The sequence below is a fragment of the Hermetia illucens genome, chromosome 3, assembly GCF_905115235.1.
Source record: "Hermetia illucens chromosome 3, iHerIll2.2.curated.20191125, whole genome shotgun sequence".
NCBI lineage: Eukaryota > Metazoa > Arthropoda > Insecta > Diptera > Stratiomyidae > Hermetia > Hermetia illucens.
Window position 1 is genome coordinate 120840628 of NC_051851.1, and position 72089 is coordinate 120912716.

Sequence of the window (72089 nt, forward strand, 5' to 3'; positions counted from 1 at the left end):
TCCATATTCCAACAGTTTTTCCATCGCCTGCCGCAGAGAGAAAATCTGATCTGTTGCTGATTTGCCTGGAGTGAAGCCTCTTTGGTATGGGCCAATGATGTTCTGGGCGTATGGGGCTATCCGGCCTAGCAAGATAGTGGAGAATATCTTATAGATGGTACTCAGCAACGTGATACCTCTATAATTGCTGCACTGTGTGATATCTCCCTTTTTATGTATGAGACAGATTATGCCTCGCTGCCAATCGTCAGGCATTGATTCGCTGTCCCATACCTTGAGCACAAGTTGATGAACCACTTGGTGTAACTGGTCGCCTCCATATTTAACCAATTCGGCTGTAATTCCATCGGCTCCTGGCGACTTATGATTTTTTAGCCGATGAATTGCACGGACTGTTTTTTTCTAAGCTTGCCTCGCAAGCGCAGAGTGCATAGCCGTTCGCTTATACTTTCAAAGCCGATAACAGCAGGTTTCATTTTTTGGCTGACTAAGAAACCTACTCCGAGCACATGGTTTACTGGATGGCCGCTATAATATATGGTGTAGTGGCTCTTCTCCAGGAAACCGGTCCCTGTCCATCGCATCTCTTGCAACGCTGTTACATCAGCCCTATATTGGGACAGGGTATCGGCTAGCTGCTTATCAGCTTCATCTCTGTACAGGGAGCGCACGTTCCATGAGAAAATGCGCAAATCGTTGTTCGTTTGTCGTTGCCGGGTCCGTCGTTTTAACATCCGTCCTATCCGAGGCTCCTGTTGTGGCTTCGTAACAGGTTGTTTTCCGTGTAGGGTTGTCAGCCCTACCCAACCCCCAACCTGGAGGACCAGTTGGTACAATTTGTCCCGTTTTTAGGCGCGGGAGACTCGCCTTCATCCTTCTCCGTCTGCAGCTTTTCGTCAAGAAAGAGCTCCCAGCGGTCACCACGTGGAGGTGGAGATAGGGTTTGGTAGTAGAGCTGTTGGTGTTGGTTCAGCAGGCATTTCCCAGGACCTCAATACCGACGGTTATTGGGAGTGAGCAAGCGATATATCTCGACCACAGTGGTGGATAACTAGGCCACAGCGGTATCTAATGCTACAAGTGATTTAGAATTGAAAGCAAAAACGGAAGCGGTCCTCATCACCAAGCGCGGTAAGAGAAATTATGCTTGCGTTAGAGTTCGGAATCATATTATGACTCTGAAGCCGGCCATGATGTAATTGGGAGTAATGAGAAACCCAAAGCACAATTTTAAGTAGCATATAGAGTATAATTGCGAAAAGGCGTCAACCACTAGTATGGCCCTAGAAAGAATGATGCCGAATGTAGAAGGACCACGGAATACTTTCCGATTGTTTTTAGTCAGGGAGGTCAGCTCAATTATGCTGTATACGGGCCCAGTTTGCGGAACAGCGCTGCATATCTTATTTAGCGGAAATAAACTTACTGTGGTCCATCAGGAGAATTTTCTGCCTTCAGGTTCAAGTGAGAAAAACTTCGCAAACTGCCGTATCCAACCTAGTGTCTTTCGAAGATTTCCAACCCCTTAAAAAAGGGCAGACAGTGAACCGACTTTAATAATATTTTGTTTTCAACCCAAAAGCAATACCTTTCCAATGATTATTTTGATTTCACAATTTATTGTATTACAATTTGTCCTACTGTCCTACTGCAATTAATTTATTGGTACGTGGACATACGTATTTTGGAAGTGATTTACACGTTTCGTCAATAAATTTTCGGTAGCTGCTGAAATACGTGTATCCACATGTTGATAAATTCATTGGAGTAGGAGAGCTATTGACTTTCTCACAAAAAAATGGGAACTGAACTACAAGGAATTGGGGAACTAAATCATTTTTTGCATTTGTAAATAGTTAAAAATTCGAAATATGCGTGAAAAAGACGAGAAAGTCAACTGTTACCTACTTTAACTTCGTTAATAATTAGAGGATGTCCACTAAACTTGCCAGAAGGGTTTCCAGTGCGTTTTCAGAAAAATATTAATACGCTTCAGGAAATCGGTTTTTTTGCTCTCCATAAATCTAATCTAGAACATGTGTAGAATACGCTGGCAACGTAATTTGCTGAAATTCGCGCTTTTTTTAACTGGTGGCTATAATTTCTCGAAAGCGGCTCAGCGACTTAGAATAAAATTTTAATGGAAGATTTAGCACATGTTCGGCTAGCATGCAAACTAAATTTTTTAAAAATATTCAACCGTTTCCTGCCCGCATAAAAGAAAATAATGGCAAAAAGTAATACGACTTTAGTAATGTAATCCACCACCGTCGTCATATTTTTAAATAAAAAAAAATTGCACGTATAATTTAAGATATAATAAGCCATTATCATCAACGGCGCAACAACCGAAATCCGGTCTAGGCCTGCCTCAATAAGGAACTCCAGACATCCTGGTTTTGCGCCGAGGTCCACCAATTCGATATCCCTAAAAGCTGTCTGGCGTCCTGACCTACGCCATCGCTCCATCTTAGGCAGGGTCTGCCTCGTCTTCTTTTTCTACCATAGATACTGCCCTTATAGACTTTCCGGGTGGGATCATCCTCATCCATACGGATGGCCCGCCCATCGTAACCTATTGAGCAGGATTTTATCAACGGACGGTCATGGTATCGCTCATAGATTTCGTCATTGTGTAGGCTACGGAATCGTCCATCCTTATGTAGGGGAAAATTCTTCGGAGGATTCTTCTCTCGAACGCGGCCAAGAGTTCCCAATTTTTCTTGCTAAGAACTCAAGTTTCCGAGGAATACATGAGGACTGGCAAGATCGTAGTCTTGTACAGTACGAGCTTTGACCCTATAGTGAGATGTTTCGAGCGGAACAGCTTTGTAAGCTGATATAGGCTCTGTTGGCTGACAACAACCGTGTGCGGATTTCAACATCGTGGCTGTTATCGGTTGTGATTTTCGACCCTAGATAGGAGAAATTATCAACGGTCTCAAAGTTGAAGTCTCCTATCTTTATTCTTCCTGTTTGGCTAGTGCGATTTGATGTTGTTGGTTGTTTGGTTTTCGGTGCTAACGTTGCCAGCAAATATTTTGTCTTGCCTTCATTGATGTGCAGCCCAAGATCTCGCGCCAATCGCCGCCTGCTCGATCTGGATGAAGGCAGTTTCTACATCTCGGGTCGTTCTTCCCATGATGGGGATATCGTCAACGTAGGCCAGTAGTTGGGTGGACTTAAAAGGATCGTACCTCTTGCATTTACCTCAGCATCACGGATCACTTTCTCGAGGGCCAAGTTAAAGAGGACGCATGATAAGGCATCCCCTTGTCGTAGACCGTTGTTGATGTCGAATGGTCTTGAGAGCGATCCCGTTACTTTTACTTTTTTAGCCTCGCACATTGGTCAGGGTCAGCCTAGTCAGTCTTATCAATTTCGTCGGGACACCGAATTCTCTCATGGCCGTGTAAAGTTTTACTCTCACTTTAAAGGCGATAAATAGATGGTGCGACTGTTGTCCATATTCCAACAGTTTTTCCATCGCTTACCGCAGGGAGAAAATCTGATCTGTTGCTGATTTGCCTGGAGTGAAGCCTCATTGTTATGGACCAATGATGTTCTGGGCGTGTGGGGCTATCCGGCCTAGCAAGATAGCGGAGAATATCTTATATGTAGATGGTACTCAGCAACGTGATACCTCTATAATTGCTGCACTGTGTCATATGTCCCTTTTTATGTATGAGACAGATAATGTCTCGTTCCCAATCGTCAGGCATTGATTCGCTGTCCCATACCTTATGCACAAGTTGATGAACCACTTGGTGTAACTGGTCGCCTCCATATTTAACCAATTCGGCTGTAATTCCATCTGTTCATGGCGACTTATGATTTTTACGCCGATGAATTGCACGGACTGTTTCTTCTATACTTGGTGGTGGCAGTATTTGTCCCTCGTCTTCAGTTGGCGGGGTCTCCAACTGGCCGATGTTCTGGTTGTTCAGTTGCTCATCAAACTACTCAACCCATCGCTCCAATATGCCCGTTCTGTCGGAAATCAGATTTCCCTCTTCGTCTCGGCAGGATGAACATCGAGGTGTGTAAGGCTTCATCCTGCTGACTTGTTCGTAAAACTTGCGCGCCCGGTGCGATTGCGGCATGTACTTTTCTAGTTTACAGAGTTGTTGGTTCTTCCAGGCTTCCTTTTTCCGTCTGTGAAATTGCTTCTCCGCTCGACGGAGTTCGTGATAAGTCTTTGCGCGCATTCTTTGAGAATGCAACATTACTCGGTGCGGCATTCTTCCGTTTCGTTGCTAGCTTATATTCATCGTCAAATCAGCCATTCCGACTTTTTTTGCGGCTGGGGCCAAGTATATTTGTGGCCGTATCAATGACAACGTTCTTCAGGTGAAGATCATTTGTTGATGCTTTATCTCTAGGACCTCTGTTGACTGCGGTTATTGCGGCATCCATTTCCCTCTTGTTGGTGTCGCGGAGGGCTGTGTTGTGGATGGCTTCAGTATTCACTCTCACCTGATTGTCAGAGGGGATTGTAGGTGGTGTCGTAATTCGAGCTTTGAGCACCATGCCAACGAGGTAGTGGTCCGAGTCTACATTGGCCCCCCTCTATGTTCTGACATTCATCAAGGCTGAGAGGTGGCGGCGTTCAATCAGCATGTGGTCAGTTTGGTTGAAAGTGGTCCCGTCTGGAGAGGCCCACGTATGTTCGTGAACCACTTTCCGCGCAAGCCAGGTACTTCCAACATTTCGTGCCATACTGCTAACTGGATAATGCGCAATCCGTTATCATTGGTATCCCTATGTAAGCTATGGGAGCCGACGTATTGTCTGAATACGGGCTTCCTCCCTACTTGACTGTTGAAATCTCCAAGTATGATTTTGATATCATACTTGGAACAAGCTTCGAGGGTCCGTTCAACTGCCTCGTAGAAGGTATCCTTCTCCGACTCTGCAGTCACCTCTGTAGGGACGTGAACGTTAATGAAGCTTATATTTGTAAACTTGCCCCGCAAATGCAGAATGCATAGTCTTTCGCTTATATTTTCATAGCCGATAATAGCAGATTTCATTTTTTGGCTGACTAAGAAAACTACTCCGAGCACATGGTTTACTGGGTATGCTGCTATAATATATGGTGTAGCGGCTCTTTTCCAGGAAATCGGCCCCTGTCCATCGCATCTTTTGCAACGCTGTTACATCAGCCTTATATTGGGACAGGGTATCGGCTAGCTGCTCAGCAGCATTCAGTCTGTACAGAGAGTGCACGTTCCATGAGAAAATGGGCAAATCGTTAATCCGTTGTCGTTGCCGGATTCGTCGTTGTAAAATCCATCCTGTCCGAGGCTCATTTCGTGGCTTCGTAACATCGGTTTTCCTTGTAGGGTTGCCAGCCCCACTCAACCCCCAACCTGGAGGACCAGTTGGTACATTTTGTCCTGTTTTTAGGCGCGCAAGACTCGCCTTCATCTTTCTCTGTCTGCAGTTTTTCATAGAGAGAGAAGTCCTGGCGATCAACAGGTGAGATAAGGGTTGGTAGTAGAGCTGTTGGTGTTGATTCAGCAGGCGTTTCTCATCGTGGTTGCTAATCCACGTTTCGCCTTGTGTCCTATACTGCCCTTTGACCGCTTGGGGAGATATAGATTCCTCATAAATATGACAATATTTCACGCGAATGTCCCGTTAATTACGACGTCAGCATCTTATTTGGATGGCTTTGGAAGCAGTTAATTCGCGCGAAATTGCTAAGTTTGGACTGCTATAACTTTGGCGCTAATGGCCAGATTTCCATGAAATTTGGCATTGTGACGCGAAATATGGTTATTTATACTGATGAATTTAAGGGGTTTTTCCAGTAAATTCCTAAAATTTAGTAATATAATATTAGTAAGCTTATTTGCGTAGATATGGGAATGGGACATATTTTGAGGCCTAGATTTCATCTGATTTTTTTTGGGATTTTTAGGTTGGGTAGTTTCCGAAAATGAGTCCTGTCTTACTTTAAGTGGTTACATTTTAACTCCTAACACAAAACCTTAAAAAGGAAATTAAAATGTCCCCATGGGCCCCGCCGTTCACACAATTTCACTTTATATGATAATGACGTCACACACCTTAGAGTGTAATCAATTTTCATGAAATGCAGAAGTTTCAACGCCAATAACTTTCTTAATAATAGTTCGATTTCATTCAGACCTTCTGAAGTTATGTCTTATATTATCCTTTATACCAATGCCAATATTTTACTCGTAGGATGAAATTAAGGGGGGTTTGTGGGTGAATTTCTAAAATAAAGTAAAATAGTATTATTAACTTGCCGGAATAGTATCTTCAGGCCTAGATTTCGTATAGATGCAACATTGAGATTTTTTTTCGGTCTATTCTGAGAACAAGACCTGTCTCACTTTTCGGTGCACACATTTTGGGCGAACACTGTCCTATGTTTTACCCGATATCAGAAATAAGATCATTTTCGAAAAGTGCTAATCGGGCTCTTTCATTTGATATTCCACGTGCGTAAATGTGCACTCCCCTTCGCATGTATGGGGAGCCTGCCTTTAAACTCAATATAAAATGGCGTCACTTGCCTTATGTAGAGGGGTTCACAGATCACACCTTCTCAGCAACTTTCGTGACAATTGGTTCAGCCGTTTTCGAGTAAAAAGGGTGTAGCAGACAGATAGGCAGACACTGAATCCACTTTAATAAAGTTTCTTTTCACACAAAACACAGATTTGTTGACACCATTTGTTCACGAAAAGCATACCAAATGTTCGATAACGATTTATTGATTTACGGAAAAGAATAGACAACTTTTTAGAACACATGAAACATGTTGAAACCTTGACAGCAGTGAAAATCTAAGTGTGGGCGTCATGGAAAAATCTGAACGCAAAAGACGGCTATGTGACCGAAGAACCAAAAACAATTTCAACAAAATTCAAAATGTTGCATATTTGTAAAAGTCATTTGTGTGTGTGTGTGTATGATGGGGGAGAAGCTACAGCTTCTGAGCACTTAGACCGTGTTGGCCCATTGTACTCACCACCCCCGTCTAACGGAATATTCCGGATTCGCAGGATTTCCGTTAATAGATGTGATGCTACGCGTCGCAATTGGAGAACATCGGCACCAAAGATCTGATGCCTGATGCGTCCATAGGCGGGGCATTCACATCGGAAATGCTCCGTCGATTCCGCTTCTTCATTACAGGAGGGGCACGTATCATCTTGAGTAATTCCTATTCTGAACATATGCACAGCTAGTGAATTATGGTCTGTCAGAATGCCCACAATACACCTGCAAGTCCTCCTGCTTTTCGACAGGATAAACTTTGCGGTACGTATGTTCGGTTCTGGTAGGAAAAGTTTGGTGTGTCGAGCAGCATTTAGGCTCTGCCACTTGTCATTATGGGAAGTTCGTTCCCAGTTTTTGAAAACAGACTTAGCCAATGCTACTGATACCCCAATTGCTGGCTCCCGTCCCGGCATAGGGGAGATTGACACCTCTTTCGCTAAAGCGTCCGAGATTTCATTTCCCTCTATGCCACAGTGACCAGGTACCCAGAGTAGTTCCACCGTATTGAATCTAGACAGAGTTCAAACGGTTTCTGCATTCCTGAACGATTCTCGAGGTGATCAAAGGACTGCTCAATGCCCTCAGTGCAGCTTGACTGTCACTGCAGATTGCGATGCGCCTGCCCTTCAACCGCTCGTCAATCACCCAGTTTGCCACCCTTAGGATCGCATAAACTTCGGCTTGAAAAACCGTTGCATATTATCCCAAAGGAAAAGCCCACTTCTCGTTTTTATTTGAGAGGTAGATTCCGGCTGCAGAACCATTTTTCACTTTTGAGCCATCGGTGTAGAAGACTTCCGTATATCCCGCCACGCATTCCTCTGGGCCTTCCCAGTCCTCTCTATGCTTCAGGGTAACAACAAACAAATGTATGGGGACACGAGAAGCGGAAGGCATTGTAAGAACTGGATTTAGTCCTCCCAGTAACTCTTCCAATGCTCTGTGCCCCCAAATCTGTTGCTTCCCCATAGATCTAATCGAATTAGTCTATGAGCTGCTCTCATTGTAGTGCTTTGAATAAATATATCCAGGGGCTGCAAATTGAGTAGTGCATTCAGAGTGAAGCCATTTAGTAAAGACGGTAATGTGTTCTAAATGTCAAATGTAAGTAGTTCTAAGAAAATTCTTGCTTTGTTTTCGCTAATATTTTGAAGTTGCGTTTAGTTTATCATTTTTGATTGAAAACGATTCTGTTTTGTTTAAGTTCGGAGCCTGATTAAACCTAAAACGTGTTTGCTTTGGTTTTTGCGTTATTTTTTCATGTTTTTCAACTAACTACGCACTTCAAAAAGATACTCGAACTGGAAGACTGTAAGTAATAAATTAGTATTGAGAAAAAGGTTTATTTTTTAAAAAAAAAATGGTGACTTCGCCACAATTTTTATATATAATACTGTTTACTTGCTTTTTTCCAATTGGGGTGATTTTAGACCCACGACACCAATTACATAGCTAAAAATATCGACACCAACTAAGGAAGCAACTGCTTATTTTCATAATATTAGTTTAAATCATCTTTTTTGCTGTTATAAGTTAAATGTTGGGACATTTTCACCAAGTAAATGTGGATGCATACGTTACAGGAATAATATTTTTGACCCTTATCGATTTTTCATCAGTTTCGGTCAATCAATTTCTCCCTTTGCCATCATATCCTCTTTCGAAACGGCGAAGGATGAACGTAGAAAATCTGGTCGTATGACATAAACACGTGCTATGGTGTCATCGTAAACATGGCCTACGTATTGATGGTATACATATACCTAGGTGGCTGTTGCGCTGACGCCGAATTTTACGAAATGAACGAAAAACATATCGGAATCAGTTCCCCAGCCTTTTTCCTCGGTTGAGAAGAAAATAAATAAAAAGTAGAACCGATAAAAAATTATTTCCAGCTCATAAAAACGCCGGCGTGCAAAAATCAATTCGTCGCTATGACAGATGAGCTACTGCAATCCTGCAGGACTTTCCAGCATGTGATATGCATACATATATGAGGGTGAATGCATTTTTTATCGAAGCGAAGGACATAAGCCGTGATCTATTGTCACCCCACTGTCGGTATGTGGTTATGATGGTTGGAGATGGTTTTAGTTACACATAAATTCACAAGATCCCTTTTAACTTCGCTCAGTTCAATGTAATCAGAATAGAATTCGTGATTAGTTGACCTTCGCTCCCTTGATTAAAAAAACAAGAAAGATTTTTGAAAACTATTTCCTACCAGTGTTTTACTAGTTTCCGAAATGACAGCTGGCATGTTACAATTCCAAACGTCAAAAAAATTTTACAAACTTCTGAGTTTGTTAAAAAAAAATTTTTTCCGTGTTTTGGAAAGAATTCGCCTATCTTTGTCTTTATTAAAAACCTAATTGCAAAATGTAGTGCTTTCATGTTTTTCAGCACCATGTTTGGCTTTAAAGTTTGAATTGTAGGCAGCACTTCTCCAGGGAAAACTCAGTATGTGAACGGCTTCATAAACTGAGTTCCGTGAAAGTACGTGCTACCGTTGGGTCAACCACATAAAATAACGATTTCACATAATATCCGATCGCCTCTCGAGTTAATGTGAGTTTATCAACATCTCACGGATATTAAAATAAAATATGGCATTGGAAGCCCAACGAACGAACTCGCTTCCGAACTGTAGAAAGGTTCGATAGGGTATCCTCGTGTACGCAATACGCGCTCGTAAATTCACAGCTAATAAATCACGACGCTCTGGGAGATTTTGGACTCGTCCCGGCTATCCATCGTAAAAACAACAAACTATAATTCATATTTTTAGCCGGGCACACCGAAACAACTTCATTCCAGGGAGGAACCATTACAATACACATTGGGAAAAAGAATATGCCTCGACCTGCAGTGTTGGAATGAACTCCGTTTCTAGGGTTTAGTTTTCTCGCAAGGACATGAAAGGGGTGGACCTGCGGAATGAAAAGCAAAGGCCTATGTGTCATTGTTCCGGAAGTTGGGCTAGTGCTACGAGTCTAAGAGAAATTTATGTAAATGTTCTTAACGAACCGATAGAGTTCAGTTTTCCATTTATCCGTTTGAGCAATGACTTTTCCATAACCAGAAGAACGATGTTGGGGGAACCAACAAACAAAACCAAAAGAGATAATTTATTGGATCACGCGGAAAACCATGGAAAAGGACATCCGTGAAATATTCTCTTAGGTAAACATGGTTCGCGGACGTGTATGTTTTACCACCGTTTCAAAGATGTAAGAGAAACAATACAATTTTCAAAGATGAATTCCTTTTTAATAGTTTTTTGTTTGAATACAATGTTGGAGATATTTTATACTCCAGATGAAATGCGAATGAATCGAGAGGTAATAATATTCGTTGTGGATAAGTTATAAGGAGTTTGTAGACAGATCAGTTTTTAGGTAGTGCAACATGACTCACTTGAGCTATTCCTTGCGATATTCATTGAAGGGACTTGGGCTTTGCTTTGTGGAGAAATATTCTGATATTGCACCTTCAGCTTTTTAAAACATTTGAATAGATAGGTGTCGTTTTTGTTTCGTTTAGAATGAAGTATGAAATATAAGAATTTCGAAAATTTGGAAACTGAACCAGAATTTTAAATTATAAAACACTTTGTCACAAAACTACCTTCCCAGAAGTCTGTACCGCTTCTACGCAGAGTATTTCACAAAAACACTAAATTTAATTTGATGTCCTATTAAATATAGGTAAGTGCTAACAGCTGGCTGTCTTCACTAAAAAAGGAAGCGTAAAACCCAAACCGCTCTTGATTGTCTACATTCAACAGTGCCACACAACGCAGCGCACCATATCCTAGCAGGAATAAGGTCATAATTTATTTATTTCGATAATTTATAGCACATGCATCATCCTTGCGTTGTAGCGTTAAAGTTACGTACGACAACTCGAGAAACCAAGCTACCACATGTACACATAAATAATAAAATTGTTTATGACGACCAAGTTAAAGAAGAAGGTATGCCTAAGAGAGCAAGGACAATACACAAAGGTGTTCCAGGACACTCACTAGGCGAAGTTTAGTGTACCGGGGTCGATATTGCCAAGAAGGTGGGGAGAGGAATCGTTTTCTTTAATACACATTATCTTTTTCTCGTTAAATCAGCGAGGTATAATAATTTTTTAATGATTTATAACTTTAATTCATTTCATAAAAGCCGTTTTCAATTCGTAGATATTTTATGGGTGTGCGGAAACCGTGTTAATTTGATTTGAGAAAAAAAGATGTTCTTTTGTATTCTTGCATGGAAGAGAAATAAAAGGAATTTATATGGGGTCTGCAACCAATTTTTCTAAAATTCCTAAGCTCATATCAAAACAGAATACGGTAAAAAGTAATTTCTAATTTTAGTACCGTAATGAGCTTCCAAAGTTGTTAAATCTAATTTCCTGCCATCCAAGTGCTACTAAAACTCTAAACTGGGGGGATGTTACCGAAGATATCTTTAATAATGATTGCGGTTGTGTTGAGTTTGAAGTTCTTTACGCTTCCTTTCGAGGTTATCATATATTCAAATATTCAGTGCTTGATCATAGTGGGTCATCGCCTAACTCATGGAATAAAGGGTCCGAAATACTCTTCTTCGTATTAGCCTTTCAGTAGGTATAACAGTGGTGAAATTAAATGAATTATTAGGTCGAAGTTAACGAGAAAGATATGAGCTTCCAATGTAGAAGATTAATCTAGCATATCTGCAATCAATGCATTTAATAAGATAAGGTTTTATGAGCAAAGGCAGACGCTCTATTAACTGTGACGCTGACCTTAAGTGACGCAGGACGTATCGATATATATGTAAATATAAAGCAAAGGATCTAGGTTGTCACTGCTTTGAAGCAATAGGTTGAGTAAATCTGCCTTATTGCTTATTATAGTCTTACAATAGGCAAAATTCGGTATCTTTCTTGATCTCTAGGATAGTAATTTTTTCCAATTTCATATCAGTAATGTCCGTGGCTTTTCAGCATCCCCATCATTTAGTTTTCTGGACCCGCGGCAATCGGAGAATAGATTCATTTCCTTGTATGCAGCATATTCGTTTAACTCCTTTAAGCGCGCTCGCCATTCGCGTGGAATTCAACCTTCCGGTTACGTCAGACAAGCTCTCAATGCACCCGCCCAGTTGAACTGATGCACCATCCACGTACCCGGAAGCCGTTTAACTCTGGATGTGGATGTCCTTTAGATGGAAATTTGAGATAATTTTGTGGGTGACCATTTTTCCAAAATGTTCATTAGGCCTAAAGAAGCCCATAAAATTCTCTCTCACACTATAAATAAACAGGAAATTCTCGTTCCCATCTTAAACAAACATATTTGGCCGGTTGGCCGAATCATTTTTCATTCGATCACCAGCCCCTAAACAGTCAAAACAGACAGAACAAATGCATTCCAAACACGTTATGGCCGCCGGTCAAATGTAGACTATTCAGGCGCAACTGGATGGCGGGCTTTGCACACCTCTATTACTCTTATTTCAGCTTCCTCTTTGCATCCCCGCATAGACACAATTTTATCTACAAAACCCTCACATCTTTGAAGCTCCTACAAAACCCTAACATTCATTTAAATATTTCAAGGTTAATACTGAAAATTTTTAACACTTCGAAAACGATCACCAAGCTTCCTTGTTGTTGTTTACCCATAGATTTAATTAAGTTACATATTGCAAAATGCATTCCTAACTTTTGTTTCTGGCTGCAGCAAAACATTGCGCTTGTGGATAGAACCGCTTACCATACGGTCCGTCTGCCGGTCGAGCTCAATTTTCTTTGTAACAAGAAGAATTGGAACATAATGCGCAATACGACTCCATCTGCTCTGCTCTGACAATGTTGTCTCTAGAGAGCTCCTCTGTGTTTGCATAAAGCTGCAGACGAAAACCGTCCCTCCCTACAGAAGAGAAAAAGGTGCGTTCGGAGTCATCCGCCACTCCATTGCAGAATTCACGATCAGGAGATTGGGCAATCTTGTGTACGACTGAAAACCTCGATGCCTAGTAAAAGTTGGGTAAGGAAGTAATCTCACCATACGTTCGGTTCAGCCACGGGTCAAAGAGCTGCGTAGTCAATTTGCCTCTCGGCTCATTTTGCAAAAAGTGTGCGTCTTAAATCTTCGCCCTTGTAGCTGTTGACAGTTTTAAGTTGCCTGGAAAGGAGGGTAACGGGGATCACTCCCGCGATCATCAACGCAATTGGTTCTGAGATAGTGCGACAAGCAGACTTCTGGTCAAGATGACTCCTTCAGTTTGTTCCAGCGTAAGGCTGAAACCGTGAGCAGTCATCCATCTGCTTACAAATCGAATCAATATGCCACGTCTGCTTTGTCGTCATAACCGACCAGGCGAGACTCCTCTGGCATGCCAAGGCTTAGCAGACTATCGTATGAAGCATTTCAGAGTGCCGGTCCTAGAATGAAATGCCTTCAATTGCGTAACATGGACAGATATGCCTGGCACATTGGAAAATTAATTTCACGTGTCAAGCTACCTCTTGTGAATATTGAGCGATTATCTGAAAGACTGCTCCCTGCTCTATGAGACACTAAAGGGCCAGAGGATGATGGAAATCACGTCGGGGGTAGCACAGGCATCCATTTTTGGACCGGAACTTTTAGTTAGTTTGTTGAAACCCGATATGCCCGAAGTCTCCTCGTTGGTTATGCAGACGACGTTGCGGCACTTGTTGCCGGACGCTCTGTTGAACAGGTGCGAAGCAGACTTGGCATATTGATGCGACGGTTAAGCGGATGGATGACTGCTTATGGTTTCAGCCTTGCGCTGGGAAAAGCCGAAGTAGTCATCTTGACCAGAAGGAAAATCCCGACCCTACGTGCCATATCGATTGGTGAGTTGACAATGGAGTCAAAATCAGCGGTTAAATACCTTGGTTTAATGCTTGACTCGAAGAGAAGCTTCTTCGAACAAATCAATGCGGCAGCGGGGAGAGCACCAGCTGGAGTCTCGGCCTTGAGTCGGCTAATGGCGAATGTTGGGGCCCTATATCTACTAGGAGATGTCTCCTTATGGGGGTAACGTAGTCGGTTCTGCTCTATGGCGCGGAGGGTATGGACTGATGCCTTTAACGAGGGGGTGCATGGTAAGCGCCTTGCTCAAGTGCAGAGACGGGAGCTTTGTGAGTGGCGTCTGCTTATTGCACTGTCTCAGAACCGGCGGTGATGATGATCGCGGGAGTGATCCCCGTTGCCAAGGAGGGTAAAGCTATCTACCGCCGCAAGGGCAAAAACTTAAAGGTGGTTACCCCTGAAGAGCATCAACGCATCCTTATCGAGTGGCAACTTTCTTGGCAAAGTGAGCCAAAGGGTAGACGGACTGGGCGCCTGATCGTCAATTTAGACCCGTGGCTGAACCAAACGCACGGTGAGATTGATTACTTCCTTACCCAACTTCTACGCGGGCATGGAGGTTTTTAGTCTCACCTACACAGTATTGAGAAGGCGCGATCTGCTGATTGTGTGTTCTGCAATGGGGTGGCGGACGACACTGAACGCAACTTTTTCTCTTGCGAAGGGGGCGGCTTTCGTTAGCAGCTTTATGCAGACACAGAGGAGCTCTCTTCAGACAATATTGCCAAGAAGATGCTGAAGAGCTTTAGCAGCTGGAGTCGTGTTGCCCATTATGTTCATCCTCTTCTTATTGCGAAGAAGATTGAACTCGATCGGCTAACGGAACATATGGCAAGGGGTTCCTTATATTAACAACTCCGTTTCTTCCCTCCGGCCCCTCACCATTTCCTTTGCTGATTAGCGCGAGTCTTGTCACTTTCCTACGACAAGGAAAACTGCCCTCTTTTAGGCAAAAACTGAACGCCCTGAGTAACAAGTGTGGCCGTTGGGGGAACACACAAAGTTTGTTAACTTAAGCAAGGAGACCATCAGGACTTATTTTTCACGGTGAGAACCGCTCCATCGAGCTCTCTCATTGTGAAAGGGGGCAATATTCGACACTTTCTGCGCTGTTGACATCAATCTGTACGAGATGTGTGGGGAATTATGCCCATGTAATGCAATCCATCTGGTCGGTATTTAGTATGCAGAGTTTCGATAGAGCCCCAATTTTCCGGGTGACACGTTTATAGTTAAGTTTCCTCGGATCTTCATTTACTTCGTTGACTAGGTTCTGCCAACCGCGAGCTTTGCTTTTATCTGTCTCATTGAGAGTCCCCGTTCCGCTAATCTATATAATAATAATCGTTGGCGCAACAATCCATATTGGATCAGGGCCTTGAAGTGTGTTAGAGCACTTCATTCAAGACCGTAACGGTACACTAGGAGACAATGTGGTCAGCATTGCGCTCGCCCGAGATTATTACCCTGATTTGACTCAGGTACTCATTCACAGCTGAGTCGACTGGTATCCGACGTTAAATCACGATGCAAATTCCACTGCCACCAGTGAGATTTGAACCGCGACCTTCCGTATGACAGCCTAGTGCTCTAACCACTGAGCTATCCGGACATATACCACCAGTATACAAAAGGCTTGTCACGGCTGGGGCCTCTCTGGGGCGTGTAAGTCTCACACGCTGTTGATATCAGATTCGTCACTATTCTTTCTTGAGAGGTTCGATTTCAGCACGATTTCAGACTGGAGAGCAGTCTTCAGATCATCAATTCGAACTTTCCTGCAGAATTGTTGGGTAATTCTAGTCGGTTTCGATCATAGCCTGGAAATGGAGGTGACCAATGCTATGTCCGGCATGCAGCTCGTGAAGTCTTTTCCGGGTGGCTTGGGTGCGGTGCTTGTCTAAGTCAAATTCCATATGTGTAATATTCGCCACCGACTTCTAACGTGGTAATCAGTACCAGCATGCAAAGTGATGTCATCTGAGTAGATCAAGTGTATCAGCTTACATTTAGTACCTAGGCTTTAATTGATTGTGTTATTCAGTATCCATGGAAGGAGGGTCACTGCCATATAAAACCGGAGAGGACCCAATGAATCATTCTGGATATGCCACTCCGTATGTGGATGAGCTTTGAAGTGAAGATATCTTCAGACGCACTTATAGGGTTGTGTATCACGTTTCCATCTATTAGTCAGTTGTGCGGGATGCTGTAAAAAGCCTTGGCGTAATCGATATATCAACTATAGAGCTTTCTTTTGCCTGTAGTTGCCGGTCCGTCAATTACCGAGTCGATAATAAGTTGCACCATATAACCCCATAATCTAACTCGGCAGTCCTGCCGCTCCTCGGATAAAATGTTTTCGGTCCCGACGTGGACGTTATGAATTTATGGACGATTGGTAAGCAGGTAATTGTCCTGTGTCTTCTTGAGGGATAACGTAGGTAACGCAATGATGAAGGAAGGGGAGGATTTGTACGCCCTTAGTGTGTCGATGAATTTCTTCGTTCACTCAAACTAAACAGCTGCAATTGTACTACAAAACACGAGTGACTGCAGTTGCAGTAGCGATATATCATTACCCATTACACCCTCTCTGGAATTCGTCCCGAACGTCAGCGGGGATCTCAACCAGGCCGTGAAGAAGAGTGCTTCGGCGAGTACTAAAACTGTTGTTTGCAGTGCGGCATGGTGTGGTTAATGCCGTCGCCTTTGCCCCGGTCGACTCTGGGTTACCAGTGTCCGCTATGACCTCAAGCCGAATTCGCTCCCTGATGACGACCGGAATTGTGTTCCTGTGGGTAATAAAGCGGCACTGCAACTCGCTGCAACACACATCAGCTATAGCAGGCGGAGCAATGCTCCTGGTCATCGTGGAGCCTAGACGTCGAAACGGCGGTCCGTCTTAGCCACCAAATCAGGCGGCTTCCCCCGGTTATCCGTGCCGGTATTTAAACTCCTTCTTCTTCAAGCTGCCACGTGTGGTGATGGCTTACTCAGTGAGTAATCTATAGGATCACAAAGTTGCTACACTTTCACCTACCCCCTCAAACGCTGCGGTAGCAGACTTGTTGTTTTTTTGTTTGTTTAATAAAGGTGAAATGAAGATAATTTAATTTTTTTTTTATTTGTGGACCCTTCCCTTCCCCTCACAATAATAATGGTTTGGCCGCGCCTTAGGAATGTCTGAGGGAGGAGAAGCATCGATTGAGGAGGTGATCCATCGTGGATCTTCCCTCTCGATCGTGGTAGTCGGGTCCGCTTTTAGATTTACCCTGTTGGTCGCCTCCAGCCACTTGTGATCATGCTTTTGAATGAAATTTTCAATGGAAGGCGCAATATTAGCGCAAACATACCTGGTTCAAATTAAATGTTAGCGTATTTATTTTCGCCATCCTGCTTTGGTAAACTCCTACTCTTTCTATTTACGATTACGGTGAATTTGAAATGTGTCAGATTTTTCTAGTAAACCCTGGGACCGAATTCGGACGAAATTGTATGTATGCCAGATTCTATTACAGACAGTGCGACTCTACAATATAGATATAGGAGACACCTTAAACGGAAACGGCCTTCAACACAAAACTATCTTTATAAGTAAAGAAGCTCTTAGGGAACATAAGAGGTAAAAGAGGCTCCAACCAAGTCAGATTTACGGCCTAGGACTACTTGATACGGGAAATGATTTGATGACCTGTCAACCCCACCACCAGGATAATAACCGGGGAAAAAGTCGCAATCGATCATGATGAACTGACTCCACTACGGAAAGATACAAAGGTTAAAGAAGAAGGGGAAGGACCAAACATCCGGGGAAGTTCCACCTGTCGTCGATATAATGGGTAACCACCATAACATGTAAAGTCGGACTGCTGTTCTAAGCGAAGGTGAAACCATCTCGGTCATCACTATCGCCAGTCGGTCTGAAGCCACTCATCTCAACGGTCTCCTCGCAAAACCATACATACAAGTCCCTGCAGTTCCTGCTTCAACATAGACAACGAACCCGGGAAAGATGTCGATAAACTACACTACTTTAACAGCCCACCCTCTCTATAAGGTGTCGGTATTGAACCTGTGAGAATTTCCGTATTGTCATTGAACAAGTCAATCGATTGGATGGGCGGTTGATGAAACTCACTATTATATCAACTTCTTGCCTTCACTTCGACCTGGTTTAGGCGTGAATTTAAGACGGATTTCACTTCAATATAATTCGCACTAATGTCGTTTTTGCGATTATATATCATAATATATAAATGGAGTGGTTATCATCTGTCGCTACTTTCGGTTACGCTGCTCCCAGGGCAGAGGTGAGGGAGCGTGTGATGAGTTGCCACTACCCGAAATGTATCAAGCTGCCATTGCTTCTGCTGGCTTTTTGTCTATTTCTCATTAACCATTATCATTCAAGATGCCTATCTTAAGGGCGACAATCGAAACCATAGAGGGCGACAGGGAGGACGACACTGCAGTAAATATTCTATGATGCGTCGATCACGAACAGCACTAGTTGTTGAACTCCATTTCATCTAGGTTGCTCTAATGTATGATTCATTTCTCTCCCACGAAATAACTGCAGATAGGTCGCGGAGGATGCGAAAAAAAGCACCTTCCGCCAATTACTCGATACAAGGATCTACAATGTGCCTGTCAATGACTTAACAGCGGATTGGATCAGTTGGAAAATAACATGCTTCCTCGGTTGTGTTCCAGGGAACCCTTATCCTAGGGCCTAGGTACCCAAGTTACAAAAAATATGACCTGCAGTTTCGTCCAGGGCACAGGCAACTCATCAGACGCTGCCTCACCTCTGTCCTGGGTGACCGAAGTGGTTACAGGTTGGCATTTCCTCCCTTGCTGCTCCGATTCGCCATTAAGTGGACAGCGGAATTAGGAATCCCTCGATTCCCAAAAAGAATTGCAGTTTGTATGTTTGTTGTCATTATAATTCATATACATGTCGAAAATTAATATAAGGAAATGTCAATTGAGATCATTTATCCGATATTGCTCGGTAACCGCACTATGTTCGGAGTGCACATGGGCGATTGGCACCTCCTATTTCTCTTGTGTTTTGTCCTTATTCAGATGGCTCAGTGGTTATAGTGCCAGGCTGTCGCTGCAGAAGGTCGCAGCTCAGTTTTCATTGGTGGGAGAGGGATTTGTATGTTGACTAGATGTCAGAATGAGTATCTGAGTCAAATCAGGATAATAATCACGGGCGAATGCAAAGCCGCCATATTGCCTCCTACAGTGCACGGTAGTCATCTCGTCTACCGTTACGGTCTTATATGAAGTGTTCTAACACACTTCAAGGCTTAGATCCAATTAGTTTGTCGTGCCAACCAAAATTATACTTAACACTTTCGTTTCTAATGCATTTGCTCACGTTGGAGCTGCACGCAGTATAAACGAGTTGACCTCCCTCGAAATGAGGAGGCAATGGCTAGGGCTTGGGTCACCTATATTTGGTAGCTTTTGCTTGATGCACACTCCAAAAGTAATTTGAAATTTAGTCACTGTTCATTTATTAGACATAAATATAATGTAAATACACGAAATTTGGTAAAAGGTTCAAGTGCGAACTCCCATGCATGCAGTAAACGACATTGTTCTAGGTTAATTTAAGGCCCCGCATATATACAAAAGGGTGGTGTACATCCTTTTTTCTCCAAATGTAGCCATATGGAGTATTAAATGAAAGGTCTTAATTAGTTCTTTCCAAAAGAGATTTTTTGTTTTCATTACAATTGCAAAGGGGGTAGTATGCGGGATTAGAAAATGGCCACTTATTTCAGAAGATAGATAATCGAAAAATCTGAAAAAAGAAATCAGCGCTTGTATATGATACAACGTACTCTCCATTCTAATGTATGCTCAAAATAAAGTTAATAATAGTATATTACCTTTGGAAATTTACTATAGATCCCCTTAAGTTCATTCTAGAATCTAAAAGTTTAGAGCAAGATCTCGGGAAGATTGCGGCAGATCCTACTATTATTAACAAAGTTACAATATGTCAAAACATCCTCTTTCGGGTGAAATTACTGCAGTTTTCATGGTTTTTCAATAGAGTGATCCGCGGTATTCCAATGCGTTACTATGGTCAAGTGAAGTTCGTGTCCATCTAATGAAATACGGTTGTTGGACGATGCTTGTTTTGGAGGTAGCGTCAGATTGGCGGAATCATTGAGGTATCATCAAAACAGTATAAAGTATACAAATGTGAAGGATTGAGCGGTCGGCGTTACTTAAGTATAAGTTAAGCCAATATTAATAACGATTTTCGCTGGGATTGGGGCTGAAGAGCGAAGTTGGGCCCCTTAGAGGTCGAGGAAGCAAGCACTGTAGCCCACCACTGTCTGGCAACTAAGATGGAGGCTACAAGACGAAACTGTAAGTCTTCACTTGGATGTTAAGCCCAAAACGAAGAATCCGTTCACCAAAGAAAGTGAGAATAAGCTGCTCTCAATTTGGGCCAGTGTGACATCAATTAGATCAGGAGAGAGATAAGACGATTTCCGCTCTGGACGAAACCGTTAGTAGTCTTTTTTATTTCAACTACGTATACACCGTGAGTAGACCAGAAGGGACCGCGGACGCTATAGCGAGAATTATCTGCCTCCCTGTTATCACTTTATTTCACTTAAGAGGTTGGGGGCTGGGAGAACCTCTCTAATTTCGGTAGGTTAGGGCGTTCCGCATTCAATCGATGGAAAAGGATTATGTATTCTGGCTTTTTCTCATTTTCTTGTATTTTCCAGAACTGTTTAGCCTGAAACGCTCTCACAAGCGGCGGCAAGTGCCCTCATTAACAGAAAAGTAGTAGTACTCCCATGTGAGTTTCGAACTCAAAGTATAATGTAATGAAAAACTTACAGCCAAGTAATTAATATTATTTTCATATATCTGGAAAACTGATTTTGGGAAGGCTAGTGATAGGATAAGCAGCATCGCCAGCAGCCCATGGTATTTACTCCCTTGCAAACTAGATTTTACTATTTAAGTGGTTTCTGGGGTTTCTACAACTAAGCGAATGTCAAACCTTACCTCTGTTTGCATTATGTAATCATCGTTACATTCCTCATCTTCATCAGTTCGCTCTAAATTTTAATGAACTTTTTTCACTGCATCTTCATGTGAATGATGTTTGAGGCCAAGATGGATATCAGAAAACATTACATAGATGCCGGTTGAAGCTTTGCTCACAGTGGTTAAAGTAATGGAGAGTTACGTTGGTATTTTATTAAACGGGTAGGACTTTTATCTAAGATGAGCTCTGAACTTGATGCTAGGCTATGGTTTCTGTCATTTTGACAATCAAGTTATGATAATGGCGTTACTTTGAAATAAAGGTAAACAAATGCTGATCAAGGCTACCTGGAGACAACCGTTCCTTCGCCCAACCTTTATCCAATTGGTACTCCCTTCAGCTTCTTTTCAGCCAGGCATATTTCGATAATCAGCCAAATCTGCCTTTGTAAATTCATTTGGCCAACCAACCCCCTTCTGAACTGGACAAAGCCTGAGGAAGAAGAAGGAAAATCCATTTGTCCGGTCCTCTCACTTTTACTCTACCTGGAAAATTTGAAACTGTGCAAATTTACATTTCGGTCAAGTAAGTTATTATGATTAGAGCAACAATCCGTTACAGAGCATGGGAGCATGGCGCTCATTGCTTTCCCTGATTATTATGAATGCCAGAGAGGATATTTTCTGTCAAGGACTTGCGATGAAAAGGCCGGGAAAATTAACTTGGGGGTGTAGTGAATGCCAGCATGGAGTTTCAATCAGCCGTGAGTGTAGGCAAAGTGAATGGCTAAGTAACGTGACCAAATATAATGTAACAGAATGTTTGCATTTAATGACTTGGAAACTAGGTAAATCGTTTGACAATGATCAACAGATAAACAAACATATTCATGCACTTGCATCTTTTAGGCTTGCAGGGTATCAGATCAGCCCGTATGCAGCGCACAACATTGCGAACAGTCAACTATCATCCCCTCGTGTTTGTTTGTGGCCATTCGTTTTATCTTTGGAGAGCTGAAATAAAGGAACAAACGAAATGGAAGAGTATCTGAACCATGGATGTAAAGTGCTCTCTCCTCACCTTTGTACCTGTAATTCAACGCTTTTTTATTATGCCGTCTGTTCCACAGTGTGTCTAGTCAAAGTGATTAATCTTTACGACACGATGCACTTGAGAGGAGTGCGAGTCTATCCCCAGGAAGCTGGAGAAGCATGAGTAGTCAAGGAAAGGGTATCTATGCTGGCAAGATAGACGAGAGCTGGCTTGCACGCTAAAGGAAAACAGAGGAAAACTCAGTGGAAAAACAAAACTTCAAACGAAAAACATGAAAAGCGTTGAATTTACTGACAACTTTGTATTTGTTTTACGTAGCAGCGTTGCTCATAGTCGTTTGTTCCTCTCGTTATAGTAATCATCGCGAACAGCTATGGCAACATTGGCAATAGAGCGCCGTACCGCCATTTGTGTCATAAAAACACATTGTCCCAAAGGAAGTACGTAACAGTACTTTAGGATCCTGTGTGAAGCTGTTAAAGCGCATAGTCAAGGCTTATTTGTCAATCCTTTATGATGGAGAGAAGAAGCCGTTTGTTTCAGCCAGAATACCTTGGAATCAAAGAGACGGAAATTATTGGTAATCTACAGCGAGTTGCAATTCGGAAAAAAAATAACAAAGAAAGCAGGACGCGAAGTTCAGGACGACTGAGGGAGATTAATGAGTATTTTCGTGGCTAATTTCAGAGATAGAGAAGAAATTTTGCCTACGCCATCTGACAAAGTGGCTTTGATGGTACAGTTCGATGGATGCATTGCTTTGGTATTACTCCTATTTGTATTTTGAGGGTGTGTATATTTAAATTTTAATTGCAATTCGTTATTCGAGCTGCTGCATTTGGAAATTTTTGAAGGAGATGGTTCATTAAAGGAAATTTAATTTATGGTCAATATTTTAATTTAATAATGCCGTATTTCAATCATTATCATTATCATCAACGGCGCAACAACCGGTATCCGGTCTAGACCTGCCTTAATAAGGAACTCCAGACATCCCGGTTTTGCGCCGAGGTCCACCAATTCGATATCCCTAAAAGCTGTCTGGTGTCCTGACCTACGCCCAATTTCAGGCAGCGTCTGCCTCGTCTTCTTTTTCTACCATAGATGTTGCCCTTATAGACTTTCCGGGCTGGATCATCCTCATCGGATTAGATGACCGCCCACGGCAACCTGTCGAGCCAGATTTTATCCACAACCTGACGGTCATGGTATCGCTCATAGATTTCGTCGTTATGTAAGCTACGGAATCATCCATCCCCATATGGGGGCCAAAAATGCTTCGGAGGATTCTTCTCTCGAACGCGGCCAAGAGTTCGCAATTCTTCTTGCTAAGAACCCAAGTCTCCGAGGAATACATAAGGACTGGTAAGGACATTATCTTGTACAGTGAGAGGTTTGACCCTATGGTGAGCCGTTTCGGGAACAGTTTTTGTAAGCTGTAAGCCAACAACCGTGCGCGGATTTCATCGTCATAGCTGTTATCGGTTGTGATTTTCAATCCTGGATAGGAGAAATTATCAACGGTCTCAAAGTTGTATTCTCCTATCTACATTGTTTTCGCTTTACCAGTGCGATTCGTTGTTCTTCTTTCTTTCGATTTTGGTGGTGACGTTGCCACCATGTACTTCGTCTTGCCTTCATTAATGTCGAGTCTAAGATCTCGCGCCGCATGCTCGATCTGAATGAAGGTACACGGTACATCTCGGGTTGTTCTTCCCATGATGTCAATATTGTCAGCGTAGGCCAGTAGTTGGATAGACTTGAAGAGGATCCTCCCTCTCGCATTCACATCGGCATCGCGAAACACTTTCCCCAGGGCCAGGTTAAAGAGAACGCATGATGGGGCATTCCCTTGTCGTAGACCGTTGCTGATGTTGAATGGTCTCGAGAGTGATCCTGCTGCTTTTATCTAGCCTCGCACATTGGTCAGGGTCCGCCTAGTTAGTCTTATCAATTTCGCTGGGATAACGAATTCTCTCATGGCCGTATACAGTTTTACCCTGGCTATGATATAATATCCGGCTTTAAAGTCGATGAAAAAATGGCGCAACTGATGTCCATATTCCAACAGTTTTTCCATCCCTTGCCGCAAAAATCTGATCTGTTGTTGATTTGTCTGGAGTGAAGCCTCTTTGGTATTGGCCAATGATGTTCTGGGCGTATGGCGTCCGGCCTAGCAAGATGATATTCAGCAACGCAATACCTATATATATAATTGCTGCACTGCGTGATATCCGCCTCTTTATGTATGAGGCAGATAATGCCTCGTTGCCAATCATAAGGCATTGATTCGCTGCCCCATACTTGGAACATCAGTTGATGAACCGCTTTGTATAATTGGTCGCCTCCATATTTAACCAATTCGGCTGTAATTTCATCTGCTCCTGGCGACTTATGATTTTTACGCCGATGAATTGCACGAACTGCATCTTCAATACAGCTTTTGTCCGCTGTCTTCAGTTGGGAGGACTTCCAACTCGCCGATATTTTGGCTGTTGAGCAGTTCATCAAAATACTCAACCCATCGTTCTACTATGTCTATTCTGTCGGAAATCAGGTTTCTCTCTTTGTCTCGGCAAGATAAGCATCGAGGTGCATAAGGCTTCATCCTGCTGACTTGGTGGTAAAACTTCCGCGCTTGGTGCGGTTGCTCCCTTTACTTTTCGAGTTCACAGACTTGTTGGTTCTCCCAAGCTTCCTTTTTCCGTTTGTGAAGTCGTTTCTCCGGTCGACACAGTTCGTGATAAGCCTCTGCGCGTGCCTGCGTTCTTTGAGAGTGCAGCATGCAGTCTTTGTTGACTGCGGTTATTGCGGCATCCATTTCGCCCTCATGGGTGTTGCGGAGGGCTGTGTTGTGAATGGCTTCAGTGTTCATTTTCACCTGATTAGCAGAGGGGATTGTAGATGCTGTCGTTATTTGAGCTCGGAGCTCTATACCAACGAGTTAGTGGTCCAGGTCTATACTGGCCCCCCTATATGTTCTGACATTCATTAAGGCTCATAGGTGACGGCGTTCAATCAGCACGTGGTCAATTTGGTTGAAAGTGGTCCCGGCCGGAGAGGCCCACGTATGCTTGTGGACCGATTTCCGCGCAAACCAGGTACTGCGCCGCTCCATCGAAGCGTCCAAGCGTGAATGTGGTCTTTTGGTACTTCAATCCCTCATGGCACCGCTAGTTGAAAAATCCGCAGTTCATTGTTATTAATATCATATGGGAGCTGATGTATGGCCTAAGGACGGGCTTTGTCCCCATTTGGTTGTTAAAATATTATTATTGTATTACTATAATTATTATATCATATATTGGCAGTTTGTTTCACTGTCTCGTAGAAGGCATGCTTCTCCGACTCTGCAGCCTCCTCTACCGGGGCATAAACATTAACTTTGCTTATATTTCGACATTAGCCTAGGAAACGTAAAGTACATAATCTTTCATTTATGTTTTCAGAGCAGACAAGAGCAGGATTCATTTTTTTCTGACTAAGAAACGGACCCAGAAAATATGGTTTACTGGATGAGGGGAGCACACGTTTCATGAGAAAATGCAGAAATCATCATCATCAACGACGCAATAATCGGTATCCGGTCTAGGCCTACCTTACTGAGGAAGTCTAACCATCTCCGTTTTGTGTTGAGGTCCACTAATTCGATATTCCTAAAAGCTGTCTGTCGTCTTGGCCTACTTTATCGCTCAGCGTAAGGCTGGATCTGCCACATCTTCCTGACTTGACTTTAGCCTCATGGATCATGGTTGATTAAAAAGGATACACGATAGGCCATCCTATTGTCTTAGACTGTTGTTTAAGGTTTTGTGTTAAACTGTTACTGTCTGTCTGTCTGTCTGTCGGTCTGACACACGCATTTTCCACGGAAACGATTATAACGATTGACACCAAATTAAGAGGAAAGTTGGGAGCTAACCCCATAAGTGCAAAAGGATGGTATACATTTTTTTCACCAAATATATTTTTACTTTCTGGAGCCGGCTTAATTTCGACATTTGTTGGAAAGGTGGGGAATGCGGGGAGTCGTAAGTGATAATTTCTTTAACGGACCCATTCTCAGAAACTGAAAGTGAATATTTTCAGATAATATATGCATATATTGCGTGCTACGTTCTAATAGAAGAAATACACACTCAAATGTCTTTATAAATGAAATACACAAAACCTTTCATACCTGAAGCGTCCAGCTTCCGGTTTCCTGACTTTATTGCTTTTTGGTGGAACGGGTTTGGTAAAATTTTTTGAAGCGGTTCCAGTTTTATGATCTTTACAATATTTATATCAAAATTTGCAGAAAAAAGACATTTTTTTAATGCTATAAAAAAAAATCTGATTTGCTATTTTTTATTTGCTGCTAGATTGTATAAACTAATCTCGTCGTACTCATCTCAACCGTACTCGCTTCAAAGGGGCGAAAGTAACTAATTATAAGAGTAAAAACTACTTGGGTATAAGAGTATAATAGCGGCTATAAGCCTGCTTGCCAGAATTTTAATATATTGTGGCTTCTTCACATTTACATGTCAATCGTTGCGCGAAGTTTAATAAGCCCGGTACTTTGCGGTCAAGATTTCTTGACTGCAATGGTTACTATTGGGAGTCATTTCACCTAAAGTGCCTACACATTTCTGGTGTATTCGTCGACATTCGCGCTCAATTCCCCGAAAACCTTAAATATCGCTACAATATATGCAGTTGCGCTATAACATTCTTTCCGACGCAAGGCAATTGGTACATCAAGGGCCACAACTCTCGCTGCCATCGAGCAAACTGTTGACACTTCTGCGGGCATAGGTCTGTTATCCTGCACACTCCTCCGAATGTTTCTTTTGCAACATCATGTACTGCTGTGCCGGTTGTCCTAAAGGAGTCGTATAGTACTACTCGCGCGGCTGAGATTCAAGAAAAAGTGGTTCGTAACATACAGACTAAGCATGTGGAGTTGTACTCTAATAACTCCACCCAAAGCGGATTACCAGCAGCAGTGAGCAGAGATATTGTATCGCCCATTGACAGAAAAGTAGTTTCCTCAGATTCCTCAGCGACCCTCTCAGGAACGTCAGCCCAGGCCTCGCTTGCTACAAATTTATGTATGGTCATGTCCAAACAGCTTTCCCTATGCAATTTAATGTCAAATACGTTAACTGACTACGTTTTAAGGTATGTGCTACTTACAGTCCATGTATTTATGCCAAACTAACAGAGACCACAATCCGGGCCGAATTATTACGTGATTTAAAATAACATACCAGCACCTTCATGGGTGGAACCTACAGTCATTCTGGCTGCTAAGCGTTTTTATCAAAGATTAACGGCCAGAACCCCTTCGAAAATTACCAAAAAGGTTGCCGTCCTCCGCTTCGTCCTTAATTCCGTTCACATCCTTATAATAAGGGTAATCGTTGGCGCAACAATCCAATTGGATCAGGACCTTGTAGTGTGTTAGAGAACTTCATTCAAGACTATAACGGTACACTACAGTACACTGTTGGAGGCTATGTGATCAACATTGCGCTCGCCCGAGATGATTACCCTGAATTGACTGATGTACTCATCTGAGTCGACTGGGATCCACATCCAGTTATTCCTCTGCTACCATTGCGATTTGAAAAGTGACCGTCCGCTATCCCAGCCCAGCGCTCTAACTACTTGAGCCATCCCGTTATTACTAAACTGAACTAAGCTGCTACATTTACGGGTATCGGCCGCGTCCCCATTGTATAATATCGTCTGTCTCACTGAAACGCGGCTTGATAGAAATATTTTTAATTCCGAATTTCTCGATGGATACTCAATTTTTCGTTGCGACGATGTACAAACTTGAGGCAAACTAATAGGTGGAGGTGTTTAAGTTGTCGTGAAACAGCATATTCCTGTTACCTGTATTACGTTGTGAAGCACCCACTTTTATAAAGCAATTACTGCCCGTATTTTAGCTTTGAGCTGATTCCCTTTCATTATTTCAATGTTCCTAAAAGTTTTCTCAACTCAATATTCAGACCAGCCATCTATCCTCTGTGGGTATTTCAAATTCCCTTAGTTGAATGGACGGCTCATGCTGGTCCGCCCGTCTTCTTGTTATTCATTCAACCATTAACAATAACGGCATCCTTGATCTATTTCATTCCAATATTTTATTCCTCACATATGTTTCTGGGTATCTCCCAGTAACTCCGCCTGCTTAATATTGCTGCTCAACAACTGATACAATTTGCACAAAGCCTTAAATAAGTTTCTTAGTTCAGCTGATTCGACCGAAACCTTGCAAAATTTATCTTGTAACCAACCTTTCAAAATTTTTGGTCACTTCTTGTAAAAACTGCTTCCACCGTTTGTTTTTATCTGGTCCACCACCGGTCTTGACAAAAAATTCGTCACGTAGGCAGTGCAGTTGATCTTGCCGACTTTGAAGTCCTACGTTTGGCTACAAAAATCTTATTTTGGAACGCTTGCTTCGAATACCGTTTAAATATTCAAGGTTCTTCTTGAGCGACGTGAATTTTGTCCCTCATGTCACGACTTCTCGTCCTTCGACTGCTCCGCCTGTGGCCAACATAAAATTAGATGATTCGGAAATTTGAAATTTTTTCTCTTTATTTTATACATCTATCCCCTTTCTACTTCTCATAAATTCGATATTCTTTTACCCAGGGCAACTAAAAGGAGACACGTATCATCCCCCTACATCAAGAGGTCATACCTCTTTAGCTGAAAACTACCGGCCCATATCCTGCATTTGCTCTATGTCTGAAATTTAGGAGAGAAAGGCCTGCTTTCGTTTTGCTTCAGACATCTGTGGGTTTCAAAGGAGCCCTCGACCATAACTAATTGATTGGAGCTTATCAACTCAATCCTTTGGTGAAACGCGTGCAGACAATTTATACTGAAGTCTCCAAAGCTTTTGATCTGATTCATCATATCTTGCTCCTGAAGAAGCTCGGTTCCTATAGTTTTCCGGTATCTGTATTCTCCTGTTTAAGGTCTTCCTTATGTGATAGAGTGAGTGAGGTCTCTTTCAACAGTCCAACTCCATTTTTCCTAATCCTCGGGCCATTCTATTTTCCTTGTTTATTAATGATCTCCTTTTCTTATTTGCTTGCTCCCGTCTTTTCTATGCAGGCGATTTGAAACTATTTTCGATTGCTCACTCACCTGTAGTACCCAATCATCTACTATCAAACCTCGACACTCTGTCTCGTTGGTGTGCAGACAGTTAATGTTAGCAAATGTTTCACGGTTGTTTTTTTCCTGAAATCCTTTCCCGATTCGCGTTTATTAGGTGGCCAGCCTATTTAATTTCGTTAATTTTGCTCTTATAAAGGAATTGGCGTAACATTCGGCAGCAAGCTTCGACATCCTTAGTCGAGCTTACAGAATGCCTGGTTTCATTCTGCGCTCTTCTTTCCAATTCAAGGATATTCAGTCGCCTGGTATAGTGGTGTGCGCGGTGTGGTTGAGAATCCTTAGGATTCCTAGCAGTGAATCGCCTTCGTGAAAAAGAAATAGCAGAGCCGCGAAAACGGCATAGGGACATTAATAGAGAATCCGCATAGCGGGCTCCAAAGCACAAGAAGGGTAAAACACAAAAGGTACAATCAGCAAACTTTCGTAGTAAAAGCGTACCAAACCATCAGAGGATACGCGTCAATGACTCTACTTGGACTAAAGTAGAGCGAAAAGGTAGACCATAAAAGAGGTCGCGGCCCGGAAATCTTGTGGAAAGTGAAGTCAGATAGCTCCCTCTTGGACCTGGGTGAACACGTGCACTGTATAAGACGCACGCAGAAAGGCGATTTGCTTCTTGAGCTTAGGCCCAGGGAGAGGAAGTCTCACGATCTACATAAAAAGATCGAGTAGTCACTGGGCAAAGTAGCGGAGGTAATGGTGTGGTAGGACTCAATGCTGAATGAATGCAAGGATCTAGATGAGATCACCACAAAGGCGGAGATCTGCGAGGTGTTAAAGGATCAACTCAGGCTAGGTTCGATCCTTGAGTCCAATTTGATAAGGTTCTGTAATGCATGCGATGGTACTCAGACGGCCACAATAGCCTTACTATTCTAGCAGCAAAAAGACTATTACTGTTGGCTGGGTCAGTTGTCGATTGCGAGGAGAGATATCGCCAAAGAGGTGTTTCAAACGCCTGAAATTTGGACACATTTCGAGAAACTGTTCAAGCAAGTACGATAGATCAAAGTTATGCCGAAAATGCGAGGAAGAAGGGCGTATTGCCAAACCCTTAGTGCCCGCTATGCAGAGAAACACAGGTGGGTAATGTCGACCATCAAACGGGAAGTTACAGTCTGGCGTTTAAGAAGGCGATTTCAGCTTTTCGGAAATGAAATCCCTACAGCTGAATTGAAGCCAATGTCAGGCAGCTCAGGAACTGCTCTCTCAAACATCATCATCATCATCATCAACGGCGCAACAACCGGTATCCGGTCTAGGCCTGCCTTAATAAAGAACTCCAGACATCCCGGTTTTGCGCCGGGGTCCACCAATTCGATATCCCTAAAAGCTGTCTGGCGTCCTGACCTACGCCATCGCTCCACCTCAGCGAGGGTCTGCCTCGTCTTTTTTTCCTACCATAGATATTGCCCTTATAGACTTTCCGGGTGGGATCACCTCATCTATACGAATTAAGTGACCCGCCCACCGTAACCTATTGAGCCGGATTTTATCCACAACCGGACGGTCATGGTATCGCTCATATATTTCGTCGTTATGTAGGCTAGAATCGTCCATCCTCATATAGGGGGCCAAAGATTGTTCGGAGGATTCTTCTCTCCAACGCGGCCAAGAGTTCCCAATTCTTCTTGCTAAGAACCCAAGTCTCCGAGGAATACATGAGGACTGACAAGATCATTGTCCTGTGCAGTAAGAGCTTTGACCCTATGGTGAGACGTTTCGAGCGGAACAGTCTTTGTAAGCTAAAATAGACTCTGTTGGCTGACAACAACCGTGCGCGGATTTCATCATCGTAGCTGTTATCGGCTGTCATTTTCGACCCTAGATAGGAGAAATTATCAACGGTCTCAAAGTTGTATTCTCCTATCCTTATTCTTCTTCGTGTTTGATCAGTGCGGTTTGATGTTGTTGGTTGATTCGTCTTCGGTGCTGATGTTGCCACCATATATTTTGTCTTGCCTTCATTGATGTGCATCCCAAGATCTCGCCCCGATAGCCGCCTGCTCGATCTGGATGAAGGCAGTTTGTACGTCTCGGGTGGTTCGTCCCATGATGTCGATATGGTCAGCATAGGCCAGTAGTTGGGTGGACTTAAACTGGATCGTACCGCTTGCATTTCCCTCAGCATCACGGATCACTTTCTCGAGGGCCAGGTTAAAGAGAACGCATGATAGGGCATTCCCTTGTCGCAGAGCGTTGTTGATGTCGAATGGTCTTGAGAGTGATTCTGCTGCTTTTATCTGGGCCGCACATTGGCCAGGGTAAGCCTAGAAAGTCGTATTAATTTCGTCGGGATACCGAATTCTCTCATGGCCGTGTACAGTTTTACCCTGGCTATGCTATCATAGGGTTGCACAAGTTGATGAACCACTTGGTGTAACTGGTCGGCTCCATATTTAACCAATTCGGCTGTAATTCCATCGGCTCCTGGCGACTTATGATTTTTTAGCCGATGAATTGCACGGACTATTTCTCCTAAACTTGGTGGTGACAGTATTTGTCCGTCGTTTTCAATTGGCGGGACCTCCAACCCGCCGATGTTCTGGTTGTTCAGTAGCTCGTCAAAGTACTCAACCCATCGCTCCAATATGCCCATTCTGTCGGAAATCAGATTTCCCTCTTTGTCTCGGCAGGATGAGCATCGAGGTGTATAACGCTTCATCCTGCTGACTTGTTGGTAAAAGTTGCGCGCCTGGTGCGGTTGCTCCCTGTACTTTTCTAGTTCACAGAGTTGTTGGTTCTCCCAGGTTTCCTTTTTTCGTCTATGGAGTCGCTTCTCCGCTCGACGCAGTTCGTGATAAGTCTCCCCGCGTGCGCGCGTTCTTTGAGAATGCAACATTACTCGGTATGCGGCATTCTCCCTTTCCGTTGCTAGCTTACATTTATCGTCAAGCCAGCCATTCCGACTCCTTTTGTGGCTGGGGCCAAGTAGGTTTGTGGCCGGATCCATGATAACGTTCTTCAGCTAATTGTGAAGATCATTTGTTGATGCTTCATCTCCAGGTCCTCTGTTGACTGCAGTTATTGCGGCGTCCATTTCCCTCCTATAGGTGTCGCGGAGGGTTGTGTTGTGGTTGGCTTCAGTGTTCACTCTCACCTGCTTGCCAGAGGGGATTCTAGGTGCGCAAACCAGGTACTTCCAACAGCTCTCTCAAACCCTGCTTGAAAATTAAACTGGCGTTGCCATTATATGGGAATATTACAAAGACTTCCACAGTCTTTTTATCAAACAGAAGCGGCAATCTGGGCTTGCGGGAACCGAGCGATCTAAAATACGAGGAATAGGCCAGAAGGCGGACACGAGCTAAGGTAGGCGGCATTCCGTATTCAGCTGCTAAGCTGCGCGATCCTCACCGTAGATGAATTTGTACTGATGGCGGAAAAATTTGCTTAGCTGGCGATTTTAATGCTTGGGCCGAAGATTGGGGTAGTCGGGAAACAAATGCTAGAGGCCGCATATTAATAATAATAATCGTTGGCGCAACAAACCATATTGGATCAGGGCCTTGAAGTGTGTTAGAGCACTTCATTCAAGACCGTAACGGTACACTAGGAGGCAATGTGGTCAGCGTTGCGCTCGCCCGAGACTATTAACCTGATTTGACTCAGGTACTCATTCACAGCTAAGTCGACTGGTATCCGACGTCAAATCACGATGAAAATTTTACTGCGACCAGTGAGATTTGAACCGCGACCTTCCGTATGACAGCCTGGTGCTCTAAGCGATGCCGGTGGGAAATGCACGAGATAAGGTGGCGCAGGTTCTTGAAAATATACAAAAAGCGTGTGCATTTCCATGCACAGTGCTCAAGAAACGAATACCCAAATTTTGGTAGAATGCCGAAATCGAAAAACTGAAGTTTGCCTTAAACCCAGAAGACACAGCCAACATAGCAGAAACCGGCCTGAGTCTGAAGAGTTACAGAGGTTATGCTAGGCAGCTGACTTCGACCCATGGGGAGGTGCATACAAGGCAGTTTGGTGAATCGAACCTACCCCCTGCCCAGATAAATCCCGGTGAAATTCCCGAGGTAACCAATAAAGAAGTCCTGGAAGCTGCGAAGAAGATTGCCAAAAATAAAGCCCCAAATTTAGACGGCATTCCAAATAAAGACAGTGGCCGTCGAAACAGTTCCAAGGTGGGTCGTTGAAACATTTACGACGCGCCTCATAGATGGGATTTTCACGGACGAGTGGAGGAAACATGAGCTTGTGATAATCCTGAAGCCAAAAAAAATTTTGGGGGATCCATCGTCTTATAGACGTGTATACCCGCTCAATGGCAACGGAAAACTTTTCGAACGGGTCATCTTCAATAGACTTGTACCTATCACAGAAAAGGAGGGTGGTCTATCATACAGGCGGTTTGAATTTCGAAAGGCAGGATCTAGAGTCAATGCGATGAGCACCGTGACGGAAATTGCGGGAAAAGCAATGGAGGCCAATAAATCTTGCCCGGTAGTTGCTCTAACCAAATTGGGCGCTCCTAAATACCTGGTGCACATAGTTATGGAATTTCTCCGAGAGAGGATATTGTGTTACGATCCGGACGATGGACCTAAAACGTATACAATAACCTCCGGGGTTCCACAAGGATCAATCCTCGATCCTCTCCTGTGATAATAATGCATGACGGAATTTAAAAGTTGCAACTACCCAAAGGAGTGACAATCATTGGTTTCGCAGACGTTATCGGAGTGACTATCGTGGTGCTAGATATTGATGAGATCGAGGTACTCACAAACGAAGCAATTTTTGAAATCAGGTCTTGGCTAGAGGAAGCTGGTCCGACATAAAACCGAGGTAGTTTCGATTACCAAGCGAAGAAAGCAAACCTCGATAAAGATCAGGATTGGTGAACACATCATACAGTCGCGGCCAGCGCTTAAATAACGAGGAGTCATCGCGCTGCCGGAGATTTATCTCCCCGGCGGTTTGGTTTTAGGGCAGGGAGATCGACAGTTGATGCTGTCATGCAGGTCGTGCACGCCGTTCGACGAGCAGAGGCACATAGCCGCCGAACTCGACGGGTGGTGCTCCTCGTAACGCTTGACGTCAGAAACGCCTTCAATTCCGTAAGATGGAAAGACATTCTAGGCACACTAGACAATACCTTCAACGTGCCGAACTATCTCTTACGGATTTTGAGGGACTATCTGAGGAACCGCTCCCTGCTCTATGAAACACTAGAGGGTCAAAGGTGGATGGAGGTCACGTCGGGGGTAGCACAGGGATCCATCCTAGGGCCGGACCTCTGGAACGCTACCTATGACAGTCTGCTTACACTCGACATGCCAGAAGAGTCGCGCCTGGTGGGCTACGCAGATGACGTCGCAGCGCTTGTTGCTGGACGCACTGTCGAACAGGCGCAAAGCAGACTCGGCATATTGATGCGACGGGTAAGCGGATGGATGACTACTCATGGTTTCAACCTTGCACTGGAAAAAACCAAAGTAGTCATCCTGACTAAGAAGAGAATTTCGACCCTGCGTCCCATATCGTTCAGCGAGTCGATAATCGAGTCAAAATCAGCGGTAAAATACCACGGGTTGACTCTTGACTCAAAGATGAGCTTTTCTGAGCAAATCCAAGCAGCAGCAAACAAGGCTGCGGCTGGAGTTTCGGCGTTAAGTAGGCTAATGGCAAACATTGGGGGTCCTACGTCTAGTAGGCGACGTCTCCTGATGAGCTCAACGCAGTCTGCCCTGCTCTACGGCGCAGAGGTATGGGCTGGCGCTCTTAACAAGGAGGTATATCGTAGACGCCTCGCGCAAGTACAGAAACGGGGAGCTTTACGGGTGGCGTCTGCGTACCGCACAGTCTCTGAACCGGCCGTGATAGTGATCGCGGGAGTTATCCCCGTTGCCCTCCTTGCTAGGGAGCGTCAGGCCATATACAAGCGCAAGGGAGGTGGTTGCTCGCGAAGAACGGCAACACACTCTAGACGAGTGGCAGCTCTCTTGGCAAAATGAATCTAGAGGCAGATGGACTGCGCGGCTCATCGGCAACTTAGGTGCGTGGCTGAATCGGAAGCATGGTGAGACTGACTATTTCCTTACCCAATTTTTAAGTGGGCATGGAAGTTTTCAGTCTTACCTGCACAAGATTGGAAATGCGCGTTCTCCGGATTGTGTGTTTTGCAATGGAGTTGTGGATGATGCCCACCACACCTCTTTTTCTTGTGGAAGGTGGGATGGGGTTCGTCAGCAGCTCTATTTAAACACAGGGGATCTCTCTCCAGACAACATTGTGGAAGAGATGCTGAGGACTGCTGACAGCTGGAACCGTGTTGCCCATTACGTTCGGGCTCTTCTCGTTGCTAAGAAGATAGAACTCGACCGGTGGAGGAGCCGGATGGCAGGGGGTTCCTTGAACTGACAGTTCCCTCCCTCCTCTCCCCTCCCGTTGGTGAAAGGAATTCCCTGATTTGAAGACTCCGCAAGGCGGGAGAGTTCGGGGGCTGGCCCGAAGTAATGTGACAAACGGTTCCAAGCAGGCTCTCTGACGATGGGGAGGTGCTTAGTTGGTAGTCCGACAACGTACTGAATCGGGAGTCCAACACTGTGTGCCTAAATGCATTCACCTACCCTACCCCAAAAAAAAAAAAAAAACTAGGAGTCATGGTTGACCAAAGACTGAAATTCAAATTCTATTTTTTAAATTTAGCCACCAAAGCTTCCGGAGTGCCTACATTTTTGGCAACAATGTTACCAAATATAGGTGGTCCTAGGCGAACCCGTCGGTTCCTGATCTCGACAGTTGTCAGTTCCATCTTGCTTTATGCAGCTCCAGTCTGGGCACCGTCTTTGAAGTTGGAAGCAAACAGAAGAAAAATCGCAGCCCCATACCTATTGAGGTCATTGCGAACGTCGTGCGCTTACCGTACAAAATTGGACGAAGCAGCTTGTCTGATAGCAGACATGATCACCATATCTTTGCGAACGAAGTGAATCTATTTGAAATGGAAAAAAGATGGGATGATTCACCTAAAGGGCGCTGGACACACAGGATTATTCCAGAGTGAGGTTAGCACCTAATTGAATTCCTAAGCGGACACGGAGGGTACCGTGCATACCTTTATCACTTCGGGCGCGACGACTCCCCATATTGTCCGACATGTGAGATGATTCCGGAGGATACGGAGCATGTTAATTTTAACTGCCCGCAGCTCGTCGCACACAGAGCGTAGGCGGAAATTGACCCCGGGACGCGGTTGACACCCGTGAATATCGTGGACCACTTGCTAGCCTCTGAAATATATTGGAGGGCGGTTTGATGCTTCTAAATAATTCCTTATTGCACAATTTCCTTTCAAGGAAACTTTCCTGTTCTCTGATTTCCTTCGGAGAAATATTTATCCGCACATAAGTATGCTACAGAATGTAGAGAAGTAAATCTTTATTCACAACATTTACTAATTTGATTTTTTGTAGAGGAGAGAGACGCCGTACTTCATGTGTAGTTTGCATCTACCTATTTGCCTTTCCTACTCAAATCGCAGAAATCTAAATCCACCACCCATGCGACCATAAAAACCACCAAAAACGCCGCAACAATGTTTCCCCCTCTCCTAGTGCAGGATCAAAATCACTGCGAATAGTAACAACATCATCATCAGCTTGGAATCCTTTCATGCAATACAAACGACCCACCAGGACACAATAATCAAAATAATTATAAATTTCAACAAACGAAAGTGATTTATGCAATTTAATAAATTTTCGTTGATTTTAATCGCCATAATTATCCTTCGAAAGTATACAAAACATATATAACAGATGGCGATGATATTGTGCGCTCGTTCTCCCCGAGCAAAGGACACTTTCGAGAGTCATTTATTCGCTTGAGTAACGTTGGATGGAACGTAGGAGTGGGAGTGGATTCATATTGTGATAAAGCAGTTGAAAGGACATAGAAACAAATATGCAGACCACGTGGGGTGGCAAGCACGTTGGCAACGCAACTACGCTACGTTGCCTGCGCTGGTAACTCTTATGTACTATATATCCATAAGTACATACATATGTACGTTTAAGCATGTACATATATACGCCTATATAAAAAATAATTTTGCGCAAATCAACGAACGAGTAAGCGGTAGGACTTGAGATTTCATTGAGGGTTCCAATAGAGCACGACCAAGATTAGTGGGACGACAATGTTATACTGTGGATTCGGCCAGGAATAGGAAGCAGTACAAGGAATAGAAAGATTCTTCGGTTTTTCTTTTTGAAGATGGCATAGGGCAAAATATCATCAAGCGAAGCCTTGCCAATCTTGATTGGTTTTCAGGAACTCCTCTTTTTTCACTTTCATCATCTCCCTCAGGAACGGGAACTTCAAAGACAATTTTTTATGGACAACAGCTCATCACATACATGACGAGAGTATGGGACGATATCATTTCGTCACTGGTTAGTACTGGGCAATATGAACCTTCACAGGACTGAGTTAATCGTTTTTTATGATCCTTTTTAATCTTCTTAGTCTAGGATTTAGGAAAATTAAGATTTTGCTCGTTTTGCTATGCTCCTTTTCTGTTTTTAATGGAAAAATGTATACCTTGAGTTTGGTTGACAATTTTAATATAATTTTCTCTTGGTGTTCTAGGAATTAATCACATAACATATTGCGTTGTTGGATTTAGCTTAATATAGGAAGGAGTTCTTTCTCATCAAAACCATATTCATTGTTTTGGTTGATTTAGTTAACTTTTTGAAAATAATTGATTCTTGAAAACCATGGGAAGTGCTTTTACAATTTGCTCTTGTGCCAAGCGGGTAACTAAGAAGAGAAGCGAAAAGAAGAAATATGATGATGATGAGGCACATCTTGTTACTAGTGAAGCAGATTTGCCTTAACTAGTTTGTTTCAAAGGTAAAAAAGATCCCCAAAATCATAATTGTGCCATATTTTCGTCCCAACCTTATGTGAGTCACTCCTGATTTATACCCTGCAATGATTTACCACTTTAACACATTCGCAATAGTGACATTATTTAAAGTGGTTCCTGCGCATCCATACCATCCTATCCTTACTTTACTAACTTCATTGCGAAATATAACACGCCGTTTATACCGATTTCACTAAAGCCTTTGACTCCCTCAACCACAATAAACTCCCTTCCAAACTCCCTCTGCTCTCTCGTTTATTTCACGCCACTATTCTACTTTTCTAACTATTCCTGCATTCTTCTCATGGTTACTTATCCCATTTCCTCTCTTCTTTCCGTTTCCATTTTTCGTTAATGACCTTTCTTTTTCCCTTCCCTTTTACGTACTTCCATCGTAGTTTTTCATCTTCCCTGGACTGACTCCCTTGTCATCCTACGCAACTATTTGGTGCGTTGGTTCTCGGTGAACAATCTGACACTAAATGTCAGTAAATACCACTCCTCCTCAACATCCTCTTTCTATTCTCTTGGTGAACAACCCTTACCACTTTTGAGTTCCTTTTATGACCCCTTTCTTTCTATTCCCACTTCGTCGGCATCTTCACTTGTGATTCCTAAATGTCTGGTTTTATTCTACGTTCCTCTTATGACCTAACCTGAATCGAGAACTCTAGCTATATATTAGTCGCCTCCGTAAGTGTGACTGCTTCGCTCTTGAAACTGAACAACACAATTTTTGGCCGATTCCTCTTTCTTAAAAAGAATTTTCTCCGTGTGAACCATCTAGCCCGGTTCAATACTTTCAATCTCTTTTCAAATAGCGAGATAAAATAGTTTAGTTTATTGGGGGAGCTGCAGTTCCAAGTACCCAGGCCTTTTGTTAGACCCATTGTACTACAACTTCAAATTGTCTACTCAATGGCATTCCATCTGTGCATTTGCGGGTTTTTACGAATCTGAGAACAGCCTCCAGAGAGTGCGCAGATTCTTCGGTGAAGAAAATCCTAGCGGGGTATCTTCATCTGAAGTCTGTGGAAGCCGGGCAGGGATATCTCCTCTTCCTCCTTACCTTCGCTGCATATAGTGAAGATTACGACCCCATGCTTTCCCATTTAAAGAACACTAAAAACCATTAAGGCTCTCGGGTTCCACTTCTCAAGGCACAATGGAAATGCCACTCTTACCACCCGGGTTTTTCTAAAAAGATTTTCGCTTCCCACCATGGAGCTATGGGCTTTCTTATATGGATTAAATCACCGGCCCAGCACGACTTATTAAGCCGGACTTTATCTACAACGAGGCGGTCATAGTATCCCCCATAGATTTCAATTTCTTCGGGATACTGAATTCTCTGATGTCCGTGTACACTTTTACACGGGCAACGCCATCATAGGCTGCCTTGAAGTCAAAAAGATGTGTAAACACAAAACCTTATTAATATCGGTTTATTGTCTGTTTGTCTGTCTGTCTGTCCGTCACACGCATTTTGTTCGGAGACGGTTATAGCGATTGGAACCAAATTTGGTATAAAGGTGGGAACTATGAACGCTCACAGATACGGTGAGTTACATCCTTTTACGTTGAATTTAAAAGAGGTACCCATACATGCAAAAGCAAATTTTTTTTCATCAAATATAGTCATGTGGGGTATACAAATTAAAGGTCTCGGGTAGTTCCCGGTTAGTAACCGGTCTTAGTTTTGACATTTGTGGGAAAGGTGGGAAGTGCAGGGGGTTGAAAGTGATCATTTCTTTAAGGGGACCGTTCTCAGGAACTACCAAACCGAAAAATCTGAAAAAAATCAAGAGGCTGCCACTATATGGTGCCTGGGCTCCGAAATACCACACCGATATATCTTCAAATAAAGTTAATAATAGTATATTACTACTACTACTAATTTTTTGTAATTGGCTGGAAACCCCCTTAAATTCATCCTAGCACCACGAAGGTGCAGTGATGTAGGCTATAATGTAGAGCATGATCTTACCAAGTTTGGTGGAAATCGTACTATTACTAACAAATTTATAATATGTCAAGGTTGTTGCTTCTTTGAAAATTGAAGGCTATGAATGTCAATATCACCTGAAAGTGGATGCTCTCACATAATATGTGGATATATTACGTGCTACGTACTAAGAAATGCACAAAACCTTTCGTACCTGAAGCCTCCAGCTTATATGGGATAGATAATGCCTCGTTACCAATCGTCGTCTTTGTTTGGCGTAACTTCCAACTCGCCGATTTTCTGGTTGTTGAGCAGTTGATCAAATTACTCCACACATCGCTGCAATATGAAATCAGATTTCACTTTTTGGTTCGGCAAATTTATAAGAATGCCAACCGGGAAGCAAAGAAAGCGGTCGCTGTCACCCGAGCGAACCATTTCAAAAATTTTTACGATAAACTGGACACTCGGGATGGCGAGGGAGATCTGTATCGACTTGCTAAAAGCCGTGATGAACGCACACAGGATATCGAACACTTCTGTTGTGTTAATGACAAGAACGGTACCTTGCTTACTAACCGTCGAGCCGCAACGGATAGATGGCGAGAATACTTCGAGCAGATTTCAACTGAAGAATTTGCTCATCCTCCACTTCCACAATCATTGCCGACATTTGGAGCAGTTCCACCAGTCAGCGCAACTGAAGTCGAGGAGGCAATAAAACAAATGAAATCGGGGAAAGCAACAGGACCTGACGACATCGCATCTGAGCTCTGGAAAGCGAAGAGCTGGGACCCAACATTGTGGCTCAGTGAATTCTTTAACCGGGTTATTCAGGAAGGAAGAACACCATCTGACTGGCAAGAAAGTACCACCGTTCCAATATGGAAAAAGAAAGGTAGCCCAGCAGAATGTTCAAATTACCGTCCGATCCGATTACTATCCCATACCATGAAAATTTTTGAACACATTCTTGACAACCGTATTCGCGAAATCGTTGAAATAACCGTGAATCAAGCCGGATTTGTCAAGAACTGCGGAACTACTGACGCAATACACGCTGCACGGTTACTCATGGAGAAACACCGTGAGAAGCATCGCCCTCTTTACATTGCCTTTCTGGATCTAGAGAAAGCGTTTGACCGTGCACCACACGAACTCATCTGGTATGCTTTACGACAACACTTCGTGCCAGAAGAACTCGTGCGCTGGGTTCAATTGCTCTACCACGATCCGAAAAGTAAAGTTCGAAGTATGGCGGGTGTATCAAAACCGCTTCGTGTCTCTGTTGGAGTTCATCAAGGAAGTGCCCTCTCACCACTCCTCTTTGTCCTTGTTATGGACACCGTCACACGGGATATCCAACATCCAGCGCCCTACACACTGCTTTATGCAGATGATGTTTTCCTAGCATCTGATAGCAAAAATGATCTGGAGCAACTTGTTCAAAAATGGAATGATCGCCTCATGCAACACGGTCTCAGATTGAATTTAAACAAAACTGAATTTTTGACGACCGATCCCCATGAAACAGGCACAATCACTGTTAGCGGCAGTGATCTGCCCAGAACTGAGCGATTTAAACACCTCGGGTCAACGCTATCAGCCAATGGAGAGCTGCGTTATGAAATTGCTTCACGCATTAACGCAACCTGGATGAAGTGGCGTTCCACAACTGGTGTCCTTTGTGATCGACGTATCAACGAACGTCTCAAATCTAAAATTTACCGCAATGTCGTCCGTCCAGTCGCTCTCTATGGTTCTGAGTGTTGGCCGACCATAAAAGACAGTGAACGGCGTCTTGCGGTAATGGAGACGAACATTTAGATCACATCCGAAATGAGGATATCCGCGATCGTTATGGGGTTGCACCGATCGTGGAAAAGTTGCGAGAGAGGCGTCTTCGATGGTATGGTCACGCAATTCGTGCAAACGAGAATTCACTTGCCAAGATTGGTCTGAACATCGAAGTCGATGGTAAACGACCAAAAGGCAGACCTAAGCAACGGTGGCTTGATACGCTGGATGGGGATTTGAAAGCCTCGAGATTGCACCCAGATCAGGCATTCGATAGAGCCAAATGGCGAAGCCGATCACGACGAGCCGACCCCGCTTGTGAACGGGACAAAGGCTGAAGAAAAAGAAGAAGAAGTTCGGTATGGGAGCCGACGTTTTGGCTAAATAGCGATTCCGCCCCTATATATAGTATAATTTTGATATCAGCCTTTGCCCCGTTCATAAGCGGGGTCGGCTCGTCTTATCAGTTTCGTCATTGAGCTCTATCAAATGCCTGATCTGGATGCATTCGCGAGATTTAAATCTCCCTTTTGAAGCCACCATTGTTTTGGCCGGCCTTTTGGGCACTTGCTATCGATTTCGATGTTCAGACCAATCTTGGCAAGTGAATTCTCGTAAGCGCGAATTACGTGGGCATATCATTGAAGACCTCTCTGTCGTAGTTTTGCCACGATCGATGCAACCCCATATTGATGGTGGACGTCCTCATTTCGGATGTGATCAAAACGTGTCACGCCACATGTCCAAAGCAACATCTTCGTCTCCATTACCGCAAGACGCCGTTCATTGTTTTTTTATATTCGGTCAAAAATCAGATCCATAAAGAGCGACACTACGAACGACACTCTGGTAAATTTTAGATTTGAGATGTTCGTTGATACGTCGTTCACAAAGTACACCAGTTGTGGAACGCCACTTCATCCAGGCTGCGTTAATCCGTGGAGCAATTTGATAACGCAGTTTTCCATTGGTTGATAGCGTTGACTCGAGGTGTTTAAATCGCTCAGTTTTGACCGTGATTGTGCCTGTTTCATGGGGATCGGTCGTCAAAAATTCAGTTTTATTTAGATTCAATATGAGACCGTGTGGCATAAGGCGATTTTTTGAGAAATTGCTCGAGATCATTTTTGCTATTAGACACTGAGAGAACATCATCTGCATAAAGCAGTATATAGAGCGCTGGACGTTAGATGCCCCGTGTAACAATGTCCATAACAAGGAGAAAGAGGAGTGGTGAGTGGACGCTTCCGTGATGAACACCAACAGAGACACGAAGCGGTTTTGATACACCCGCTATACTTCGAACTTTACTTTTCGGATCGTGGTAGTCCAAGCACTGGCACTGGTGCTGGCACTAAGTGTTTTCGCAGAGCACACCAGATAAATCCGTGTGGTCCACGATCAAGCGCTTTCTCCAGATCCAGAAATGAAATGTTAAGAGGATGATGCTTCTCCCGGTGTTTCTCCATGAGTAACCGCGCAGCGTGTATTGCGTCAGTAGTTCCGCAGCTTTTGACAAATCCGGCGTGAAATTTAATAAGGATTATATTTTTTTTATTTATTTTTACCCTGCGCACATGGTTTATTGGATGGCCCTTATAATATATGATGTAGTTGCTCCTCTCGAGTAAACCGTTCCCTGTCCAGCGCATCTGCTGCAACGCTGTTATGTCAGCGTTAGGCATGGTATCGGTTTTTCAGTTCTTTTTCTGTACAGGGAGAAAACGTTCCATGACTAAATGCGCAAATTCTTCGTCCGTTTTTGTTGCGGGTCCTTCGGTGTGTAGGCAATCCAGTCCAATGCTCCTTTTGCGCCCTTGCAACTTTGATCATGTAGGGTTGTCCAATTGGTACAATTGTCGCATTTCTAGCGCGGGAGGCACGCCTTCAGTTTTGGTTAAGAAAGAAACTTCCTGTGATCACCACGTGGAAAGGTTTGATAGTAGGTTTTATACTTGTAGTAGGATTTATACCACAACCCATGCTTCATCCTGGGACCTTTAACACCCTTTCACTGTTTTTTGCTTTTTTTTATTTTACTTATATATGAAGCGTGTTCCCAAAATACTACTTCCACTAGCAAGGGGTCACCTTGCACTGTGGAAGGGGACCAATTGTTCCCGAAATGCTGGAAATACAAGTATATGGAAACTAAAAGACTTTACAAGCGGCGGGAACAGAGTTGACAATTGAGTTGATTATCAGTGTACCCGGATGCCCGGGGGGAATGTTGCCCAAGACTACATGACGCTGAATACTAGGGACTGAATTGAAGCTTTTTGACCTGAAACACATTGCCAGGAACTGATGTTGATGGCGCGTAGAGGTAGTTGATGCAATATGCCGTACATGTTATGATTTCCGTATTCCACAAGTGAAAGAAGCACTTTCTGATACGGTTCCTTTTGCCTACATGCTTCTTACTGAATGCGTTGGTGCTGCGGGGACGACTATATGAGTCGCAAATTCCGGTACCAAGTTCGGCTTTTATCGGGCTAGACCTCATGTTCACAAAATTTCTTCGAAATTGATCTCCCGTAAATTTAAACACTACTTCTCCATTATCATTCGCAGCTTTAAATGCAAAAGTGGTTAAGCTTCCCACTACTGGGATATTCCGTTGGATCGTTGGATACAGACGAGAAAAAAATCACTGCTGGACTCCTAAAATTTGCCGGCAGTAGGATCCTAAATTCCTCCGTCAGATTCTTTTACACTTTCCGTCATTTCGGTTTCTACTTTTGGATGTGCTTTGCACAGCCTTTTCAACGTTTTGTGTGAAACAAAACCTTATTAGAATTGAGACGGTGTCTGTCTGTCCGTCTGTCTGTCTGTTTGTCTGTCTGTCTGTCTGTCACACCCGATTTATTCGGAAACGGCTTGACCGATTGTCACGAAAATTGGTAGTAGTATGTGATCTGCCGTTCCCTTTACATGTAATAAGTGATGCCATTTTGTGTAAGTTTAAGGGGGTCTTCCCATACATGTGAATGGAGGGTGCACAATTTTTTTTCATAAAATGTAGCCATGTAAGGTATCAAATGAAAGGTCTCAATTAGTACTTTTCGAAACTGGTTCAACACTTGATATTGAGTGAAACGTAGGGGAGTGAGGGCTCAAAATATGATCTACAAAAAGTGTGACAGGTCTCGTTCTCAGAACCTATCCAACCGAAAAATCTGAAAAAAGTCACAGTGGTGCATCTCTACGAAATCTGGGCCTTAAAAAACATCCGGTTCCGATATCTGCACAAATAAAGTTAATAATAGTATATTTTTAAATTTTAGAAATTTGCCCGGTAAACCCTCTTATGTCAAAAGTAGAAAATTTGGCGGGAATGTAATGGATAACATATTGCACAATTTAGTCAAGTTTGAAAAAAATCCAACTATTATTAAGAAAGTTATAGGGGGTGAAACTTTGACATTTTTTGTGAATTTCGTGCATTCTGCAACCTGTATGACGTCATCATCACATATCAATTCATCAATACCATAACGAAATGAATTTTTACGAATGTAGTCGGATAGAGTTATTTTATTTTAGTTTTTTAGTCATTTGTAAATGAATATGAATTACTCCAACCAGACATGTGTGTATATAGATATATAGTACATGCGTACTAATGAAGTTTGCGGGTAGTGTCTATTTCATATATATTTGTACATTAAACCAGCCGTATTTATTATACGTACTATATTTGTACATATGTATGCTTTTGTGCAAGAAGTAAATCGGAAATATGGGTACGAGTTATATACGTGCATATAAATGTACAGTATTCAGAAATAGGCCGCTTGGTTTTTGGGTTTGTATTATATCTATGGCTGTAATATGTACGTATATTTTGCAGTTTGGAAAAATATGAAGGAATACGTTGGATTTGTAGCTATATACGAATAGAAAAATGTGCGTTGAAGTTTCTTACATAAGATGAACATAAAACCTTTATACCCGGAACGCGAGCTTCCGGTATTCCGACTTGTTTTGACTAGGAATCGGAAATTCGAGGGCTATCGCGTATTATAACTAAATTGACATTAAATCAAGTCTCCGTTTCAAGAGTGATATTGCGGAAGTAATATCGTTTATACAATATATGTAAATATAAAGCTACCTGCTTCGTGGACTATAATCTTCTTCCCATAAAACATTTATTCTAACTTTCCTTTCTCGATCGTTTTTTGCCTTGAAGGAATGACCTCGGGTCTAAACTGAAGGATGATGTCTTCTATATTTAGGTGTAGTTGCCAAAACCATATTCAATAGTGGTATTCATATTTGATATACCTGTATATGCAAAGGCGAATGCAAATTTGAAAAACAAAAATTCAAAAAGCTCCCCTACTCATTGCAAATACTAACTCAACGTTATCCACTCGCTAGAAAGGTGATAATGAGGAACCAATCAAATAGTATAAATATTTAGCTTCGAAAAATTTGCACCCTAGAGCGGAACGGATACTAAGTACAGAAAATGTATCTCCTTCGTTCCTTAGAAAGGAGGGCTAAGATATGGCTGTAATTATTAATAGCATTGAATCTGTCAAGGCAAAGATATGGCATCAATTAATTGAAAATTCACCACCTCCCCATCGGGTCAGCTACCAACTAGGGTTGCTCATTCCATCAAATCCGGGAGGTTTCCATTGAACCGTACCACCAAGATGATAAACTGAAAGTTGTTGTAACGTTGGTTCTTCAAGTTTTAAAGTGACGTTAGGAAAATGGCTGGGCGTAACGTTGCTGATGTGAATGTTTATGGGGATGCTGGCGATGATGATGATGATGATGTGGTCGAAATCTTTTCAATGAATATTCTCTTGCACGTGGCAAAGAGAGGCAACGAACGCACGTCATCTCTCCAAGACATCACCTCATCGCAGCCATTAGAAACCTTGAATGATGGTCCCCTCTAATTACTGGAAAGAAAAAATTCAGGAACTTGATGGGCTTTAATGGGGATGGTTGATGTCAGCGGAGGGTGGCAAAAAATTAAACGCGTGTGGTTTATGAGTGATAATTAAGTAGATGGCCTGATACGGAAGCATCAATCAAATTTAAGAGCATTTTCCATGAAGGTTGCCAAAGCTTCGGTGCTGCGGTATAACATTATCTGATAAGTGAAAACTTAATTTTGGCTATCAAGTCCTACAACTTGAACTGGTGCAGTTATATTTCAATAATTCTGAAATATTTGAAAGACTGTTGCACTATTACTAAGTAAATAAGTTCGACATGGCCAGTAGTCCGAAATACCACGAACAGGCAAGATCGCAGTTCAAGAGAATCATCCGCACAACAGACAGAAGGACCAAGGACCATTTGAATAAGGAGCAGGTCTCCTTCTACTGAAAACTGGACTCTATGAGTTCATAACACCAGAAAATCCCTATAATTCCCTTTGGATGACATTACAACAAATACCCTGCAATATAATTCCTGTGGACCGCACAAACATACATCAACATTAGGAAGGATGAATATGATGACGACAACGACGATGATGATTATGATTATTCTGCTGAAGACATAGAGTATAACCGCCGCACTCTTTCACCTCTATTCTACCCCTTTTTGAAGTTTGTAAGTGCGCACCCTGTCTTCCTGTCCGATACAAAGATGGAAAGAAGTGGAAAGAGGGAGTAGATGGGGTAGACTTCGCAGTAAGCCCTTGCTTACTTATTGTGTAGGGGTTGGGAGCGAAAGGACGATTTTAAATAAACATCAGCATCAAAAGATGATTGATAGTTTAGTGCGGTTGGAAAATTTTCATTTCTTAAATCGCTACGTGGGGTAGTCTCACTCTGAAAAATCTTACGTATTATGTTCCAGGATATGTGTACAACATATCGATATACATATAGATTTATTCCTATAAGTATGTCTGACATCGCCCTCATAGGCTTTTAATTTTGCAAGATTCAATGGGAAATCGCGACATATGAAAAGTGGGAGTCATTGCCACTTGAGAATGATAACTGTAAAAAACTTGTTTAAGCTCATTTACTCTCTAATTCCCTATACAGTGTTACAATTGTTGACCTATTGGAGAGTGTACTTGGGAAGAAAGAAAACATCATACTTTTCTTATATTTACTTCGCTGATTAAGGGGGCAGGGAGTGGGGTTATCGCTAATAAGTGCAAAAAAGGCACAACTTTGTAAACATTTTTTGGCGATATGGTTAAATTTAATGCTCATACCCAACATCTTACGTTTAATACTTTGCAACCCGGCCCCCATTTTTAATTGCATTTCTCATTGCGAATACAATTATAAACTCCGCCATGCTATTAAGATAGAATGCTGGTCCCAAGCCCAGGTAAAGGAGGAGGGTTTGAGGCAACGTACTCTGTACTATCCTCAGTAAAACAAAAATAAAATGCTGAGATCAGGGAAAGAGATAAATAGAGTATAGTTGGAGTTATTCTACTATGCTAAATCCTACCTGATCTCTCTTGGTGGCAGGCCCCGCGACAGGTCGACCAAGAAAATGCATAGAATGTCGTTACAAACATGATGATCGGATTAAGTCACAGGCCCCGGAGAAATGCTAGGGCGTCCACCTCAGTCGACGCTGCAGGGCGGGCCCCGGTCCTGTCGAGAAATGGGCAAGGGTTCTTGACGCATGGACGGCGTCAGGACGTAAGCAAGTTAGTCCGCACACAACGAACAAAACAAATACGTGTCGGCACGCTAAATGTTGGTACCCTAACTGGAAAGACGGAGGAACTCGCAAGAGCCCTTCGGAAAAGGTGCATTGACATCTGCACTCTGCAAGAAACCCGATGGTCTGGTTCCAAAAGCTGCGACATAGAACGCGAACGCGGTAAAAGTGGCTACAAACTTCATTTTGGTAACCCACACACTCAATATGGTGTTGGCATTGCCATCTCAGAGGGTTTCCGTGATGCCATTAAAGAAGTCGAACGATTTGATGATCGGCTGATGAAGGTCACCATTATATCAGCTGATCGCACTATTCACTTCTTCACCGCGTATGCACCACAAACAGGCCGACCTGATGCCGAGAAAGATACCTTCTGGCAACTTCTCGATGAAAAGACTTGTCACGTGCCTGCTGACGATTACATAATCATTGCCGGCGACCTTAATGGTCATGTGGGTGAAAAGGCAGACGGTAACAGGTGCCATGGGGGAAAGGGGTTCGGAGCGCGCAATGAAGGTGGCGAACGTATAATCGATTTTGCGGACACCCATGACCTTGTACTTATGAATACATGGTTCATCAAACGATTGTCTCATCTTCCCACATTTTATAGCGGGAACGATAAAACGCAAATCGACTATATTCTCATAAGACGCCAACATTTTACCACTGTCACTGATTGCAAAGTCGTTCCCTATGAGACCATCGCACCTCAACATCGGCCGTTGATTGCTGTCCTGCGAATTAAGTCACCGATAAACCGGCGTGAGGAACGCACTGGCCCGCCGCGTATTAAATGGTGGCGATTTGGTGAGAAGAAGGAAGAAACGGTCTCACTCATACGATTGCCAACCATTAAGAATGTGGAAGAATCATGGAACCAAATGAAAGACACGATCCACAAAGCGGCCTCTGCAACCCTCGGGGTCACCAAGCCGGGTAAGCGGTACATCAACCGAGATACTTGGCTTTGGAATGATGATGTTGAAATGAAGGTTCGTGAAAAGAAACGCCTCTACCACAAACGCCTGCTAATTGGCAAATTTATAAGGATGCCATCCGGGAAGCAAAGAAAGCGGTCGCTGTCACCCGAGCGAACCATTTTAAAAATCTTTACGATAAACTGGACACTCGGGATGGCGAGAGAGACCTGTATCGACTTGCTAAAAGCCGTGATGAACGCACACAGGATATCGAACACTTCTGTTGTGTTAATGACAAGAACGGTACTTCGCTTACTGACCGTCGAGCCGCAACGGATAGATGGCGAGAATACTTTGAGCAGATTTCAACTGAAGAATTTGCTCATCCTCCACTTCCACAATCATTGCCGACATTTGGAGCAGTTCCACCAGTCAGCGCAACTGAAGTCGAGGAGGCAATAAAACAAATGAAATCGGGGAAAGCAACAGGACCTGACGACATCGCATCTGAGCTCTGGAAAGCGAAGAGCTGGGACCCAACACTGTGGCTCAGTGAATTCTTTAACCGGGTTATTCAGGAAGGAAGAACACCATCTGACTGGCAAGAAAGTACCACTGTTCCAATATGGAAAAAGAAAGGTAGCCCAGCAGAATGTTCAAATTATCGTCCGATCCGGTTACTTTCCCATACCATGAAGATTTTTGAACGCATTCTTGACAACCGTATTCACGAAATCGTTGAAATAACCGTGAATCAAGCCGGATTTGTCAAGAACTGCGGAACTACTAACGCAATACACGCTGCACGGTTACTCATGGAGAAACACCGTGAGAAGCATCGCCATCTTTACATTGCATTTCTGGGTCTAGAGAATGCGTTTGACCGTGTACCACACGAACTCATCAGAAGAACTCGTGCGCTGGGTTCAATTGCTCTACCACGATCCGAAAAGTAAAGTTCGAAGTATAGCTGGTGTATCAAAACCGCTTCGTGTCTCTGTTGGAGTTCATCAAGGAAGTGCCCTCTCACCACTCCTCTTTGTCCTTGTTATGGACACCGTCACACGGGATATCCAACATCCAGCGCCCTACACACTGCTTTATGCAGATGATGTTTTCCTAGCATCTGATAGCAAAAATGATCTGGAGCAACTTGTTCAAAAATGGAATGATCGCCTCATGCAACACGGTCTCAGATTGAATTTAAACAAAACTGAATTTTTGACGACCGATCCCCATGAAACAGGTACAATCACTGTCAGCGGCAGTGATCTGCCCAGAACTGAGCGATTTAAATACCTCGGGTCAACGCTATCAGCCAATGGAGAGCTGCGTTATGAAATTGCTTCACGCATTAACGCAACCTGGATGAAGTGGCGTTCCACAACTGGTGTCCTTTGTGATCGACGTATCAACGAGCGTCTCAAATCTAAAATTTACCGCAATGTTGTCCGTCCAGTCGCTCTCTATGGTTCTGAGTGTTGGCCGACCATAAAAGACAATGAACGGCGACTCGCGGTAATGGAGACGAAGATGCTACGTTGGACTAGTGGCGTCACACGTTTAGATCACATCCGAAATGAGGATATCCGCGATCGTTATGGGGTTTCACCGATCGTGGAAAAGTTGCGAGAGGTGTCTTCGATTGCACCCAGATCAGGCATTCGATAGAGCCAAATGGCGAAGCCGATCACGACGAGCCGACCCCGCTTGTGAACGGGACAAAGGCTAAAGAAAAAGAAGAATTGCGAATACAATTATATCATTGTTTTTAAGTCGATGTCATCATCATCATCATCAATGGTGCAACAACTGGTATCCAATCCAGGCCTGCCTTAATAAGAAACTTCAGATATCCCGGTTTTGCGCCGAGATCCACCAATTCGATACCCCTAAAAGCTGTCTGTCGTCCTGACCTACGCCATCGTTCCATCTCAGGCAGGGTCTGCCTCGTCTTGTTTCCCCACCATAGATATTGCCCTTATGGACTTTCCGGGTGGGATCATCCTCATCCATACGGATTAAGTGACCCGCCCATCGTAGCCTATTTGAGTCGGATTTTATCCACAACCTGAGGTTCATGGTATCGCTCATAGATTTTGTCATTATGTAGGCTACGAAATCGTCCATCCTCATGTAGGGGGCCAAAAATTCTTCGGAGGATTCTTCTCTTGAATGCGGCCAAGAGTTCGCAATTTTTCTTGCTAAGAACCCAAGTCTCCGAGAAATACATGAGCATTGGTAAGAACATTATCTTGTACAGTGAGAGCTTTGACCTTATAGTGAGACGTTTCGAGCGGAACAGTTTTTGTAAGGTGAAATAGGCTCTGTTCCCTGCCAACAACCGCGCGAATTTCATCATCGTAGCTGTTATCGGTTGTGATTTTCGACCCTAGATAGGAGAAATTTTAAACGGTCTCAAAGTTGTAGTCTCCTATCTTCATTGTTTTCGTTTGACCAGTGCGATTCGATGTTGTTCGTTCTTTTGGTTTTGGCGCTGGCGTTGCCAACTTGTACTTCGTCTGGCCTTCATTAATGTGCAGCCCAAGATCGCGTGCCGCCTGCTCGATCTGGATTAAGGCAGACTGTAAATCGCGGGTGGTTCTTCCCATGATGTTAATATCGTCATAGTAGGCCAGTAACTGGGTAGACTTGAAGAGGATGGTGCTTTTCGCATCTACATCGGTATTGGCCAGGTTGAAAAGGACGCATGATAGGGCATGCCTTTGACCCCGCAGACCGTTGTTGATGTCGAATGGTCTCGAGAGTGATCTTGCTGTTTTTATCTGGCCTCGCACATTGGTCAGGGTCAGTCTAGTCAGCCTTATCAATTATCAGAGAGAAAATCTGATGTGCCTCTTTGGTATGGGCCAATGATGTTCTCGGCGTATGGGGCTATCCGACCTAGCAAGATAGAAGAGAATATCTTATTTTTTATGGATAGCCTGCATTTTTTGTTTAATTAAGTGAATTGTCGTAGAACACTCAGATAATTTGAAATAATTGAGATTTGCCTTTTCGTTTCGCTAGTAATATTTATTAACTTTGCAGATATCGATATTTCGAGAACCGGTTGGTGGTTCCCAATATATAGATAAATGGTGGCTGCTCACCTCTCTTAAACTTCTCCCGGTCAATTCTATGGCGTAACACCCTCCTCCCTCGCCGAAATCTCTTGAAAAAGCATCATCATCAAATGTGGGATTTGCCTAATCTTATTTTCCTCCCGGGAATTCTTCATTCAGTTCAAGTTTTAGTCTTCTCGAAAACCGATTTGTGATTATGCTATCTCACAACTGCTCAGTAGACATACTCGCACCATCAAAAAATGTGAGAGGATAAAGTTTTTGCTCAACATGTCTTCTGGCCTGGCCTTCCGTATCTACAACCAATGCTTGGAAACCATTCTTATTTGCGGGTTTGTCAATAATCTCAATCTTCCATTCTTTGACATTTGAAATTTCACTGTCCTACAACTAGTGTCATGTGCCATCAGTTTCACCAACGATGCAATTTGCTGGTGTTGCTGCTAGACCCACGGTTTTATCTCATTTGCGAAATAGAATTTCGATAAAAGTCCTTAATTAATACACGTAATCACCTGTACAAATTACTTTTTTGAAAGTAATGCAAAATGGCGACAAAGTTTCCTTTTTTGCACCAACAATTTTTAAACTAGGATAGACAAAGATTTCTTTTAGCTAGAAAAGTAGATAGGTATTAGTCAATATAGCAATTTTTGCATAAAGGGCACGTTTATAGCGAAAAATTCCGAATTTTCGACAAAAATCGCCCGGAAATGATATATTATAGGAGCGTATGAAGGTATCACAAAATTGGAGTATAACTTTCTTGAGGGATAATGGCATTTTTTTCAGCAGGATAAATCTACATTTATAGACGAAATTATATTATTCTTCTAAGCTAAACACCTTTTAGGAACAAGGATGCTAATCTCAGTAGAATGGGAAACACCAATTTAAGGTGCTCATGTTACTACCCAATTAAATAATAAAACCTATATGCAAATGTCACTCTATATCTAATCTGTAACAACTTCTTGCGTAATGTTCAGCTTATCCGAATCAAAACGTTGACAAGTTCCTAAGAAAAAAGGTGCAATGGAATTCATTAACTTTCTGGTATTTTTCATAAATCTTTGTCATTTGCAGCATCTTATCAGTAGCAGAAGTAAAGCGAATTTGTTCAGAACAAAACTCGCTGGTAAGACAACAAGTTCGCATCCTCTGATTAAGATAGAACGCACCAAATTAAAAAAGTGCTACCATTTGCAACCTTGGTTCTGTTGAACATTCTTAACAAACATCTCCCTTTTATGTTGACAAGGCAGGAAAAAATTATTCGAGCTTTATCTACCCTAACTTATCTGTAAGTACTCACTCTTCCACGCACCCTTGCTCCTCATCTCTTGATTCTCGAGAGACCAGGACTCTAGAATGGAGAACATACAGTTCTTAGCGTAATGCGTAGACATGACGAGGTCGCTTTTTATTTGCATGAATATCTTTAGCAGAAATAAAATTGTTTCGGACATGATAATAAATGAAGGATCCTTATCGTGAATCATTCGCCGTCTGTGTTTGCTCAGATGAGAATCAGTGACGGGGGAGAGTGGAACTTGTTCAAACTAAATTAGTGGATGGGTTGGCTTCAGAAGCTTTTGAGTTGATAAAAACATTAGCCTTATTTTTGGCTACCATTTACTCCCCATTTCGCGTTGGTGTTTCGTCTATGTGGAGCTGTATACTATGCCCAACCAGGAACTCCGGCGGATCTAATTATATCAGAAGATAATTATGCAACCAGTGAATGGAGCTGAAAAAATCTTCCAGGCATGAAGGTTTGCCACAAATGATAAAAGTGAAAGTAAAGCAATCCTCTCTAGCTATGATCAGATCAGCTAGTCCTTCATAGGTAAGTCTATGAATGATGATTTACTTGGAATAGCACCATTTGCTGGGACATATTATAATTAACAAATCGGAGGTGAAAACATCGCACTATAGGAAAATTTCGCAAGCCAAGCCAAGCAATCTCGAGTTCTATGTACTGAGCTTCCCGAATCGCTAGTCGATACCAGTAAGTCCTCCTTGTACGTAGTGCAGCGTACGAGTACATGCTTTGCCGTGGAAATTTTCTGCGATTGCCGGAAGCATTGCAGATACCTCAACAGGATTTAAAATAAGTTGAAATAATCCCATGGAAAAAATGGAGCGAATGCTGAACGCTACTAAAAATCCTTCAACGAGAAAAAATGTGAAGGACCCGGTGTTCGGTTTCATTTCACTTATTTTTTGCGTCCTTAAAATGCATCCTTTCGGAATTTTGCATTGCAAAAAGGATATTTCACGAATATAGTCAAGTATATTGTGGAATATATTTTGTTCGTCGTTTGGTAAAGAGCGAGGAGGTAAATAGCTGCTGTTATCTCATTTTATGCATTAAAAAAAACTCGCCTATCCACGCTCTATCCAGGATACTGACTTTTGTATATACACAAATATACCGGCTGTTGTTGGTGTTGTTGTTAGCTTTACTGCTTCGTTGTGCACTGCACCGATCCTTTTCGAAAGAAAATGGATAGTAGGAAAGGACTGGGAGAGTTGTGTACGTTTTTGCATGGACCATTAGCTGATGAGTGCGCCCAATGGATTTTATACTGCATGTAACTGTATGTACTATACATAGGGGGCATTTATGTATTAGGAAGACGATGGCGCTTCATGCTATTTATGCAGCTTTTCCTTACGTTACTATCATTTTAAGTGGAAACTGTATAAAACCTCTGCAGTGGAATTAAGCTGCTTAAGGATGTAATAATTTTTTGCATTCACTGCTGTCAACATGATGGGTTTTAAAGTAATCAGGACTGAGATTATTGAGGTAATATGACTTAAGTTGAATCCATCTTATTATGTTTTTATAGATTTTGGCTGGTCATATATTCTCATTTCACTACATTTGTCTAGAAAACAGCTAGCCAAAGCGGCTAAGGGTACAAAGCATCATATGAACACGTTCTTATCTCTACTTATCGTTGGTAATAAGGTCTGTACGAAATATTAAACAATAGGGAATATTATGCATAAGTGAAACTTCTTCAACTGAAATAAAAAGTACAATACTGCTTATAAAAAATTGATATAACCACCGCGTAACCCGTTTGAAAAACCCCTACTACCTGAGCGCATCTTTCCCATAATCAAAGAGCTGCTTAATGCAAATCTACATGACTCGTTGCATGAAAAAATTGACTAGGAAGTGGCTGGACTGTTGTCAGTGCAGCAACAACCGGACAGTAAGAGGACTTACCGGAAGACAAGAGCGCAGACGAACTGTCAAACCTGTCAAATTTTCGTCAAAAAAATGGAAGGTCCAATGTTATATCTTTAGCTCATGGTGACTACAGTAAGCCTGCGAACTTTATTTCCGGTTATTAAAGCAAAAAAATTAAAAATGAAATGTAATTAAAATGAATTAAAAATTAAAATTAATTAAATAATTATTTTATTTAACTTCATCATTCAAAAGTTTATATATTCGGAATTGCCTACTTCATCATCATCAACTGCGCAACAACCGGTGTCTGGACTAGGCCTGCCTTATTAAGGAACTCCACAGATCCCGGGTTTGCGCCGAGGTCCACCAATTCGATATCCCTAAAAGCTGTCTGGCGTCCTGACCTACGCCATCGCTCCATCTCAGGCAGGGTCTGCCTCGTCTTCTTTTTCTACCATAGATATTGCCCTTATAGACTGAAAGTGGAATGAGTCGTGTAGCGCATACAGAAAGACAGGCTTGCACTTTGCACCCTCGAGTGATGTTTTCACTCTCCACTGGTGAATTATTGAGGGGGGGAGATAGATTTGCCATCTGACATGTTGCAGGTAGTCTTTTTTCTATACGTGATTAATACGCAAATCTTGCAGGCTTTTTCTTTTTCAAACCTTCTGACAGCCCTTCATTTTATGCATAATCTTCTGACAATATCTTATATTTTTGGGTCTTTTTTCGATATTTGTGCAACAATCCAGCCGCGCAAGAAGTCAGTTTTCTGAAGAAAATTTAACAGGTTTGACAGTTCGCCTACGATTTTATCTTCCAGTAGGCCTCCTGTTTGTCCGGCTATTCCTTCGCCAACAACAATCCAACCATTTCCTGGCAAAACGTTTCATGGAATAAGTGCTGTAGATTTTCATGTAGTCATGTGTTACATAAGTCGTTAACCACGATAGCCTGGCAGTCGTTTAAAATCCCGAAGTTTGAACCCGTTGTTCCTCGCGCCCTCCTCCCCGTTACCGGCCGTACCCTCTGTCAGACGCTTCTTTCCTATCAAGTTTTGCAAACCCAGGGGTTCTGTTTTGCCTGAAGGCGGTTTTTTCGAAGGTTTTTCTGCCCGAAGACTGATACCTACCCGTAGCTAAGACGTTAGCTTCAGTAGGTGGCGTCGACTGGAACCTGAGGCCAGAAGAAGCGCACTACTTCGACTCACCTGTTAAGGATTGGGTCCCAATTGGCCTGATCCCCAATTAAATGAGTGGAGAATCAGTCCAGACTCAGGTTCTCTATCGATGAGCTCAGGGTTGTTCCTTCACCCAGGGTTGGATCGTTACGATTGAAATTTAATTTTTGTTTTTGTTCTGTGTTTTGAGATTTTTCATAGTTGGTTTCTATGGGTTGTGTTTTACTGGGAAGGTGAGCCGAGGTCGGCGGAGCCACTTTTTGCCGAGATGGAGCTAGTTGAAACTGGGGGTCGTCTCATCGTACAAAGCCACATCTTAATTCTTGTGACCATTCAAACGTCGGCACGATAGTCACACTATGGTTTGAAGTTTTGATTACCGCATAGCTTCAGGCTCCACCTACGGATCTTGCTTACTGGGCTTTCTTACCAAGATAAGGTAGGTGGTAGCGAAGACCTCCTAAAGCCAGTACCATATATTGATTGCTTTCAATCTTTCCTCCAGCAGCACTGATTTTTCGGCCTAGCCTTCATTATACACCTTCCTTAACATCCTTTTTGGGGCGTTACTGAATAATCCATCAACGGGTATTGTGGCTAATTTTTTCTTTTGGATTTTCCGTTTTCGCAGGTGGCTCATACCGTGTTCTTTCTATTTTTGTTGATAATCGCTACATCTGCATGGGACAGTCTTTTTTATTTGGGTAAACCTCAACACCTAATTGCTCAATTATTATATTTAAAATTGTATTCCCTTCTAAATCTCTTCACCTCTCGCTCTAGAAGTTTCGCCCCGCGGCTCTAGTTATCCTTGCAAGGCTTCTGATATCTTGCTCACTTCACCATGGGGATGATTTGGTGGGTGCCTATCAGGCCCTCTGTCTATTTGTCTGTCCGTCACATATAATTTATTTGGAATTACTGGTCCCCAAATAGTAGTTAGTTCTATTTATTGTAATTAAATTTATTGTAGACGTAGAAGAGAGCAAATTCATTTTGTCTCACGATAATAGAGGCGAAAATGCTATGTTGGACTAGTATCGTTACACGCCTTGTTCACATCCGAAATGAGGATATCCGCGGTCGATATACAGTTGCACCGATCGTGAAAAAATTGGTCTGAACGTCGCAAGGCTTTCGCTTACCACCGATTTCGATGTTCAAAACAATCTTAGATATTTAAATCGCTCAGTTCTGGGCAGGTCATTGCCATTAACTGAGATTGTGCCTATTTTATGGGGATCGGTCGTCAAAAATTCAGGAAAATATCATCTGCATAAAGCAGAGTATGGGGCGCTGGACGTTGGCCGTGTGATATAGGGCACCGTTTTAGCTAAACATGAACTAGCCCTCACAGCCTGCCCCGTAAAATTCAGCCAGGTGTCAGTTATCACCTTTAAGTACTTAATCATCGAACCACCCCCAAATAGTCCAGTTTGATTATTAGCAACGGTGATTTGATGCTGGGGAGGCTTGCACTTGCATATATGTAGTCTCATATTTTGGTCTTCGCTTATCATTTCGAGTGGGTAAACTCGTTAAATGCAAGTTGCCTTTTCCTACACACGTAGGCTGAACACTCTACAAAATAACACTCCCATAAAAGTGGTCCCAAAGTGACGCTTTCAGAAACGTCTGTAATAACCATCAACTCGTTATACAGGGTGCGGCAGCATAACTTCCTTTTTTCAAACCTCAATAAAAACTATTGTATGCATCGGAAAATATTTATTTATTTTTTATAATGTACCTAGTCTAAAGTTTTTATTTACATTGTTTTGAAAATCAAATCTGTTAGGTGACGTCCCCCATTCTCCATACATTGCGTAAACCGATTTCTGGCGTTTGTCATGACTCTTGTTAGCATAGCAGGTGTTATGTTGGCAATTTCTTCTTGGATGTTGGTCTTCAAATCCTGTAGGATTCTTGGACACAAATGGAAATGGGCTTGATCGCTAAAACAAACAATAGCACCCTCGGGAACGACATCAAGAAGAAGCTCACACGCGTTCATCCGAGAATTGAAGTCACGTTCTGAAAGTTCCTGCACTATCGCCACCTTATAGGGATGAAAATGAAGATCATCACGAAAAATTCTTCTCACAGAACGATCGGATAGTCCAAGGGCAGATGCGTGTTTGCGCACAGAACGCCGTGGCGATCGCAACATTGACGCTCTCACTGCTTCAATGTTCTCAGGTGATCTAATGGGCCGAGGGACTCCAGTTCTTCCTTTCGTCGCACTTGCAGTTTGTCTGAATGTAGTGACTCATGTAACAATTGATTTGCGGTCTGGGACGGGAGCCAACGGGGCTAAATTAAAGCGATTCCGAACGCTGTGTTGCAATAACCGAACATCCGCTTGAAAAGTAAACCTCAACGGCAAAGGCACGCTCCTCACTATTCCAACGCATGATGGCGACTGAACCGTGTCGGGACAAGACTTTACAGTATCCCCTCTTGAACGAGACCACTCCGCTCCGCTATGACATCAACTAACTGAGTGGCACGCATTTTAAAAAAGGAAGTTATGCTGTCGCACCCTGTATTATTTGTCACTCAGCAATGTCTGTTTCGAACCAAGTTGTGGGAGATGTGTAACTTAGTGAAAATGTCCTTAATTCAGTCGCAGTTGGCCTAACTAAACGTTTTTTGTTTTCCAACACGTTTTCTACCTAGAGTTTGTGATCGTTGTCATTGTGTGTGGGTTTGGGTGAGGGAAAAGCTCAGACCGTGCTGTCTCATTATAGTCGACTCGCGTATTCACTTCTACCTGCGACTTGCTTATATCCTACTTTTCAGTTGGCATGTCTGCTTGTTGACCCAACATTTTCTGGTTTTTAGCTCGGAAACTATAATATTTTCTATCTTTTGGATTTGCCTAGTTTTAGAATCAGAAGGCTAAGTAACTCTGGATCGAGAGCATATGATACTTTCCTTTTCCTTGAAATTATTATTGCTTCTTGGGGGATTTCTCCTTTTTTTTCATTCATTGACTTTTATTCAGTGTTAAATGTTTCAACTTCCACATTATCCTGTTTCCGTCGATGCTGCCTTTTTAGCTAACATACTCATTTGAACGTATTTAGAAGGATTGATTTTGAAAACCCTACTATAGATTTGCATGGCTGCTAATATCGCATTAATTATTGGAAGAACAAATATTTCAAAAGTCAACGTTTGCTCTAAGAAAGCCCAAGTCGCCAAGCCCAACTAGTGAATGGCGCGGGTTGAGGAAACTCCACTCAAATGTGATCGAGAAAGTTGGCAGAAACTGCCGTAAGAGGTTTGTCGATATTAAAACGCAATTCGGAGTTAAAAAGTGGCAGATACTTTAAATACGAAAAATCTACTGAACCTTGGCTTGATCAGAAGCCTAAAGAGACCAACTATCCTATTACTCAGTTCCCCACCGGACGCGGTTGCTGCAGGCAGTATCTGCCTTGTTTTGAATTAGACGATTCACCGAATTGTCATCGATGCGGTCGCATACCGTAGGATCCAGAGCAAATTATGATTTGCAATGGAGAGGATGAATCTGAATCAAGTGTTGGGCTAGAGCGTGAGCCCAAAGAATATAATTGCATAGAAAGTGTGGTCGGGGGAGAACTGGATACGGTTTCCTCTGCAATTGTAAAAATATTGAAAGAGTTGCTGAAGCAGGAAAGGAGGGAGATAGCAGAAAGGATTAAAAGCGCGGGTTACTACAGGCAAATCCACTCCACGAAGTCATACCTAAATCATGATCCCGTACCCATGAGCATGGGGATGAAGAAACGCGGGGTGGTTTTTAGTGGGCGCGAATCTCACACTCACCCGCTCTAATACTGACAAAGTTCGCGCGGCTGAACTGGAGCGGACATTTCTTTCTAAGATTTTTCAACCCCATGCACGAACGTAACAACAAAAAGCAGTATATGCATACAAACTGCGAATAAAATTTACTTTGAGAACTACGCCGTATATGCCGCGATTGGTGTTAAAACAGTTCAGTGCGTGTAGCGAGCCATACAAATCTCGAAATAGTCTCAATATTTAAACCAACTACGGAGTGTAATCAAACAGCCGCGATAATCGAAAGTATTGGCACAGGATATTCGGCGGAAGTCATTCGGCTTTTTAGGAACCCGAGATCGACCGTGTATAATGCCATTGCAAAGTACAATGAGTTGGAGAAGTGCAACGAAGGTTTTGCAACACCGGAAGGAAGTCACACTCGAAGGAGCGCATTTCCTCGAGGATGCGTCCTAAAAATCTTACACAATTAAAGTACTGCAGTTACTTTCTGAAACCGCCAGGACAACACGAGTTCAACGTTCCTCGGTCGACGCTGCCGCTGCTCCTTTTCTGTAGATCATCATCATCAATGGGACAACAACCGGTATCCGTTCTAGGCCTGCCTTAATAAGGAACTCCAGACATCCCGGTTTCGGTCGACTGGTGTTTGACATCCAGTCGATACGAATACCTCTGTAGCCAGTAAGATTTGAACCGCGACCTTCCGATGCAACAGCGTAGCTCTTAAACCATCGATGAAAAGTCCAAATTTAAATCCTTCGGACTTTTATATGTATATGAATGTAAATCCACCGAATTCAAACATACAAACGTTACATTACTGAAAGCCGCTATTGAAGTGGAATCCGTCGGAATGGATCACGACTGTGCACTAAAGATGGGTAGATGGTGTAAGTAATGTTACAAAAGTGATATCGCCTTAAAATGTGATATCACATTACAACCACCGAGTGCGATCAAAACCTCACCTAATATTACCTCATCCCCTAGCATCACACGATGGCAGTACTCGAGTGCCGAGCTGATGCCGATGCCTACGCCTGTTTTAGGCGGCCTTTGAGTTGGTTTTGTGCCAGCTTTGAGGCGACCTTCGGCTAGAAAAATTATTTCCGATGCAGGTGAATATGGATGCAGATGCAGATTCTTTGTTTTAAGTAAAAGTGTCCCGTGACAATTTTATTTTTTTTTTTGGCTGGTAATTGGCATATGAATAAGGCTAGACTAAAGTAAGGCAGCCGAGATCAATAAGGTGTTTGTCGTTTATATATGCTACTAAAAAGTTATGAGGGTCTTATCTATTGCACTTCACGTTTCTTATCTAAGATGCAATTCTTATTTATGGCGCATATATGAGTATCTATCTACCAGTAATTTATATGAGTTCGCCCCATTTGTATTGGTGGAATGTAATGGAAGAATTAGTAATAATATACGCTGAGTGCGATAGGACATCCTATCCGAGCTCCCATAGCTTCTGATGGGTCATCAAAGATGTGTGAGGCCAAGCGTTGTCCTGGTGGAACACAACACCATTCCTAATGACTAATTCTGGCCGCTTCTGGTAAATCGCCTGCTTCAAACGGACGAGTTGCTCACAGTAGAGAACCGAATTGAGGATCTGGCCATAGTTGAGCAGCTCATAGTGGATGATGCCCTTCCAATCTCACCAAACACACAGCAAAACCTTCCTGGCCGTCAATTCGGGTTTGGCGATGGTGTGGGCCGGCTCGCCGCGCTTCGACCACGATCTTTTTCGCTTCGTTCCGTTTCAGCAGTGCATTGCAGGCGTTGATTCGGTCCAAGAGGTTTTTTTTTTGCGTCAACTCGGGTGGCACCCAAACAACCAGCTTTTCTTGGAATACAGTCTTCTTCAAATGGTTCCAAACGGTTTTATGGTCTATACCCAGTTCCTGGCCAATCGAGCGAATGCTCACATTCCGGTCTACTTGGATGATTTCGACGATTTTATCAGGTTACTGGCCTACCAGTACGGAGTGTATCTTCGACATCCACTACACCAGAAATGAATCGATCGAACCAACGCTGTGCTGTGCGAATCGTTACAGTATCGGGCCCATAAACTTGCATTTTTACCTCTCAGGTAGTAAAAATGTAAAGTATGACGAATTTCTTGCTTGGTGCACTCCATTTTTGACGCGCTATAACTTGAGACTGAAACGTACGATCACAACACTGTCAAAGAGACACTTCTAGCACAGATTATCGTCTTCAAATCGCCATATAGTATGACTCAATGCGATAAGTTCAACACAAGATATGTTTAAGTGTCGCCATCTATTAACAAAATACGACATTTCTTTTTCCCCAACCCAATATATTTTCGCATTACGGAGAAACGCATGTAAAAATCCATCGTTGAAACCACTACGTTAAGTCTACCAACGAAGTTTCTGTTTAAAAGACCATTTTAGTACGCATTTCGGCGACCTTGAAAATGATGATCTCCTGGTTGAAGCAACAATTTTACACCCAAGGTTTTAAAAAAGGATTTACTAATCCCAGAGAGAACTCTAGTAACCTCGAGAGAGCTTTAAGAGAAGAAATTGGCAAAATTACAGTTACCCCAGAAGTAAATTTCACTGATTGGGATTAACATCTACGTCCACCTCATCACAATCGGAATCCATCTTGTCTGAATTTGATGCCAATGTAGCGCATTTGGAACTGGAAACTCTGGTAGTCGAAAGTATAGTGGAAATGGATAAATACTTGCATGAGCCCATTTTGAAAAGGCATGAGGATCTTCTGATTTCATGACATGACAGGAAAGCAGTATATACTTATTTATATGCACACATGCTCAAGCGGTTACATATTACATAATACAGACATCAGTGCCCTGTGAGAGATTTTTCCCAAGCGGGAATCATGCTAAATAAGACGAGAACGCGAATGACCTCCACACAATTCCCGTAATTAGTTTTCATTAGCTGCAACTACTAATTTCAACCAGAGGCTTAGATTATAAAGGAATTCTAGCTTACTTATAACGATGGTAACAGCCGAAAAGGCCAAGTTAATATAGTGTAAAAATCAATACAATTTCAACGTGTTAGGTTGGTCTTAAGCGTGCTGAAATATGAAGAGCGCAACAACCGGTAGCCGGTCTAGGCCTGCCTTAACATGGAACTCCAGACATTCCGGTTTTGCGCCGAGGTCCACCAATTCGAAATCACTAAAAGCTGTCTGGCGTCCTGACCTACGCCATCGCCCCATCTCAGGTAGGGTCTGCCTCATCATATTTTTCTACCATAGATATTGCCCTTATAGACTTTCCGGACTGGATAATCGTCGTCCGTCCGGATTAAGTGATCCGCCCACCGCAACCTGTTGAGCCGGATTTTATCCACAACCAGACGGTCGTGGTATCGCTTATAGATTTCGTCGTTATGGAATCCTCAGCTAAGAGAGTTGGGTGGACTTGAAAAGAATGATGCCTCTCGCATTTACATCGGCATTGCGAATCACTTTCTCCAAGGCCAGGGTGAAGAGGACGCATTGGGCATCCCCTTGTCGCAGAACAACGGTCTATGTTGAATGGTCTTGAGAGTGATCCTGCTGGTTTTATCTGACCTCGCACATTGGTCAGTCTTATTAATTTCGTCGGTATATTGAATTCTCTCATGGCCGTGTACAGTTTTACCCTGGCTATCATAGGCGGCTTTAAAGCCGATGAAGAGATGGTGCAACTGATGTCCATATTCCAACAGTTTTTCCATCGCTTATCGCAGAGAGAAAATCTGATCTGTTGCTGATTTGCCTGGAGTGAAACCTCTTTGGTATGGGCCAATGATGTTCTGGACGTATGGGGCTATCCGGCCTAGAAACACGGAGGAGAATATCTTATAGATGGTACTTAGCAACGTGATACCTCTATAATTGTTGCACTGCGTGATATCCCCCTTTTTATGTATGAGGCAGATAATGCCTCGTTGCCAATCGTCAGGCATTGGTTCGTTGTCCCATACTTTGAGCATCAGTTAATGAACCGCTTAGTGTAATTGGTCGCCTCCATATTTAACCAATTCGGCTCTAATTCCATCTGCTCCTGGCGACTTATGATTTTTAAGCCGATGAATTGCACGGACTGATGCTCCCTGTACTTTTCGAGTTGACAGACCTGTTGGTTCTCCCAGACTTCCTTTTTCCGTCTGTGAAGTCGCTTCTCCGCTCGATGGAGTTCGTGATAAGTCTCTGCGCGTGCCCGCGTTCTTTGAGAATGCAACATTACTCGGTATGCTGCATTCTTCCGTTCCGTTGCTAGCTTACATTCAGCGGCAAACCAGCCGTTCCGGCTTTTCTTCTGGCTAGGGCCAAGTATCTTTGTGGCCGTATCAATGATAACGTTCTTCAGGTGGTTGTGAAGATCATTTGTTGATGTTTCATCGCCAGGATCTCTGCTGACTGTGGTTATTGCGGCATCCATTTTGCCCTTATAGGTGTTGCGAAGGGTTGCGTTGTGAATTGCTTCGGTATTTACTCTCACTTGATTGTCAAGGGTATTGTATGTGTTGTCGTAATTCGAGCTCGCCGACGAGATAGTGATCCGAGTCTATATTGGCCCCGCTATATGTTCTGACATTCGTCAAGGCTGAGAGGTGCCGACGTTCAATCAGCACGTGGTCAATTTAGTTGAAAGTGGTCCCATCTGAAGAGGCCCACGTATGTTTGTGGATGGCTTTCCGCGCAAACCAGGTACTTCCAACAATCATTTCGTGCGATACTGCTAGCTGAATAATCTGCAGTCCGTTGTCATTGGTATCCCTATGTAAGCTATGGAAGACGGCGTATCGCCTCAATACGGGTTCCTTCCCTACTTGACTGTTGAAATCCTCAAGTATGATTTTGATATCATATTTTAGAGCAAAGTCTAAGCTATACGGCGTTTATTTCATTACTTCAGAAATTCGTGTTCCTCTGAACTTGTGAGTACTTAAATATATTTTGTCATTTTCTTAGCAAGATTTCTGGAATTACTTTTTCAACATATTTGATTTCTGAAATGAAAAGAAACCTTGAAAACATTACGCACATCCCAATTGGTCTTTTCCTTTCAGCACCTTTTATATAATATTTATAAGGTCTCCTCTTAGCCTATAAATCGCGCTAATATTCGGTTAAAAGCCATAGCATATATACATAAGCTACTTACCATCGGAAATTGATTAGTCTCTGAATCTTTTGATCTTTGCCAGTTAACGCCTTTGCTTAGAATCCCAACGAACTCACTCAAGGATCAAAGAAATAATAAATTCCATGATTTTGGGTTCGGGTCGATGCGAATGGATTAAGATGAGCCCAATAATTGCCGCTGGTATGATGTTATTACCTTCGTAAAAACCTTCGTGCGACACAAATATGTGTACGAAAACACTTTAGCTCCGTAAATATTAATTTTTCACATTCGAACTGAATGGTTTCAAAAGGATTTCGGAATAATGAGAATAAGGTTGGCTTCACACGCGTATGTATGCAATATTATATGTGTATCTACGAATCAAGAATTGTAGGCGAGCACGGTAGACCTTTCTCGCAAATCGTGGCTGTTAATTATCCTGTGCGGTGTGGCACAGAAAAAACGAAGAGTTCAACAAATCATTCAGACGTCGTCGGAAAATCCCCAGTCTCCATATTCGCAGTGGTCCTGATGTCGCGTCATCATCACAGTCGTCGTTGTCGTCGGGATAAAAAATATCGCCATGTGTACAAAACAATAAAACACCCTGTTAAGCGTTTAATCTCCTTGTCTAGGGATCCTTTCATTTTTACGGGGGAATCCTTTCTACAGTAAACGCGAGCCTTCTGCAAGGGGCATAGCCACATGTGAGGGCGGGGGGAAAACAAACGGATGCAATACAGGAGAAGTGTTGGAATACAATCCTCTACACTTTTGTGGTATCTTATCGCGCGCGCATACAAGTGTCATCAAGGAGCATTCGAACATCATCAAGGACGGACAGGATCAGAGGATTTTACCCTCACCAATCCGAGTAGAATTATGTAATCAAAGTGAGATTAGTAATTCCGCCTACACACTCGCAATCTCGTTCTCGATTTGTCTCTTAAGGGTCATAAGACTTAGATTAAATGACCTCCTGTGATAAGCGGGAAAAGGTTAGGGGAAATCGAAAAGGTTGGAAAATATCAAATCGCAGTGTTAATTGTATTTCATTTGATAGAGATGAATTATTACCTTGACGCTGGTTGTGCATTTGCCATTGAAAGCTATTAATATTGTATTGTCGACGATAATTGAGAATTTATTTAAAAATCGTTATCAGATGCGTTGTTGAATACCAATTTGGGCACTTCTTCTGGAATGCGGAATGATATGGTGCTCTTCAGCACCAACTTTCACCTGTTTGCTATTTTCGTTTTGACCAGATTTGCCCTAGACACCGCCAGATGAATGCTTTATGCAATTCACCTCTTAATGAAAGATGGTGAAAAATGAATAGGCGGAGGGCTACCAGTGCCACCATAGAAGTCGGATTAGAGTCGGATTGGTCTATTGTGAGGACCTGAAAACTCATACAACCGAACACTTGCTACTCTGCCCCGTGTTTTATAAGTAAAGTGCTCTATAATATGTGGACCATGCTTCCAATTTCAATTCCGCTCTAACCTCTTTCTCGAACCGGTCGACATGGGCTGGGCATCCTTACTCTATACCATATTCCCGTTTTCTCGTTGAAGAGAAGTAGATTAAAACCTCCTGCGGTGAACTTAATAAAAGGATCCGAGATGGATTTTCGGTACAGCCAGTAACGTTAGTACACTACTCAACTATGAGTTTGATTCGGCTCCCGGATGGGCTGTATGGTTTGTTGGTGTCTTATATATTTATGCATTTATATGTACGTGTGGAAGAAGTACAAACGAAGCAGAACGGATTATGTAGGCAGACCGTATAGCAGCTTGCTTGCATTATCCTGCCACTACCGCTCTGATTTAAGTCGAGCGCAAAAACCAGGAGTTCAGGGAGTTTATTAGAATCCACTCAGGCCTCAAAAATCCCGGGGTTTCGAGACTACATACGGTTACTTATAGTTCTCTTCTGTTGCTTTCCGGATCTTCCTAATGAGTTTTGAGGATGTGGCCCTGCTGTTGCTTTGTAGTCCTGCCCGATACATTTCGTAAATGAACATTTTTTGATGATGACGATCTCTCCCTCCGCGCAGTAATGCAAGCATATTTGAGCCTTATATTGTCCCCATATTGATTGTTTCATAAATTACGTTTCCGCATCCATCCGGACTACTTCAGTTATTTCAAATGTAGTTATAAGAAGATTGGGATGCTCTTTATTAATTAATGCGAAACATTATGGAGAAATGGTGTTGAACAATTTTCTTTTCTATTTAGTTGAAGATAAAATGTCCCCTGAAAGATTACGCTGACCAAAAGTGGAAGTTCCTAAGACCAGCTTTTAATAAATGAGCGAATGGCCGCTATCATCATCAATAACATCCAATACTCTTACGCCAATAAAAACGAAGAAAAGAGGCATCAGCCAAAGGCCAAAGTGCAAATTGCTTATGGGCGTAAAATCTGTCAATCAGCAACCACACACAGGTTGGAGGTAATTACTTCCAACTCTATTTGTCCGTCAGTCGAAGCCATTGTAATTGCTGGAATTGTACTTATTGTTGGAAAAATGGGCCCCCAAAATCCTCCGTCTCCATATACGTGCCTGCACATTGCTTCTGGGTAGCATAAGACCTTGTCTGAACCGAGGAACTAGCAAATAGTATACTGTGGCGTCGTAGAAGTCATGCAGTGATTAGGATTAGATTGGAACCTGGAGAATTAACAGTTGGGAGAATAATTGATCACGCAGTATGTGTTACGTGTCCGGAAAATTGAGTCACACTATTTATTGGATCTGGTGTTCGGTAGGATAGGAATTATGCTAAAAGGTTCGACCTTTTGCCGTCTGATTTGCTGTCAAAAGATATAATGAGGAAAAAAGTCAGGAAGAAAATTAATTAAGCAATATTGGGTCAAATGTAGATGAAGGCTACGATAGCATACCTTCCATGTAAGTATAAGTCCAGCAGTTCTAGTTGATTTCATTAGGAGGGAATATTTTCAGTTGCTGTGGTGTGAAGATAAAGATATATCTTTTCATTTCCTACAAACGTACTTGCTAGTTTGAAAATGGATTCAATTCAAATAGAATACTAAAAATATTAACGTTCATAAGCAGTTTTTCCTGAACGAAATAAGCTATCAAACATCTATGGGGAACAATGTTCTTTAGCAGTGGCGCATTTAAGCACTTCTAAAGACGCTTTTACATTACGGTCGATGTGACAAGGCACTATAAGGCATATTTTTTATATTTAGAATTATCAATGTCAATTGTCGGTGGGATCGGCACTTTTTCGCGATTTCCGCTTTATTCACCGATCTTTCAATTAAAAATGAAACTTAGATTATGTTAATGAATTCTAAAACTGGGGTAGTTAGCAGTTAGGTATGAGTGGGGACAACTTGGATAAATTGGCGTTTCACAACTGGCGTTCTTTGTTATCGACTCATCAGCAAATGCCTCGAATCCAAAATTTACCGCAGTGTTGTTCGCCCTCTATCGTCCTGAGTGCTGGCCGGCTGTAGAGGGCAATAAATGGAGGCAGCAATGTTGCGTTGGGCTTGTTGTGTAACAAGCCATGATCATATCGGAAGCGCGGACATCCTCGATCGACAGTAGATAAATTCCAAGAACTACGTCTTCGATGGTATGGACATGTTATTGGCGCTGATGAGAACTCACTTGCCAAGATTAGGTTGAACATTGAAGTCGATGGCAAACGATTAGCTTAATACGCTGGATGGCGGTGTAGGAGCCTCTCGACTTCGTCCAGATCAGGGCGAACAAAATATCGAAACCAATCAAGGCGAGCCGATCCTGTTTCTGAACAGGACAAATATTGAAGAAAAACAACAAGATTCCAAAGTCACCTTTCAGTTTTGCTCTCGTCTCGGTGCAGCACAGACTACCTTCATCCATGTTGATGGAATGATCCGACGTGGCAGTGTGTTGAGCCGGATTTTGCAACGAAACGGTCGCAATATTATAATTGTACAAGTCAGTTGTTGATACCGCAATTTCAGGGCACCTGGTAGTTGTTATTGCGGCATGCATTTACTCCTTTTGGGTGTTATGAAGTGCATCGACCTGAATCGTTAATCGTAGTCCAGTCTGAGATGGTGACCATTGTATTGCCTCCTCACTCTATATGTTCTGATACTTACTTCGATCGCAAACGGTCCTGTCTGTAAAACAAAACCTTATTAATATTCGTTCAATGTCTCTGTTTTTCGTCGCTGGAACGTGGAAAGGTTCCAAACATTACCGCTGGCTCCGACCATACGATTATGTGGGACTTTTACTAACTAAAACCACTTCCTTTTTCTCCCATTACCCCGCGGGAGTGCCATTTTGGTATTACGATGCCGTCATTTGCTACTTTCCTCTGAAGCTCCGCCTTCCTCACCAGATTATAGCTGTTTTAGAAGCTAACATATGGTCCACAATACTCTACTACTAACCATGCCCCGGCGTCAATTTCCGCTTCAGCTCTGTTTGCAGCGAATCTCAGATAGTTAAAAACAACATCATCTTGCATGCCAGGCAATATAGGCATCCGTCACGTCCGAATCAATAAAGGTATGCACGGTACCCTTCGTGCCCGCTTTAAAATTGAGTAAGGTGGTAACTAACCTCACCGTGGCTTCGTTTGATCCATTTAGAGACACCTGGAATAATCCTGAGTGTCTAGCGTTCTTTAGATGAATCATCGCATCTTTTTGCCATTCCAAAGTAGATTGGAATTGAGTTAGGTCGTTTACAATCCTGTGGGTCTATTTGCTTCTAGCTTCAATGACGATGCCCGGACTAGAGCTGTATAAAGGAGACTGGATGGAGCTGACAACTCTCGAGATAAAGACATTCTTGCCAAAAATTGAGCAACCCCGAAAGATTTTCTTGTTAAATTCTTAAGATGGGGCTTAAATTTCAGCCTTCAGTCAATCATGACCCCTCAACCCTCAACGCCTCTTCTAACTGCAGACTACTCCGAATCTCTGGCCATTCCTTTCCTTACGCCTTCCTTGATTGTGCTCCTCATTGGTAATCTTGACCCCAATGTCGTACTTGGCTCCGATGGGCTTCCTAACCTCTGCCTTCTTAACTGTAGAAAACGCATTTCCCTCTCCTGTGTATAATCTACAACGAAAATCTAGAAGAATGCTACTTTCTCCATCTCTAGAAAGAGGCCCTTATCTTCCCTATCCTCAAGAGCGGAGACCCTTCTCTTGCTGTGAACTACCGCCCCATTTCTCTTCTCTCCTTTTACTCCAAAATCCTCAAAATATACGTCAACTCATTGTCAAAGAACAGCATGGTTTTGTGAAACATAGATCTACTGTTTCAAACCTTTTTGTTTTTACCAACTTCGTTGCTAAATGCTTTAATTTACGATAGGAAGTACATGCTATTTATACTGATTTCTCCAAAGCCTTTAATACGTTTGACCATAATATTCTCCTCTCTAAACGCTTATTACTCAACTTCCCTCCCTAAATCATCTCTTGGGTTTCCTCCTATCTTTCATACCGTTACTGCAAAGTTTCTTCTCATAGTTACTCATCTCGTTCCTTCTCTCCTTCCTCTGGTGTTCCCTATGGCTCTATAATTGGCCCCTTCTCTTCCTGTTTTTTATCAATGACCTGACCTTTATCCTCACCCACCCGTGTTTGCTTTACGCAGAGGACTTTAAAGTATTTGCCCCTGTTTTGTCTGCGCTCTCCTGCAGTTCAATATTGATAATTTGGTCCGTTGGTGTTCGATTAACAAGCTAACAATGAATGTCAGCAAATGCCACTAGATATGCTGTTCGCTTAAGCCTTCCCTACATCCTTTTCCTATTCTCTTAGTGGGCAGCCACTTTCACTATTGACCTGCTTCCAAGACCTGGGTGTATTATAATATTCCACCTCAAACTTCGTTTGAATTCCCACTTCATTGACAAGCTCCAAAACGTCTGGTTTCGTATCTTCTTTTTAAACTCTGAAATTGCCTGATGGACTTCTCTGCCAGTACATACATTTTGGAAGTACCCTTCGCGGCGCTCGAGATTTACCGTCAGTCCCCGATCCTGAGGCTATGCCGCTCCTACAACGCCCTACAGCTTGAGTCCTTTGTCCTGTCTCCTCTAGTTTTAAGCGTAAGGTAAGGTCCTTATCGACGTTTCCTTCCTTTGCTTGGTGATCAAAACTACCTCGGTTCTATGCTCTGCGAACACCAGACCAACGTCTTCTAGCCAAAATCTGATTCCACAAATTACCT